The sequence below is a fragment of the Choloepus didactylus genome, chromosome 27, assembly GCF_015220235.1.
Source record: "Choloepus didactylus isolate mChoDid1 chromosome 27, mChoDid1.pri, whole genome shotgun sequence".
Taxonomy (NCBI): Eukaryota; Metazoa; Chordata; class Mammalia; order Pilosa; family Megalonychidae; genus Choloepus; species Choloepus didactylus.
The window spans coordinates 5,433,438-5,505,526 of record NC_051333.1 but is presented as its reverse complement, the minus strand read 5'-3'; the positions used below and the strand labels follow the sequence as shown (position 1 = coordinate 5,505,526).

The window sequence follows — 72,089 nt, the reverse complement described above, 5'->3', positions numbered from 1 at the left end:
TGGGTTACTCCTTTGACATTGCTTGCCTGTGTATTTGCTCTTTCTTTCAGTCTTGTGAAATGGCCCTGGGTTTTATGACTCCTGGAGATTCCGTGGTTTCACGTTCTCCTTCTGCTTCCTATTTGAACCAACGGGCTTGCGGGTGAGGGCCTGAACCCAGTTTTTCATGGCGTTCCTCCTGCTTCTTGCCATGTGCCCAAATGCCATTCTCGAACTTCACAAGTCGGTAGGCGAGGATGGCAGTCAGTGAGTCAGCAGACATCCAAGGCAGCTTGCAAACGTCAATATAAGGACAGGATTTGGTAGTTAAATATTGGTTTGGGGGAGGAGACCTAAACAGCTGACCCATCTGACTGAATGGGTATAAGAAATTTCAACATTGTAGGTCCTTCATACAACCAATGTTAGAGAGGAATACGGGAGGAACTATTCAAGGCTGAAAAGGTGCTGACAACAAGCCAGATTTCAAAAAGTGAACAAACACCAGTCTAGAAATGGCTTGACGCTGGGAATGAGATGACTCTTCAGTGACTTTGAAATGTGTGAAATAGCCAAGTAAGGAGATCACAATCTAGCCCAACCTTGACTACGAACAACTGAGATATAGGTGCAGAAGTTTCCATGGTCAAATCCATTCCCTGCAGTCCCTGCAGCACCCTTCTGCTGGTCCCAGTTCAGTATCATCCTGGTTAGGGTTAGGATTAGGGTGAAGCTTCAACTTACCCTGGGATCTTGGTAGGCTAAATGATAATAATATACCATGTTATTTTATTTTACACATCTACACAGCATTTACAACAATCTGATAGTTACTCTGTTTATTTTTTTATTTTTAAAATTAATTTATTTAGTATTACTGGTTAGCAATTAGAAGGGGAAGAATGTTAAAAGTTAATAGTGAGAGTTTGCATTGCTCACCATACACACAGCTGCGAGTTCTTCATTCTGACTTTCCAAATGAGTTCCTCTATTCATCTAATTTTCCAAAAAAGATACTAATATACCATGAGAATCAGTAACTTATCAGAATTATCCAGCTACTACTAGCTAAAGCTGGGGTTCCAAGGCAGCCAACTGACTAAAGATTTCAAGTCTTAATCATTGTCCTGAAAGACAATAATAAAATCTAAAAGGCTTAGTGCCTACCATCTCCAGATTTGGTGCAGGGATCTTAAATATGTTCATTGCATCCTGGGATGACCCTAGGACAAGAGCACAGGTACTGACCCCACCCTGCTGACAAGATACTGGAGCAATGAAATGGTCAATAATAAGTATTTAAATGGAAGAGCTAAATTCAAACTCAGGAATCCTGAATATTTATCTGTACTATTAACCATCAAGCCATATTTTCTTAAACATAATGAGCATATCTCCCTTCCTCACCAATTTGTTCCAAGCATTTAAAACAGTATCAGATGCTCTAAGCAGTTAGTGAGTATCTGCTGAAAGAAAGCAAGCCATTGCTAATATTCTTTCTTGTATATTTCCTCAATCCTTATAAAATTCTCACCTTCTGCAAACAGGTGACTACCTACAGGACTTGGTTGAGATGACTGTGGCCAATGTCAATGATTATATCCCAGTGTTTGAAGCCAAAAGTCATAGCTAAGGCATCTATTAATGCAACTCTCAACCTACTCACAATCCTCTACTCTGTTTTGTTTAAGGAGTTTTCAGGGGTATTTCAGTTTGCTAAAGCTGCCAGAATGCAATATTCCAGAAATGGTTTGGCTTTTACAATGGGAATTTATTAAGTTACAAGTTACAATTCCAAGGTCATGAAAATGTAGAAATTAAGACATCAACAAGAAGATACCTTCTTTGAAGAAAGGCTGCTGGCATCCGGGATTCCTCTGTCAGATAACAAGGCACATGGCTGGTGTCTGCTGGTCCTTTCCTCCCAGGTTTCATCGCTTTCAGCTTCTGATTCCAGTGGTTTTCTCTGTGGGTTCTCTCTTAGCACCTCTGGAGTGTTTCTGTCTCTCCAAATGTCTCTGTCTTTTATCCTTTCACAAAGGATTCCAGTAAAAGATTAAGACCTACCTTGAAGGGGCTGGGACACATCTCAGTTGAAACCCAACCTAACCAAAAGGTCCCACCCACAGTAGGTCTGCACCCACAAGAATGGATTAAAAGAACATAGCCTTTTCTGGGATACCTAGCAGCTCCAAACTACCTCAGAGGGTATTTTATACAAGCAAGGATTTTGACTTCTATAATTTGACTCCCCCTTCATCCAATGGACTTTTTCTTCCATCCGTCTACAGTCTCTGTACTCCCCATTCCAATGGTGTCAGATCATTTCTTGGACCTCTCTGCCCCTGACCCTCAAACGCACCAGTCCCAGATGATCAGTCAGCTTCCCCATGACCCCCATGCATCACCCCAACCTATTATCCCTGCTGTTTTCTCCTGGGCCCTTTATCCAACTGACGCCCAGTTTCCTAACCATCTCCCTTCATCAACTTGCTCCCATTTTGCCTCCCAGGACTCAATACATTTCCCAATTTCATCTCCCCTTCCCACCCTCTATCTGTGTCTTGGGTTGCTAATAACCTCTAGGATCTGCCTACCCCACCCATTATCCCGTCTCCCCATCATTTTATTTAACTCTTCATAAACATTGTCTCTTATGCTTTTTACCCACTCCTGCTCTTTACCAACCTTCATCCATTATCTCAACATCTCCATTATCCTTTTTTTCCCATGACGTCCTGCACCCCTAATGTCTTCAGCTTCCAAAACCTCCAGTTCCCTTAAATTCCTTGGACGCTTTGCCCATATTACCCTTAAATATGACAGTGTACTTTAACCCACCATGGAATTTACCTGCTGACTTTTAACTCTCTGTATTTCTTTCATCAGCTTCACTCTACATCCTCCCACACTTTCAGGTTCTTGGCTTCTCCCTCTTCTCCCTACGCACCCTCCCTTCCCACAGCCTTCATTTTTACCCAAATTATCAAACACTCTTGCACTGTCATTCCTGCAACACCACAAGTTTTTATCTTAGCACTCAATGCCCATGGCACTTTTTACATATTGCAGTATCATCCCCGAGAGTTGTTGGATAGTTGGAAAGAGTATAAAGGGTGGATATATAAAAGAGGCCTGGAGATCCACTATTCTTCCACATACAAATAAGTTGTTAAGATATATATGCACATGCTGACAGTTTGAATGTGATTTGATGAATGTGAGTAGGACTGTATGAGTTTGTGGGAGTGTGCATTAGTGTGTATAAATGTGAGTGTGGCTTTATACGTGGTGAGTGTGTGGAGGACAGTGAGTTTGTGAGGAAATGTGCATATGAGATGTATGCGTGTAATTATGTGAATTATGTGACAGTGTACGTGTGGTGTGCATGAGTGTCTACACTTGTGTATAAGTGTGTAAATATGCATGGTAGGTGTTGTTCATTATTAGGGCTCTAATCCCTGACTTGAAAATTCAGAGACATTTGATAGTGGACAAGAGTAAAGTGTGGGTTTATTTGTAGGTAAATCCAAAGGATTAATTTAAACTCATATTAATTGATTACAAAAGCAAGAGTGCTTATTATTGAAAATTCAGCCAAAAATAAGGGTTGAAGACTTTGATGATTATCCAATGCTCACAAATTGATGAAGCAGCAACAACTTATCTGACAATTAAATGAATGACCTATTAAACTGTCTTATCCTGGAGCCTTGACTTCTGAAAGTCTTATAAACTTGACCCTTTCTATAGTTATTTTTCTATTTACACTTCCTATCACTACTGGGTAGTCAATATTGGTAAGTAGTATTTTCCTAAAAAATTTCCTTATCATCTACATTTCCAAATTAATTAACATTGATTACTTGGCATCATGTTCTTTCTTTGGATTGGATCTCAGGTAATCCTTCTCAGGTGTTTTGATTCCATTTCTCAGGTAATAACTTATATCAATGTGCAGCTCAGTGTCTAAAGATTTTGAAAGGACTCACTTTGGGGTCGAAGAACGTCTTAGGGTGGCAGAGCACCCAATGAGACACATGCACCTGGCTGCCAGTCCCTCACGTGTCACACCTCATCCTCCTCTGCCCCCTGCATGGAAGATCCTGCCTGCCCCTTGGAGCCCGGAAAAGGAGGAGTCTCCATCAAACATTCCAAGGGTCTCTTCGGTGGTGCTAACTAGAAACTTTTAATTGGATTTGGTAATTAGCAACTGAAAAAAATGTTTTTCAGAAACAGTCTCAACTCCCAAATCCTGCACTGTCAAGACCACACCAGGAGAAATGATAATTGCAGTTCTGCGGGGAAGTGAGGTCACAGAATCACAAACCCATAACCCAGGATCTGGCTGCCTCCCCCACACACACCGGCTGTTGTGACCATCGCGTGGAGCCCACGGTTCTGGAAGCTGGAAGCTGTCGGTGAGTATTTTCTATTTCAGTCTGAGAGTCAGAGACTGTAACAGAAGGAGGCATATCGGGAGTCTGGGGAAGTGACCATATCAGGAAAGGAATCCTTCGGAGTTTGAATTGGGTCGGGGGTAAAGCCAACCAGGAAGGACAAACAATTCCCGAGGCATGGCCTGGGCTCTTAGAGATGCAGGTCCCAGACCAGAGAACACTCCCTGATGGTTCCTAATGGGATTTAGTATAATCCTCACTGATAGAGATTGTGGGTGTTTAATCCAGGTGACTAGGAAACCTTTTTTTAAAAAAAAAAAGTGTTCAAGGTCTGTAGTTTGAAATGAGTTGCTATTTAGCCAGCCTTACAGAAGTCATGGAAACAACTTTCAGAATGACAAGAGGTGTGCCTCTAAGAACTCTAAACTTGTAATAATAATAGGATGAATCTACAGGAATCATCTTATCCTGTGCAGAATCAGTGTGTGTGAGATGCAACTGCTGGGATATAAATGTTTCTCTAACTCTGGGAATAGGGTGAGCTTAATGGAGACAGTAACTGTGTCCCTCCTGAAAACATTCAGGGTCTGTTGATTATGGTGAGTCTGTTTTCCCTCTTGAAGTCAGGGATGCAGAATTTAAGGAAAAGATAACATTTAAGTTGTGGTTTTTACCAGCAGCCGCCAGGCTCAAATATTTCTTAGAATCTATCTCTGGTTTAAAAATATTCTAATAGCAAACAATCCTAAACTCTACTCTTTTGAATTATAAAATGCACAAGACTTTACACTTTACAGATTCAATTTTGCATTTGTCTTAATTTAAAAATCTTTCAGAAATCTTACTTCATTACTCATAGTTTTAATTAAGTCAGGTAGTAATAGATACATAAGCCTAGAATGTTTTATCTCATATTAGTGTTTCATGGCCTCAGTATGGGAGCAGACAGGAGATTCCTTAATAAATCCTTTGATAAGTGACATTGTACTTTTGTTCCTGACATAAGTGCAAATAAGTCCTTCTCCTGCTATTCTAATATGGAGACATTCTTTCATCTATCAAGTCCTACCGGCTCATGGGTCAACCCCTGTACTACTATTCTACCTTCTACATTTTGTTAGGATCTACATTTTATTAAGATCTCTAAATCTTTAATCCTGGACATTATTGGCCTATAAACTACATTTTTACACATCAATGGAAAACTGCTACAACCAAAATTATAAAATACCATACCAACATGTTAAAATCCCATGACAAGGTACAAAAGCAAAACTAAATATGGATCTGGATTATTGGAAGAAAACACCTAACTAACTTTGTTTTTGTAGTATGGTGGATAAAAGCAATGTCTTTGCAACAAACCCAGCCAAGTTCTAGTCCCCACGTTACCTCTAAGCTGGATGTGAGTTTAGACAAACCGCTTCGCCTTTCTCTGTGTATGTTTTCCTCATCTTTCTAGTGAAAGTCCTAGTAATGCCCACCTTCACAAATAGCCTTCATAGCAGTGATTCCTACTTTTTAAGTGCTCTTTGAATGTCATAAAAGAACAAATTTAAAAATTGATAAGTGGGGAATATTGGATTTCAGTACAATTGATAATTGTAGCACCCACTTCCTATTTCCTTGTAGGCTCCTCTGATGCCGAAGTCAAATATTAGTCACTGGGAACTGGCAGAATGTCCTCCAGGAATTTGGTGATGGGATTGGTCTTCCTATCCCAGACTATAATTGGAATCCTTGGAAATTTCTCTCTTCTGTATCATTATCTCTTTCTCTATTTCTCTGGGTGCAGGCTAAGAAGGACCACGGATTTGATTCTCCAGCACCTGATTGTAGCCAATTCCTTAGTTTTATTCTCCAAAGGAGTCCCACAAACAGTGGCAGCTTTGGGGTGGAAACAATTCCCCAGTGATTATGGATGCAAAATTCTTTACTACATTTACAGAGTGGGCAGGGGTGTGTCCATTAGCAGCACCTGCCTCTTGAGTATCTTCCAGGCCATCATCATCAGTCCCAGGAACTCCAGGTGGGCAGACATTAAAATGAAAGCTCCCAGGTACATCAGCCTCTCCACGTCCCTGTGCTGGCTCCTCTACATGCTGGTAAATATCATTATTCCTATATATGTGACTGGCAATTGGAGAAATGACACCTTCAAGAAGAAAAAAGATTTGGGGTACTGTTCTTCTCAAGTTGGTGAAAAAAGCAAAGTGCCACTGTATGCTGCACTGTTTTCATTCTCTGATGCTCTATGTTTGGGGCTCATGCTCTGGGCCAGCGGCTCCATGGTTTCCATCCTGTACAGGCACAAGCAGAGGGTCCAACACATCCACAGGACCAACCTCTCCCCCAGGTCCTCCCCTGAGTCCAGAGCTACCCACACCATCCTTTTACTGGTGAGCACCTTTGTATCCTTTTACACTGTCTCCTGCATCTTTCAGATTTGTCTTGCTGTTTTTGATCATCCCAGTTGGCTGCTGGTGAACATGGCTGCACTATTCTCTGTGTGTTTCCCAACTGTCAGCCCCTTTGTTCTCATGGGCCGAGACTCCATTGTCTCCATACTCTGCTTTGCCTGGGTAAGGAAAACAAACTCCCCTAATCTTATTAGTAATACATAATGCATATGTTTTTCCTCAATGGTCATTTGTTTATTCAGTTCTCCCCACAGATTTGGAAGCACAATTATGAAATTATCACAGTACAAGAGAGTGGTGAGCAGGATACTGTGAGCTTGTACACGAAAAATATAACAATAAATAGAAATAATAAATGTAAATTAAATATTAAGTATTTATTATGGAATTGCTTACAGAATTGAAATTTTAGTATTACTTGCGGTGGTGTCATTCAGAGTCTATACAATAAAAAACAAGTAGGTTCTGAAACATTCTGGAGATTATGAGGAAAATCTTTGGGTGTCAAACTTTCAATATGATATTAAACTTCTGAAATTGACTAAGCCCAGAATTGTTGGCAAAGTTCCTAGAGAAAGGAACAGGTGAGAGAGTCATTCAGAAATCTGAAGAAAAACGTGTCCTCAGGTAATAATGAGGTAGCATGGGGCGAAACTGGACAACTTCAGATTCAGTACAAGCTATTGGCGACCAAGTTATGAAATCTATACTTTGAATCCTTACATAGTTAGCAGTTGTTTGAAATATAATTATATGAAGTGTTATTAGCATAATTAAAACATTCTCATGCAGAAATGGCCAGATTCAACTGCAGTGGTTTAAATGATAATGCAAAAGAATGACTGCACTGATTGAATAAAATCGGGTGTATACCTCTTAGGTTTTAATGTATTGGAATAGCTAGAAGTAAATACCTGAAACTACCAAACTCCAACCCAGCAGTCTGGACTCCTGAAGACAATTATATAATAATGTAGATTACAAGGGGTGACAGTGTGATTGTGAAGACCTTGTGGATCACACCCCCTTTATCTAGTGTATGGATGAGTAGAAAAATGGGGATAAAAGCTAAAGGACAAATGGGGTGGGATGGGGGGATGATTTGGGTGTTCTTTTTTCACTTTTATTTTTTATTCTTGTTCTGGTTCTTTCTGATGTAAGGAAAATGTTCAGATTATGGTGATGAACGCATAACTATGTTATCATACTGTGGACAGTGGATTGTATACCATGGATGATTGTATGGTGTGTGAATGTATTTCAATAAAACTGAGTTTAATAATAAAAAAAAATCAGGTGTATATTTACAGTTAAAAAACAAAATGATGTCTGGGATAAAACTGCATGGATTTGGGGGATCTGTGGAAGGCAGATATTTCTGTACAATGTGAAGATGACAACTGGACACATTAGAAAGAAAGACTTTTGTGGACACACTCTCACATCTCTAAGGTGAGGAATTAAGTGTAGGCTTTCATGAAACTGGAGCAGTGGATGAATAGCCAGTTGAAGGGGGGGATGTCATGAATCCCATTTATGTGTAGTTTGTGGTTTGTGGATTTCCAGATGAACAAAATAGATGTTTCTCAAGTGTAGGAAGGATTTTAATACAGCTATTCCTGTATTTACATTACAAAGACGATGCAAAGTATTAACAATTCAATATTTTTAAAAAGTTAGTTTGATCTAATGCATATATATTGAACTGTGGGGTACCAAAACAGAAACAGAGAAACATATTTTATTTCACGTGTCACATAGAAATATTTTCCACCTATTAGACCACACAGTAAGGCTCAAAATATATATACACACACACACACACACAAACACACTACCAGACACATATGTATACATACATATGTACATACATTTGTCAATGTATGTATGTGTGTATGTGGGTTTACATTGGTATGTGCACGCATATATTTATTGTATAGGTGTATATGTGTGTGCATAATCAGTGAGATAATGTTTGTTATCCATCAAGCAATTATATTGGAAATTTTACATTAAAAAGTGTAATGATACTAATCACAGCAAAGATAAGTTTCTTTAACTTTAAAGTCTATTTTATCTGATATTTAGATAGTTGTGAGAGTTGTTTAATTGGCTAATATGATGTATAATGAATCTTTCAGTATTGATCTTTAATCTTAAAATATTGCTATTTCTCTTAAAAAATATCCAATTAAATATGGTCAACCAATGATGTTACCCAAATAGGAGCAAATATTCTATATGTGTTTAATGTGGTGATTGATAGTTTGGAATCAGTTTTATCAGCTTATTGTATATTCTTCATTACACCTGATCTATTTTCTTATTCTATCTTAGCATCCTCAGTGCTTTTTCAATTTTTATAAAAGAATTCTACTTTTCACTCTTTGATTTTCAAAGTTTTGTATTCAGTGTCTCAATTTTTTAATCTAGAAATTACAGCATCATTTAAAAATACAGTTGGTTCTTATGGGTTCCTTATTAATCACAGAAACTGAAAGAATCAAGAATCAATTTTGAGTTTCCAAAAGGAATCTGAGTTTCATTATAGATCTGTGCATGTGAGTTCAAGAGGAAAGTGAAAATGTCTTGTTTCAAACCCTTCAGATATTTACATCTTTTAAATACTAGAAATAGCATTAAAAATTATTTACCAGTGCACCTAATATCAAATAACACCATATTTTGTAATTAGATTTTTTTAAAAAATTTAAGATTGGTTTTACAAAACTTTGAAATCATTCCTTAATGTTTCCAAGAACAGTAATAAAAGAATGGAAAATAGAAAGTAATAAAATATTTATACACCTTTCCTTATTTCACAGAATAAAGGAATTCAGCATCTTATTAAAATTGTCAATGTGGTACTAGATCAGATCAGAATTTTTGAGCAGACTATGCTGCAGAAATATGTCTCTGTTACTGCTTCAGGTATGGGGAGTAGAAATTCATATTTTCTAGGAACACTTCCTATGCCATTCTGAAGGTGTCATGGACCCAGAAGAGCCATGTTCTTTTAATCCAATCTTATGGGGTGGGATCTTTGATTGAATGTTTCCATGGATATATGACCCACCCAACTGTGCATGAGACCTTTGATTATGTTATTTCCATGGAGGTGTGAACCCACCCATTCCAGGTGGGTCTTGATTGGTTTACTGGAGTCCTTTAAGAGAGCTCTTGGAGAGAAGGAGCTCAGAGAAGCTGAGAGAGAGATTTTGGAGAAAAGCTAAAATACATAATCCAGAGTTTGCACCAGGGAGAAGGTAAGAGGCAACACAAACCCAGAAGCTTGGAGACATTGGAAGATGCAGACAGAAAGACAATTGAAGATGTTAAGCTAAGAAATGAAGCCCAGAGTTTGCCCCAGAGAAGCTAAGAGAGGACTCCCAGAGTCTTAGAGAGAAATGCTGCAGGATAACCAAGCAGAGAGCTGAGAGGAGCTAAGAGAGATGGAAGCCCAAAGACATTTGGAGAAAGCCATTTTGTAATGCAACCCAAGAGAAAAGGACTAGCAGATGCCAGCCACGTGCCTTCCCAGCTGACAGAGGCGTTCTGGATGCCATCAGCCATTCTACTGTGAAGGTATCCTCTTGTTGATGCCTTAATTTGGACACTTTTACGGCCTACAACTGTGAATTTGTAACCTAATAAATCCCCTTTATAAAAGCCATTCCATTCCTTGTATTTTGTATAACAGCAGCTTTAGCAAATGGAACACTTCCAGATTTTTTTTACAGATTTTTTTCTCTCTCTAGCTAAGCCAACTTAGCGGGTAAACTCACTGCCCTCCTCCCTATGTGGGGTCTGACTCCCAGGGGCTTAAATCTCCCTGGCAACATGGGTTATGACTTCCAGGGATGAATCTTGACTGGGCACCTTGGGATTGAGAACATCTTCTTGACCAAAAGGGGGAGGCAAAATGAAACAAAATGAAGTTTCAGTGGCTGAGAGATTCCAAATGGAGTCGAGAATTCACTCTGGTGGGCATTCTTATGCACTGCATAGATAACTATTTTTAGGTTTTAATGCATTGGAATAGCTAGAAATAAATACCTGAAACTATGAAACTACAACCCAGCAGCCTTGACTCTTGAAGACAAGGGGTGACAGTGTGATTGTGAAAGCCTTGTGGATCATAGTTCCTTTATCCAGTGTATAGATGGATGAGTAGAAAAATGGGGACAAAAAATTAAATGAAAATAGGGTGGGAGGGTTGATGTGGGTGTTCTTTTTTACTTTTATTTTTTATTCTTATTTTCACTTTTTCTGGTACAAGGAAAATGTTCAAAAAATAGATTGGGATGATGAATGCACAATTATATGATGGTACTATGAACAATTGATTGTACACTTTGTATGATTGACTAGTATGTGAATATATCTTTAAAAAATGAATAAAAAATTAATATGAATAAAAAAATAATGCATTCTCAAACCAAAATTAATTAATTAATTACAGTGTAATGTCAATTAATTCCTTTAACTTCCATTTTGACAACGGAAAGACATTTCAATTCTAACCTACTTATCTTCTCCCATCTTTCTAAAATTTGGAGAAAGGTACATAAAAACAATTTTCCAAGACATACGCACAGATTTTAAGTGCACAGCACAATGTAATTTACAAACTGAACACAACTATGGATATAGCTCCTAGTTCATAAAACAGATATTGTCAAACCCAAAGTCTCCTCCAGAGGCCCTCCTAGTCTTCCAAAGGGAAACCACTGTAAGGACATCTAATAGACCAGATCACTTTCACCCATTTTGTACTTTGTATAAATGAAATCATACAGAATGACCATTCTGCATTTGGCTCTTTTTTTCATTCCATATGTTGTTTGTGAATTTATCTTCAAGATTGCATGTTGTTGCAATGCATCTTAATGGTGATGAATGTACAACTATGTAATGGTACTGTGAACAATCGAATGTACGATTTGTTTTGTATGACTGCATGGTATGTGAATATATCTCAATGAAATGAAGATTAAAAAAAAAAGAGAGAGAAAAAGCAAAAAAAAAAAAAAAAAAAAAAAAAAAAAGACTAAATACAAGACTGTTTCCTGATGGGAACAAGGCAAGGACATCTGCTCACATTGCTTCTACACAATTCATTGCAGGTCCTAGCCAGTGCTGTAAGGAAAGAAAAATCAGTAAAAGGCTCTAAAGATCTAAAAGAAAGAAAGAAAACTATGTTTATTTGCTAATCGATAAGGTTCAAGAACCCTCAGACATCTAGAAAAAGAGCTGTTAGAACTAATAAGTGAATTTAGAAAGCCTGCAGAATATAAAGTCAATGTAAAAAAATCAGTTGTATCTATATACCAGCAATGATCCTTTAGAAAACAAAATTTTAAAAACAGTAGCATTTACAATAACATTAGAAAACTTGAAATACTTACAGATAAATTTAACATCATATGTTCAAGATCTGCACACTGAAAAGTACAAAATATGCTGAGAAAAAGTAAAGGAGACCTAAACAGATGGAGAGAAATACTGTGTTCCTGGGACAGAAGTCTCAATGTTGTTAATATCCGAAATCCCCTCAAATTGATCTACAGATTCAGTGAAATACAAATCAAAATCCTAGAAGGCTTTTTAAAAAAATTTTTTTTTTTAGTAATTAACAAGCTGATTGTAAAATCTGTATGGAAATGCAAATGTCCTAAAGACAAAAATGATTTTGAAAAAAAGAGAACAAAGTTGGAGGACTTGAATGATCTGATTTCAAGATATACTATAAAGCTATATTAATCAAGATTATGTTCTGTTGGCATAAAGGCAGACATACAGATCAATGGGACAGAATAGAGTGTCTAGAATAGACTAACGTATTTGGTCAAATGACTTTTCAACACAGGGGCCAAGGTAACTCAATGGAGAAAAGATAATTTTTTCAACAACTGATGCTGAAACAACTGGATAGATATCCAAATAGAAATGAAAATGAATCTTGACCCTTACCTCACATCTTACCCCAAAATAAACTCAAAAACGAATTATAGACCCAAACATAAAAGCTAAACTATAACACTTCTAGAAGAAAATATAAGAGAAACATTCTCATGACCTTGGGGAAGGCAAAGATTTCTCAGAGAGGACACAAAATCACTAGCTATAAAAGAAAAAAATTGGACTTTATCAAAATGAAAGGGCAAGCCAGAGCCTGGGAGAAAATATTTACAGTCTGACAAAAGACTTGTATACAGAATATATAAAGGACACCTACACTCAGTTTTAAAAATGGGCAAAGCAGCCATTGGTTTACCGTCATTAGTCATCAGGGAAATACAAATTAAAACCTCAAAGCAATACCACTACACACCTACTAAAATGGCTAAAATTAATATGAAGACCACAGAACCAAAAGTTGGTGAGGATGTGGAAAAACTGGAACTCTCATAATTTGCAGGTGGGAATGTAAAATGATACAACCACTTTGGAAACTAGTTTGTCTCTTATTAAGTTAAACATACACTTATGTTACAGTCCAGCAATATGATTCCTAGGTCTTTACTCAAAAGAAATGAAGACATACATACACACAAAAACCTTTACGTGTTTATAGTTGTTTTATCCATAATCATCAAAAACTGGAAACAACCCAACATCCATCAAGTGCTGGATGGATAAACAAAATGTGATTTATCTATATGCTGGAATACTACCCAGCAATAAAAAGAAAAGATCTATTGATACATGTGGCAACATGGTTGCATCTCAAAAACATTATTTTGAATTAAAGAAATATTATATGAAAATATGTACTGTGTAATTCCATTTATGTGTAATTCTGGAATAAACAAAACTGATCTATTGTGATAGAAAGCAGATAAGTGGTTTCTTGGGGTTGAGGGTAGAAGAGATTGACTGGAAATGGACAAGGATAGAAATGTTCTCTATCTTGGATTGGTTAGTGATCACATGGGTATATTTATTTGTCCAAACTCATTGAACTTAAAGTATTTATTGGATGTAGATTACAGCTTGATAAAGTTGATTTAAAAATTTTTTAAAATTATGGATTAAAAATTTTTATACATTCAAAAAAAAAAAAAAGATTGCATGTTGTTGCAATGATTCATTGGCATTCATGGGTAGGTTTCCATTGTATGGCTGTCTCACAATTTATCATTCCACCAGATACACATGTAAATAGATTACAGTTTGGAGCTATTAAGAATAGTGCTGGTATGTAAATTCTAGAACTTACACCAAACACAAGTACAAATGACATTTTCCTAGGATTTTTTGCTACTTTACAGGAACTGACAGTCTTAAGTTTCCTCAGTCCTCACTTCAGTCTTCCCAGTCTAATCTGTCCTGGCCGTACAACAAACATGTAGCAGTTAGCTCAATCATGTATCCCCAAAAGAATACCCTTTCACTTAAAGACCCACTGAGCTATGTGGCATTATAAAAGACATTATAAGTTTGAGTGTGAAGTTATTTATGTGTGTGAGAATGGCAGAGAGAGAGAGAAAGAGAGACAGAGACAGAGAGATAGAAATGCCCACTGCCTCTATAGCAGATGATGTAATAATCTCATAGTAATTGATTTGCTTCCAAGTTCCTTCTGAGATGCTCTGGTCATGAGGGTTCTTGGATCTTCTCCCTCCCCCCATTCTGTGCCCAGCTCAGTTTTTAAGAGTTAAGTTTTTAAGAGAATAGGTAATTTATATATGAAAATATAACAGATTACTATTTTGTTTCAAATTACACCTAAGGCTACCCCCAGGACTGTAAATAGTATTGAAATTAACACAATTTGCAAGCTGACAAGTTAACCTACAATAGCTTATGGATTCTGGCAGAAGACACAAGACTCCTGGGTCAGAGACAAAGGATTTTTTTAATCATGGCACAGCAGGCAGCCTGAGCTTGACATTTGCATCATTTCCCTTGCCCTTCAAGTCCCTCAGGAAAGATGCAGACAATCTCACGTGGATACAGCACCTGCATTGGGTTTAAGTATCTGTAGAGTAACTCTGAGCTTAGGAAACTGTAAGCACACCTCCCTCACCATTTGTCCAGACTGGAAACAGCATCTTTATTAATTGAAAGGTGAACAAGTCTGTGCTCTGTCCCAGAAGGAGCCAATATCTCTATCATCCAAATCTATTTTCTGTGTAAACATCCTTGAAAAGAGGTTTCAGAACAAAATATGTCAATGCCCCTACCCAGAAAAAATGTACACCTGAGAGGAACCAATGGACAATTGCTTCCCAGTGATATCCACCCCTCAGTTTTATACCATCTTACCTTCTGGACAATTTCCCCATGTGTGCATGATTGATTGAACTGACATAGGGAATAGGATAAATCTGTAATATTTACCTCACGCACCATTTGATGAAGACTATTAGCACCAGGGTTCCAAGCAACAGGATGAGGTCAAAAGGTAATGTAGACCTCAACATTGCCCCTTAAGTCCTGGACCCATCCTGATGAGCTAATCTCATCAACCTTCATGGTCTACCTTACAAAGTCAGGTGGTTTTCTCCTCAAATTTCTGTATTGAAATTTCTGCTGGACCAGAGACACTAAATCAGGTATAACAGGATGGATTAGTGATTGCACAGATTCCGCTCTGGCCTGCCAGGAGGAAGCTTAGGTCAACACTATCCATAACAACCCTGACCAGAGAGCTGATGCTGAAACGAAATTACATGGTTCCATTGATATAAAAAATCCACAATAGGAAAATCTATAAAGACTTAAAGTGGATTAGTTTTAGCCTACAGTTGAAATGGGAGGGAAGGAGTGGTGATTTTGTATCTTTTTGGAGCGACAAAATATTCTCAGATTATATCATGGTGCTGGTGTAACAATTGTGAATATACTAAAAATCTGAATTGTAAACTTTAAAGGTGAATTTTATGCTATGGAGTTATATCTCTGCAAATCTCTTAAGGCAATAAACAAACTTATGGCTCACTTCTTTTTTATTTTTATTATTTATTTATTTCTAATACACTTTTATTGTGAAATTTAGCACATATGCATAACAGTGATAACTTTCAAAGTACAACTTAAAAAGTAGTTAGAGAGCAAATTTCAAAGAATACTATGGGTTACAGTTCCACAGTTTCAGTTATTTCCTTATTGTGAAATATAAGATATATTCAGAAGGGTGATAACTTTCAAAGTAAATTTAACAAAAAGCTAGAGAATAAATTTCTAAGAATGTTATGGTTTACAGTTCCACCATTTCAGTAACTTCCTTCTAGGTATCCTAATACCCTAGCATCTAAAATAAAATATTTATATAAAGATTCAGTATTCATAATCTTTCGTTAAATCCTCTCTTATCTGTTGCTACCCCTTCCTCTCATTTAATCACTTTCTCGATCTTCAGGGGTGTCTAGGCAGTGACAACCCTAACTTGTTCATATGGAAAAGGGGTGCCAACATTTTGGGGAAGGGGGCTGCATCTGGTTGTTGTTCTCAAAGAGGCTGTTGCCTCTGAGTTTTTATGATTTTTCTGGCCTAGGAAAATTCTAGTGGATATAACTTTCTGAGAGACAAACTTAGTGACTGAAACTTTTACAGAATCTCAGATAGGGACCTAGGTATTTCAGTAGTACTGTTGGTTAGGGCTTGGCATACTGTGGCCATTTGGGATATCTAGCTGGAGCTTGTGTAAGAGTAACTTCCAGGATAGACTCTCAACTCTATTTGAAAGCTCTTAGCCACTGTAACTTTATATTGTTACCTTTCTTTTCCATCTTTGGGTCAAGAAAGCATTTTCAATCCCTTGATGCCAGGGTCAGGCTCATTTCTGGAGTCATGTCCCACATTGCTAGGGAGATTCACTCCTCTAGGAGTCATGTCCTGTGTAGGAGGGTGGTTAATGTATTCATTTGCTGAGTTGGGCTTAGAGAGAGAAAGGCCACATCTGAGCAACAAAAGAGGTTCTCTGGAGGTGCCTCTTAGGCATAATTATATGAAGGCTTAGCCTCCCATTTACAGCCCTAAGTTTCACAAGAACAAGATCAAGGACTTGACTTATTAAGTAGGGGGAGCCTAATTACACATAGCATATATTCTGTCAAAGATTTAAAAAAAATCAGTTTCTACATTATTTTCACTTAGTTGTACAATTATCATCACTCTCAATTTTAAACAATTATCATAACACAAGACATCACAGAGCTCTTATCAGCTGCTAATTATTCATCCCTAGTATTAGTGTAGTGCTAGTAAGGTATTCCTATTGAATATGGTCTATAATATGTAATGGGTAGTTTTGCCACATAGCACCCACTTTTTGTACCAGTGTCATACCTTAGAAGTATATAATGCAAACACTTATTTATATTTGTAGTGCTACTCTGTGTGTTACATGCCTTTAAACAACCACTTTTGATCATGTTTACCTTCAATGTGGCACTAACACTTATAATCCCATTAATGAACCATCATCACCCCTGTCCATTCCCATACTTTTAATTTCATCCTCATTATCATGTCTGTGCATATTAGGTTGTCATTCCCACTTCACTAGCTTCTGTCTATCTCTAGGTCCCCTATATTCTACATTATAAGACACTGATTTTACATTGTTCAGGGAGTTCATATTAGTGGTATCATACAACATCTCTCCTTTTGGGTCTGGCTTATTTCACTCAGCATTATGTCTTCAAGATTCGTCCATGTTGTCATATGTTTCAGGACCTCATTGCTTCTTACTGCTGCATAGTATTCCATCGTATGTATGTAACACATTTTGTTTATTTACTTGCCTGTTAAAGGACATCAGGATTGTTTCCATCTCTGGGCAATTGTGAACAATGCCACTATGAATATCAGTGTGCAAATGTCTGTTTGTGTCACAGTTTTCAGATCTGGGTATATACTGAGAAGTAAAATTGCTGTATCATAGGGCAAGTCAATATCTAGTTTTCTGAGGAACTGCCAAACTGTCTCCAACAGCAGCTGAATGATTAGACATTCTAACCAGCAGTGAATAAGAGTTCCAATTTCTCCACATCCTCTCTAGCATTTGTAGTTTCCTGTTTGTTTAATGGCAGTAATTCTTATTGGTGTGAGATGCTATATCATTGTGGTTTGGGTTTGCATTTTCCTAATAGCTAGTGAAGATGAACATTTTTCATGTGCTGTTTAGCCATTTGTATTTCCTCTTTGGAAAAGCATCTTTTCATCTGTTTGTACTATTGTTGTTGAGTTGTAGGATTTCTTTATATATGCAGGATATCACTCTTTTACCAAATATACAGTTTCCACATATTTTTCCCATTGTGTTGGCTGCCTCTTTACCTTTCTGACAAATTCCTTTCAGGTACAGAGGCTTTTGGATTTGAGGAGTACCCATTTATCTATTTTTTCTTTCATTGCTTGTGCTTTGGGTATAAGGTATAAGAAGTGACCTCCTAATACTAGGTCTTTAAGATGTCTCCCTACATTATCTTCTAGGAGTCTTATGGTACTGCATCTTATATTGAAGTATTTGATCCACTTACAGTTAATTTTTGTATAGGGTATGAGGTAGAGGTCCTCTTTCATTCTTTTGGATATGGATATCCAGTTCTCCCAGCCCCATTTGTTGAAGAGACTGTTCTGTACCAGCTCAGTGGATTTGGGGGCCTTATCAAAAATCAATTGATCAGTCTATTTCTGAACTCTTGATTCAATTCCATTGATCAATATGTCTAACTTTGTGCCAGTACTATGCAGTTTTGACCATTGTGGCTGTATAGTAGGCTTTAAGGTCAGGAGATGTAAGTCCTCCCACTTTGTTGTTCTTTTTCTAGAAAGCTTTTAGCAATTTGAGGCCCCTTTCCCTTCCAAATAAATTTGATAAATAGTTTTTCCAAGTCTGCAAAGTAGACTTTTGGAATTTTGATTGGAATTGCATTGAATCTGTAGACCAGCTTAGGTAGAATTGACATCTTAACGACGTTCAGCCTTTCTATGCATGAACATGGAATATCTTTCCACCTCTTTACATCCCCTTTGGTTTCTTTTAGTAAAGTTATGTAATTTTCTGTGTAGAGGTATTTTAAATCCTTGGTTAAGTTTATTCCTAGGTACTTGATTTTTTTAGTTGCTATTGTGAATGGAATTTTTTTCCTGAATGTCTCTTCAGTTAGGTCATTTCTACTGTATAGGAACATTCCTGACTTTTGCACATTAATCTTGTATCCTGTCAGTTTGCCAAATTCGTTTATTAGCTCAAGTAGCTGCGTCATCGATTTCTCAGGATTTTCCAAATATATAACCATATCATCTGCAAACAATGACATTTTCACTTCTTCCTTTCCTATGTGGATGCCTTTTATTTCTTTGTCTTGCCAGATTGCTCTGTCTAGCACTTCTAGCACAATGCTGAATCACAGTGGTGACAGCAGGCATCCTTGTCTCATTCCCAATCTTAGAGGGAAGGCTTTCAGTCTCTCACCATTGAGTACTAGGCTGGCTGTGGGTTTTTCATATATGCCCTTTATCATATTGAGGAAATTTCCTTCAATTCCTACCTTTTGAAGTGATTTTATCAAAAAAAAGATGCTGAATTTTGTTGAAAGCTTTTTCTGCATCTATTTGGTGATCATTTGATTTTTCCCTTCTGATTTGTTATGTTTGGTATTACACTGATTAATCTTACGTTGAACTGCTCTTGCAAGCCTGGAATGAAGCCCATGTGGTTTGTGGTGTATGATTCATTAAATACGTCTTTGGATTTGATTTGCAGGTATTTTGTTGAGAATTTTTGCATCTATATTCATTAGGGAGATTGGCCTGTAGTTTTCCTTTCTTAAAGCAACTCTATCTGGTTTTGGTATTAGAGTGATGTCAGCTTCATAAGATGAGTTAGGTAGTGTTCCATTTTCTTCAATTTTTTGAAAGACTTTGGGCAGGAATGGTGTCAGTTCTTTTTAGAAAGTTTGGTAGAACTCTCCTGTGAAGCCATCTAGCTCTGGGCTTTAATTTATAGGAAGCTTTTTGATGACTGATTGGTTGGATCTCTGCTTGTGATTGGTTTGCTGAGGCCTTCTATTCCTTCTCAGATCAGTCTAGTCTCCCTGTGTTTCCAGGAAATTATCCATTTCCTCTAAATTGTCTAATTTGTTGGTGTACAGTTTTTCATAGTATCCTCTTATGATTTTTTTAAGTTCTTCGGAATCCACAGTAATGCCCAACCCCCCTCCCCCCCAGTTTACAATTTTCTTAATTGGGTCTTCTCTCTTTTTTACTTTGTCAGGCTAGCTAAGGGTTTGTCAATCTTGTTTATCTTCTCAAAGAACCAACTTTTGGTTTTATTTATTCTCACTATTCTTTTTTGTTCTCCATATCATTTATTTCTGTTTCAATCCTTGTTATTTCCTTTTTTCTACTTGCTTTAGCAATAGTTTGCTGATCATTTTCTAGCTTCTTCAGTTGTTCATTAGTTCTTTGATTTTAGCTCTTTCTTCCTTTTTAATGTATGCATTTAGAGCTATAAATTTCCCCCTCAGCACTGCATCCCATAGGTTTTGACATGTTGTGTTCTCATTTTTCATTCATCTCCCAGATATTTAGCAATTTCTTCTTTGACCCACTGATTGTTTAGAAGTGTGTTGTTTAAACACCAGATATTCATGAATGTTCCAGTTCTTGGATGGTTATTGACTTCTAGTTGCATTCCATTGTAGGGCCCTATATTTCCCTCTTAGCACTGTCTTCACCACATCCCTAAAGTTTTTATATATTTTCTTCTCATTTTCATTTGTCTCCAGATATTTACTAATTTATCTTGCAATTTCTTCTTTTACCCACTGATTATTTAGGAATGTTTTCTTTAACCTCCATGTATTTGTGAATTTTCCTGGTCTCTGGCTGTTATTGATTTTGAGCTTCATTTCTTTATGAACAGAGAAAGTGCTTTGTATAACTTCAATGTTTTAAAATTTATTGAGACTTGTTTTGTGGCCCAACATGTGATCAGTCCTGGAGAATGATCCATGGGCAGTTGAGAATAATGTATATCCTGCTGTTTGGGGATGTAATATTCTCTAAATGTCTGTTAGGTCTAGTTCATTTATCATTTTATTCAAGTTCTCTGTTTCCTTATTGATCCTTCATCTATACATTCTATCTTTTGTTGAGAGTAGTGTATTGAAACCTCTAAGTATTATTGTAGAGAGACCTGTTTGTCACTTCAATTTTCCCAGTGGTTTCCTCGTGTATTTTGGGCATCCTGCTTAGGTGCATAAGTATTTATGGTTGTTATTTCTTCTTGATGGATTGCCCATTTATTGATACAGAATGTCCTCCCTTGTCTCTTATAACATTTGTGTATTTAAAGTCTATTTTGTCTGATAGTATAGCTACCTCAGCTCTTTCTTGATTACTGTTTGTCTGGAATATCTTTTTCCAGTCTTTCAGTTTCATCCTACTTGTATCCTTGGGTCTAAGATGAGTCCTTGTAGAAAGCATTTAGATTTATCATAATTTTTATCCATTAGCCAATATATGCTTTTGATTGGAGAGTATAACCCATTGACAGTCAGTGTGTGACTATAAAGGCAGTACTTACTTCAACAATTTAAACTTTGGCTTGTATATGTATATTTAAATGTGAATTTTTTGCTGTGAGTTAATCTCTGCAAATCTATTAAGGAAATAAACAAACTTATGGCTCACTTCTTAAACTCCAATTCCACCTTCTAATATTCACTATTAATTACTGACTTCAGTACTGACAAGTTTCACCTTGTGGAGGATCCACATGAAAAGGCTTTGATAACCAAGGTTCCTTATCAGAGATTGGGTTCCTGTTCTGCGCTATCAATGATGAAGGACTTTATCTGGATGCTGCATGAGGTCTATGTATACCCGGGTTAAGAAAACACAAATTCAAAGCAATGGTATTAATAGGCCATAATCACTCAGAAAGTTCTGAAAGAGAAGAGTGATTAGGAAAGATTTTCTCTGTCAGAATCCTGGAGCAAGTCTTACCTTTTAAAATAACACAATTAGAGACTACCAAACCTAGACATCTATGTGGCTTGTAATTGCCCTAAATTTTTCCCAAGAAAATCAGAATTAGTGCAATTTGGAGATACATCTTTCACTACCTTGTAATTTTTATATTAATATTAATGAAGTAGCTTTCTGGTTCCTTTGGAAATTAGTATTAGTAACATATTTTTCTGGAGAACAAGAAGTTCATCCTACATACAGAAATCTGTACAAATAAAGTTGATGATTATTTCCTTTTATGATCTAATATTCCTTCTAAATATTTATCAGGACTTCATACATTTCCAATGGAGTCTATTTCTCATAGTTCTTGATTTCACTGGCAAAGCCTGTTATATTTTATTGCTTCTTTGAAATAATATGTTTTCATTTCTCTTCTTATTGGCTATTTTGCTTTTAGCGTTTTCTCTCAACCCTTTTGTTTGCAATAATTTATAGTGCTATTTAAATACTGTTTATGCTGTCCTACCCTTAGTTTACATGTTGGATAATTTGTTCATTTGTCTTAATGCCCATTGGTTTCTAAAAAACATTTTTATAAGTGGCAATTTAGAAATGATTTTGGATTCACAGAAGAAAGTTGGAAATATTTTACAAAGAATTCCATGTACATTTCAGTCACTTTCTGCAAAGGTTCACCATTCTATTTCTTGCTCAGATTATATACCCATTTACATAATCCATAATAAATATCATATAGAATTCATATCTGTATTATATATAATAACTTTTAAGAGATGTTTTAAAATAATTTTCAGATATAATTAGCATTTTTCCTGAAATATAAATTCAGCATTAATTTCCTAAACACCACAATATGCCCATAAGTAATCACTGTAAAATTTAAAATATCTCATCATTAACAATAATATATTAGTACCATTGAAATTTTAGACCACTCTCAAGTTTTACTAGTTCACAAATTATATCTTTTATTCTAAAGGGATCCAGGTCAGGATCAATGGGAGCATTGAGTTGTCATTTCTACTCTAGCTCCTTCAATATAAACAATGCCTCTACCTTCCCTTGATTTTTGTTACCGTGACACTTTTGAAGATTACACACTATTTATGTACAATGGGCCTGAATTTATGTTCGCCTGATGTTTTCTCCTGATTAGATTCAGATTCAGACTGTTCTAGTTTGCTAATGCTGCTGGAATGCAAAACACCAGAGATGGATTGGCTTTTATAAAAGGGGGTTTATTTGGTTACACAGTTACAGTCTTAAGGCCATAAAGTGTCCAGGGTAACACATCAGCAACTGGGTACCTTCACTGGAGGATGGCCTATAGTGTCTGGAAAACCTCTGTTAGCTGGGAAGGCACATGGCTGGCGTCTGCTCCAAAGTTCTGGGTTCAAAATGGCTTTCTCCCAAGATGTTCCTCTCTAGGCTGCAGTTCCTCAAAAATGTCACTCTCAGTTGCTCTTGGGGCATTTGTCCTCTCTTAGCTTCTCTGGAGCAAAAGTCTGCTTTTAATGGCTGTCTTCGAACTGTCTCTCTTCTGGAGCTACTCTCAGCTTCCGTGCATTCTTGGCTGTAGCAAGCTCGCTCCTTCTGTCTGAGCCCACATAGTTGCTCCAGTAAAGCAATCAAGGCCCATGCTGAATGGGTGGAGCCATGCTTCCATGGAAGTTATCCAATCAGAGTTATCAACCCCAGTTGGGTGGGGCACATTTCCGTGAAACAACCTAATCCAAACTTTCCAACTTAATTCCCACTAATATGTCTGTACCCACAAAATTGAATCAAAGAACATGGCTTTTTCTGGGGGACATAATATGTACAAACCGGTACACAGACTCGCTGTGTTTTTGCCCACACTACCACAGAAGTGATGTGTCCTTCTGGGAACATCCTATCAGGAGGCACATGGTATCAATTTTTCTCATCAGGGATGTTATTCACTTTGCTCCATTTTAGTGCTCTCTGCCAGATTTCTCCACTATAAACTTAGTATATATCTCTTTGTGATTAAAAACTGTCTTGAGGGAATTTAGGAGTGATATGCATAAGCTGTCATGTTTAATATGGAAACTCCACTTTCTTCCTTAGATTCTCTTTGTTTGTAGTCTGCTTTGGAAAACAAAAATTTTCACCTTTTTTTCTACTAGAGATAGTGACTTTTTCAAGTGCAGGTTCTAAAACAGGCCTCTCTCTTGTTGGTTACCAGTTTAGTCCACACTCATGTCACAGACATATGCCTTTCTTTGTATTCCATTGGGTATTATAAGGAAAAGAAATTAATACTTGTTCAGTCTCAAAATCCTAACACAGAAATCAGCAAAAATGATAAATACAGCTCGGATACTACTTGGCCCACATCCATGCAGGAAACATGGTCTTAAAAAACAAAAAGTGCTATCCTTGCAACATATCTGCAGGAAAAACACATCTACCATCATGTCATAGAAGCAGAGATCTCATACCCAAAATAATGGCATTACATGTAGCAGTATGACAGAAGATTTTACTCACAGATCCAAAGTGACTCAACATTTTAACTCACATGAGAAAGAACCCTACTTCAGCTATCTGTGTGCAAAAATCTTCAGTGACCAGTCATCTTTCAATCATCAAAAGCATATTCACATGAGAAATAAATCATATCAATGTGATGTAATTGGTAAATCCTTTATTCATAGCTCCAGCCTTACACATTACAATGGAACCCACACTGGAGAGAAACCATATAACTGTCATCCACGTAGGAAAGCCTTCAAAAGAATTTATAACCTTTGTCTACACGTGACAATTCACAATGGAGAGAAACCCTATGAGTGTCATCTTTGTGGGAAAGACTTCACTCAATGTTCTGCCCTGAGACAACATGAGAGGACTCACGCTGCAGAGAAATGATGTGAATACCATCTATTTGGGAAAGCCTTCAATAGAATTTATAGCTTTAGTATACATGAGAGAATTCACAATAGAAAGAAACCCTATGAATGTCGTCTCTATGGGAAGGGCTTCACTCTTTGTTCTGGCATCTCTCACACTGGAGAGATACCCTAAGAATATCATCTTTTGGGGGAAACCTTAGTTTAATTTTATAAACTTAGACAAACATGCCAGAACTCAAACTGGACAGAAATCCTACAAATGCTATATACATCATCCTGACTAGTTCATCAATCTAAAGCAACTCATAGTTTACAGAATCAATATGAATGTCACTATATAGCAAAGCCTTCAGTAAGCATGTAAGATTGTTATGAAAAGTATATACGAGTATGTACATGTAAATATGTGAGTGTATGTGACTATGGCTGTGTGGGTGTGCATGCCCACATATCTTTGCATCTCTGTGTAAATGGGTAAGTGTGTGTGTGTGTGTTTGCATATGTAGTATGGCTTGTCCAACACTATGGCTATAATCCCTGACTAGGATATTGGGGTCATTAGTTGAAATTGTGGATTTTTTTTAAAAAAGTTTTTTGTAGGAAAAACCAAAAGAATAATTTGAACTCATATTTTAAGTTTCTTAATTCTTTATGGAAGAAACAAGTGTTTGTTACTGACAGTTAAGCAAGTGTGTGTGTGTGTGTGTGTGTGTGTGTGTGTGTGTGTGTGTGTGTGTGTAGAAGACAGTGGTAACCATTCAGTGCCCTTGAATTAAGTAGGAAGCATTGGCTTATCTGGTAGTTGAGAAATTGTAGAATCTACCTGTTAAACGAGCTGATCTTTGTGCTCTTATTTTTGAGGGATACATAAACTTCTGTATTTTATGGATATTGTTCTGTTTAGATTTCTCATGATTACTAGGGGAGCCAATGATGGGAATGGATATTTTCCAAAAACCTTGTTTAAGTGAATCAAAATTACTTCAGTTTGGGCTGTTCACATGAATTCCATGATTTCTAATGTAAATTACTGGCACCATATTATTTCTTTTACTTGTATCTCTTTACAAATCCTTCTCAGATCTTTTGCCTGATTCCATTTTCTGGTCATAACTTAAATGACGGTGGAGCTCAGCAGACTGAAGATTTGGAAAGAGCTCTACTTTGTGTGGAAGGACTTCTCAGGGAAGCAGAGCATCCAGTGAGATGCACCTACCTCACTGCCAGTCCCTCACATCCAGACCTCAGCATTACTTGCTCCCTCCACTGAGACCCTGTCTGCTGCCAGGGTTCGTAGAACAGAAAGAGCCTCTGCCAGAGCCTCCAAAGTTTCTTTGGAGATGCCAAGTAGGAGCTTGTAATTATTTTCTGGTAATTAGCAAGTGGGAAAAAGTTTTTTGAAAATATTCTCAGCTCCCCAAGCCTGCAGTCCCATTGCTGCTACAGGTGAAATGATAATTGCAGTTCTGTGGGGAGGTGAAGTCACAGAGTCACAAGGGGTCAGGCTGCTTCCTCTGACAGTTGCTGGCCCTGGTGACTGTCACACTGAGCCCACTGTCCTGGCAGTGGAGTGGAGTTATGAAGTGCTTTTTGAAGACAGTAATTGTGTCTCTACTAAAAACATAAGTGGTCTGTCAATTATGGTGAGACTGTTTTCCCTCTAGAATTAGGAAAGCAGCATTTAACTTTATAAAGGTAACTTTATAATTATGGGCCTCAGACAGCAGTTGTCATGCTCAAATGTATCTTGTAATAGTTTCTCTAATTTAAAAATATTCTAATATCAACCCAAAACTATACCATTTCAATTATCAAAATGAACAAGATTCCATGCCATGCATATTTCATTTTTCATGTGTCTTATAATTTTAATATTCTCATCTCATTGCCAGTAGTTTTACTTAACTCTTGTATTAATTAATTAATGAGTATATGAACTCCAAAGAGTAATGATTTGGTTTTTAGCTTACACTATTTATTTTTAACATATTAGTGTTTCAGGTCCTGTAGTTTAGGGTATGATATGAGATTGTTGAATAATTCCTGAGGTAGGTACTGTCATATCTTTGTTCCTAGCATAAAAGCAAATGAGTCTTTCTGTTGCCATCCTAATACTGAGCCACCAAAATGGTGAAGTATGATATCACCAGTGTAAAATAAAATTACAAGGGGTAAAAACAGAACTCAATCTATAAGTGGATTATTGCAAGAATACAGCTACCTAGTTTTGTTAGTACAGCATAGTAGTTAACTACCAAGCCAGGTTCACGTCTCCACTCTGCCCCTAAGCAGCACATGAATTTAGGCAAACCTCCCTGTGCCTCAGTTCTCCGTCTTTGTAATAAAAACAACAGTAGTGACCACTTCATAGATTTGTGAAGAACAAAGAAGTTACCACACGTAGTCTTCATAGCAGTGACTCTTTCATTTAAAGCACACTTTAAATGTTACACATTTAACTATTAGAAAACTTTCAGTGAAAGACAAACTGTACGTAAATATTTCTTAGTAGGCCCTACTAGTAAGTGGAGAATATTGGATTTCAGTTAACACCTAGCCCACATCTCCTATTCCTGTGCAGAATCGTCTGGCTCTGAAGACAAATATCAGAGCCTGGGAACAGGCAGAATGTCCTCCAGGGATTTGGCAACAGGCTTGGTCTCCCTATCCCAGACTGTAGTTGGAGTTTTGGTGAATTTCTGTCTTCTTTACCATTATCTCTTCCTTTACATCACTGGATGCAGGTTAAGGTCCACAGATTTGATTCTCATGCACCTGATTGTAGGCAACTCCTTGTTCATTCTCTCTAATGGGGTCCCCAGGACAATGGCAGCATTTGGGTTGAAAGATTCAATGATTTTGGATGCAAACTTCTTCTCTACTTTCGCAGTGTGGGCAGGGGTGTGTGCATTGGCAGCACCTGCCTCTTGAGTATCTTCCAGGTCATCACCATCAGCCCCAGGAACTCCAGGTGGGCAGAGATTAAAGTGAAAATTCCCAATTACATCGGCCTCTCCATATCCCTGTGCTGGCTCCTCTACATGCTGGTAAATATCATTTATCCTGTGTTTGTGACTGGTAATTGGAGAAATGATACCATCATAAAGAGAAAAGATTTCGGGTACTGTTCTGCTAAATATCACGACAGAAGTGCAGACTCACTCTATGCTGCATTGTTATCATTCCCTGATGCTCTGTGTTTGGGGCTCATGCTCTGGGCCAGCGGCTCCATGGTTTCCATCCTGTACAGGCACAAGCAGCGGGTCCAACACATCCACAGGACCAGCCTCTCCCCCAGGTCCTCCCCTGAGTCCAGAGCTACACAAACCATCCTTTTACTGGTGAGCACCTTTGTATCCTTTTACACCCTCTCCTGCTTCATTCAGGTTTGTATTGCCATTTTTAATAATCCCAGTTTGTGGCTGCTGAACATGGATACCCTATTTGCCATGTGTTTCCCAGCTGTCAGCCCCTTTCTTCTCCTGGGCCATGACTCCAGGTACATAGGCTCAGCTTTAACTGGAAAAGGAATAAAAATTCCCCTAATTCCATTATATATATGTAAATAGCATTTCCTTTCACAAATATTCAGTTGCTTGTTCCCTTGACCCTCAGAATTGTAAGCACAATTATGAAATTGTCACATATTACAAGAGTGGCAGTAAACATGCAATATGTATATATATTTCTATATGCATGAATATGGGAATGTGTGTGTATTTATGTGTCTGTGTGTATATGTACACCCATACAGTCTTACACGATTGTGCTTTTTTCTATCAAGCAAATAATATTTGAAAATTGGATATTAAGAAATGTAAAAATAATACTAATTACAATGACAGTATGCATTAATCATATACTCTATTTTATCTGATTTATATCTAGGTATCTGTTTATATTGTATATTATCTATTTATATCATCATAATAGTCAATTAATTGGTTAAAATTACATGAAAAATATTTTTTCATTTTTCTCCTTTAATCTATGTTTCTGCCATCTCTCTTGAAAAAATATTCAATTGAATACAGTCAAACAATAATTTACTGTAACAGGCAAAACTAGTCTGTTAGTTAATAATGGATATATTTGAAATTAAATGTCTTAACTGATTGTCTTCTCCTTTTAACATTTGTTGTATCTCTTATTTTGTCTACCTTAACTTCTTCTCCATTAGTTTTAAAATAATTCTACACTTCCCCCCTTTTCTTTGGAAGTTGAATACAGTATCTTCCAGCTTTTAACCTAGAAATTAAAACCTACAGCATAAAACTAGTCACAGTATCAAGTTATTTAATACCTTCAACTTCTACTTTGACAATATAAGGACAAAACATGACACTAATCACTTTACCTTCTATCAACTTAAAGGAAACTCTGATGTTTTGAAAATTTAAGGTACATGCCCAAGTCATAAGTGGACAGCTTAGTGAAATTTACAAAATTGAACACTTTCAGTACAAAGCTCCTAGATTAGATACCAGGATACTGCATGAAGCCCCAATGTAAAAATAATAATAATAATAAAACCAGAATATTTAGCCCTGAGATGAATCCTTGTGGCCCTTCCTTGTCAACAGTCTACAGAGTAACCACTGTTTTCACATCTCACAGCATAGATCACTTTTACCTCTTTTATTCTTTATATAAGTGGAATCACACTGCCTGGACTCTTTGGTATCGGACCTTTGAAATTCCCTATGTTGTCTTGAATTTATCTGTACTTTTGCATGTTCTTGTGTATCATTTTTTAGCATTGGTGATGAAATTCCTTGTGTGAATATCAAACACTTCGATCATTGTACTGTCGATGCACATGTGAATGTTTTTCAGTTTGGGGCTGTTAGGAATAGTGCCGGATATAAATTCTAGAAAATGTTTTGCTGACAATGTGTGAATTCCTGTTGGGTATGTACATGCTTTGGAAATTTTGGGTCATATGTTTACATCTCCTCAGCTTTAGGAGACACTGCCAAACAATTTTCCAAAACGTGTATACCAATTTTCATACCCACAAGCAGTGTGTGAGTTTACCACTGTATCCAATATCTTTGCCAACATTTGAAGTGTTCTGTCATTTTCGATTCCGGTAGCTGTGTGATGATATCAAGTAGTGGCTTTATTTGCAAATCCAAGTTTAGTAAATAAGTTGAGCACTTTTCACATGTTTATTAGCCATTGGGTAAAATCTTTTTTTGAGTGTCAGTTCATTTTGTCCATTTTTTTCATATTGGGTTGCCAGTGTTTTCCTTTTTGAGCTGTAAGACTTCTTTGTGTGTGCTGGAGAGGAATCCTTTCTTGGTCCCTTCTCCCTCTCCTCTCTCTCGAACTCTCATTCTCTCTCTCTTTCACTGTCTCCCTCTTTTGACGAGAAGTTCTCAATTTTAATGTAATCTAACTTGTGATTTTGTCCTTTATATTTTGTTTTATTTAAAAATCTTTTCCTATTTTAAGACCACGGGGTTGTTCTTTGTTTTCTTCTAAAAATACAATTTTTATCTTTAAAATTTAGATCACAAATTATCCATAATTGAGTCATTGTGTATGGGGAGGATTTAATTTTTCCAAACAAGGTAACAAATTTCAATTTATTCTGAAAACTGTTGTAATGTGCTTTTTATTTTTCTTTTGCTTTCATCGCCTCACACATTTTAACTTTACCTCACCCTTGGAGCTGACTTTTCTGTGACGTCTGCTGGGAATTCTTTCTGTCACTTTCTGCCTCTTTCAGTCCTTAGCAACACATAGCCCCACACAGCTAAACTTATTTTACAGGTCAAAAATTTTCTATAGGCCTTCTTGTTTGGAGGATTGATTATTCCCATTTTAAAGGTAAATTCACACCTTATTGGGAGAAAATTCACCATGGCTGTCTCAGGTTCTTTTTTTCTTTCCCATTTTTTTTTCTTATTTTGTATCAACTTCTGTTCCTGACCATGTTTCAAGAACTTTTATATAACAAACAGCCTTGGGGGGTGGCTATAGTGTCTCTAATCATAGGGCAAATTAATTACCTGACCAATATCCTTGAGGTCATGCCTCTCTCTCAGGAAATATTGGGCAGCTTTGCTTGTAACTCAATTTAAGGAATTGGGGTTTCTTAACATTGTGTTTCAACAGCTGTAAATCAATTCTACTGACTATGCAGCATTGTTGACATGTGAGTATGGGAAAGAGGGAACTGGTATATAACTGTGAAACTCTGGCTTTAAGAAAGATACAGAAATCGATCAACCTTGACTTCTCACGTGCTTCCTGGCCCCTCCTACGTGCTGCTCCGTCCCACCTGCCTCCTTCCTGGGACAGAGAGCTGGGGGCCTTGCAGGGGTCCCTTCCTGTGAGCTCACACCCCTCCCTTATTGTCACGACCCCTGGGGAAGAGGCAAGGAATGTCAGAGAACATCCTTGAGAAAGGAGTGAGTCTGCCCAGACAGAGAGCAAGGGAGTGTGTAGTTTTGAAATCGGGGCAGTTTGGGGACCATCTGCCAAACACTGTGGTTGGGAGACTGGACGATGGAAAGGGAGGAAATGCAGACACCAAGGGGCAGCCAGGGAGGTAGTGGCAAAAAGACCTCCACACCACCAAATTAGGCGAGTGGACTTGTATGCAGAAAGGCGCTCCATTGTCACCACCCAAAGTTAAAAAGGTGCAGCTTTGCTTTGGTCATGTTTGCTTATTAAAAGGTGTCTTTCTTACTTCAACCAAATTCAGAGGTAAAGGCTATATAGCAGCATTTTACTAGAAGCTTCTGCTGAGTCTCTGAGACCTGCACAAAATTTCTCAGGAAAGAGAAAAACTGACAACCTGACAACCAAGAATTCTATATCTGGCAAAACTGTCCTTCAAAAATGAGGGAGAGTTTAAAATATTTTCAGATAAACAGACACTGAGAGGGTTTGTGAACAGGAGACCGCCTCTACAAGAAACGCTGAAGTGATAGCATTTACAGACAGATAATAAAAGACAGGAGAGAGAGCGGTTTGGAGAAGAGTGTAGAAATGAAGATATCAGGAGATAGAAAGAGGGTAGAAATGGGGCATTTGATGCTGAAGGAGAATAGAATGTTCAGGAGGATTGATTGTATAGATCCAGAAATGGCTAGCACAATACTATGTGGTGGTGGGAGTACAATATTGTAAGTACACTGAACAAAGATGACTGTAGTAAGGTTGAAAGAGGAAGGTTAGGGATATGTATGACATCAGAAGGAAAGATAGAAGACTTGGACTGTAAAACCTAGAGTGGTCAATGATTGTGATTAAATGTACAAATACAAGAATGTTTTTACATGTGTGAGAACAAATGAATGTCAACTTTGCAAGGTATTGAAAATGGGATGGTATTGGTGAAAAAATATAATCAATGCAAACTAGAGTCTATAGTTAACAGTAACATCATAATATGCTTCCATTCATTGTAACAAAGGCAATATAACAAAGCTAAATGTCTATTAAAAAGGGGAATATAAGTGAGGGGTATGGGACTCATGGCATTGGTGGTTGTTGTCTGACCTTTTTATTACATGTTACTTTATTATTATTTTTTTTTGTCTCCTCTTCCTCTTTCTTTTTGGAATAAATGGAAATGTCCTCATATAGATTGTGGTGGTGAATGCATAACTATGTGATTATATTGGGACCCTTTGGCTACTTGGGAGGGAATGTATGGTGTGTGAATAAAACTGTTTAAAAATGAATAGAGGGATACAAGTGCTGGAGAAAATGTGGAGAGAGGGATGTTCCTAATCACTGTTGGTGGGGAATTAGAATGGTGCAGCCCATCTGAGGGCAGTGTGGAGGTTCCACAGGAAGCTAAGTATGGTGTTGCCATATGGTCCTGCTTGGAATATACTTGGAAGAACTGAGAACAGGGACACAAATGGACATTTGCACAGTGGGGTTTATGGTGGCAGTATTCAGGATTCATAATGGATGAAGGTGGTCTGAGGGTTCATTGACTGACAAACGGCATGGTGAACTGTGGTGTATACATACAATGGAATACTGAGCGACTCCAAGAAGGAATGAAGTTGAGGTATGCAACTAGGTGAATGGACCCTGATGACACTATGCTGCATGAAATAAATCAGAAATGAAAAGACAAATATAATAATAATGAGATAACAAAAATAAGGCCTTTGTTCTCTAGCTCCTGATTGCCCTCCTCAGAGGCAACCAGAATATTTAGTTTCTGTGTATCCTTCAGAATAGCCTATGCTGTAATAACCTTTTAGAAATATACAAATGGTAGCATACAGCTCTTTGTATTGTGCTGCTCTAACTGAAGTGAGGTAGATGATCCCTTTTGTCTTGAGATTAATCCTATCAAGCCACCTCAATCAGATTGAAAATGTTGATTGTAATTCAGCTCTCCTTATTTTATGTACAAAGAAGAGAGGTTTGGAGAGATGAAGCTATTCCTCCATGGCCACCCAGAAAGTACTGAGTTGTGGGACAGGGTTGCTTGGTCCAGATCCCATTTAAGGGTCAAGCAGAGGAGGGAAAAACAAAACAGGAAAATGAGCAGTGGTCGCCAGTGACGGAGGAGGAAACCAAGAGTGTGTCATTTCACAGACATGAAAATAACCAAAAAAGTGTGTAGAAAGAGGGCTTGGTCAACAGTGCTAAAGCTGCTGAGGGTGTCGAGAGCTGACAGCGAGAAAGTGGTCATCCAATGTGGGGATACGATATCAGTGTTGCTCCTGACTAGCCTACATTCCTTGGAACAGCAGCATAAAAGCCTGACCTGAGTGAAGTGGGATTACATTGTGAGGTGAGACCACAGGTAGTAAATAATCAACTCCTTTGATAATCAGGGTTGAAAGGTGAGCAGACATTTGGGTCATTAGACTGAAGATAACATGAGACTAAGAGAGTTGAACCAGTTGATTGTTGTGTGGAGGCTGAAAAATTGAGATGTAAATGATGCCCTGAACTAGGGTTAAAACAAGTTCAGTATTTACCAGGAGTATTAACTGGGAGAACACTAATGAAAAAATGAGCAGATGTTGAGTAAGTGGAGTGATTCAAATTTATAGTTTATGGGGTAGAACAGTTCAACACTTTAATTATACTTCAACTTAAATTTTACTCTTCATTTCTGTTCTTTGCAGAACTTCTCAGGTGCTCTCCATCAGGTGAGTATTTAAAAGTTACCTTCTCAGTGAGCTCTTCCCAGGACCATCTGTCTAAAATTGCAGTCCTGACCCACATCCCCAAGTCCCTTCCCATTTTCACCTCCTTTATTTCCTTTGTAAGTGCAAACTAAAATGGTACCCTGCTGTGTCTTCCCATTAAGACATCTGCCTGCAGGCTAGTTCTCCCTAATAATAGCACTGAGACTTTGAACAAAATACTTAAATTCTCTAGGATGTGTTTCCTCATTTAAATGTGTTTCCTCATTTAAAATTGATGCAGGTGTAAGGAGAGCAGAGTATGATTTCACATACATGAAATAATTAGAATATGCAAACTCAAAGTCAGAAATTAGAATACAGTTACCAGGGGCAGGAGGAGAGGTGAGGAATGGGGGATGTTCTGGTTTGCTAAAGCTGCCATCACACAAAATACTAGAAATGGATTGGCTTTTATAAAGGGGGTTTATTTGGTTACAAATTACAAATAGGCCATAGAAGTGTCCAAACTAAGGAATCAACAAGAAGATACCTTCACTAAAGAATGGCTGATGACATCCAGAACACCTGGGAAGGCACATGGCTGGCATCTGCTGGTCCCAGGTTGCATTTCAAAATAGCATTCTCCAAAATGTCTCTGGGCTTGTCTCTCTTAGCCTCTTCAGCTCCTGTTCATCTAACCATCTGGGAGTCCTCTCCTAATTTCTCCAGAACAAACTTTGGCTAGCATCTCCTAGTTCACCATCTCCAAACATCCTACTGTCCGCAACTCCAAGCATCAGCTTTCAATGGCCTTCTCCAAAATGTCTCTGTTATAGGACCCCTGTGATTTAATCAAGACCCACCCTGAATGGGCAGGGTCTATATCTCCATGGAGATAATTTAATCAAAGGTCTAGCCCACAGTTAATTGAGTCACATCTCCACAGAAACAATCAAAAGATTAATGTCTGCGCTCATAAGAATGTATTAAATAATGTGGCTTTTGCGGGGACATAATATATCCAAACCAGCACAGGGAGTTAATGTTTAACTGATACAGAGTTTCTGTTTGGGATGATGGAAAAGTTTTGGTAATGGATGGTGGAGATGGTAGCACAAAATTGTGGGTGTAATTAAAACCACTAAATTTTATACCTTTCTGAAAATGGTTAAAATGGGAAATTTTAAGTTGTACATGTGTTACAAGAATAAAAATTTTTAAAAAACCACATAGAACAACACAAAGAGTGAACCTCAATGTAAACTATGGACTATTGTTAATTATGTAATTATAATATTGTTTCATAAGTTGAAAGCAAGCTACCACAGTAACGCAAAATATTAATAACGGAAAACTATGTGTATGGCATTGGGATTCAGGAATTCTGTATCTGCACAACCTACAAGCGCTCTAAAAACAGTAACTTAAAAAAAACTACGAACATGAGAAGTCTTTCAAAAGAAATTTAATAAAACTCAAAAATAGCACCATATATGTAGGAAATAACTGTATGAAATACTTTTGAAATTTGGACTAAGCTGTTCGTCACACCTAGTTGAACTGTAGAGATTCCAAACTGAAGATGCATTTTATAAACACAATCAAGTTAAGAAATATCAAAATGGTTTCCCAGTTCCACAACTTGTTAGAATCCCACAAAAATCAATATTGGCAACAAAGATAGGAAAGCTTTGATCCTTCTTTGATTAAAAAAAAAGTCACAGAACATGTATTAGAGAAAACTTTTAATATATAAGGAATTTGGGGAAATCTTTAGACAGGGTGACTCCTCACTAATCTTTAGAAATTCATACCAGGAGAGATCTTAAAATTATAAAGAATGGGGCCATATATTTAACTATCAGATAAACTTTTTTAAACATCAGAAAATAAATATCTGAGAGAAACTTTAAAAATATAATGTGCATAGCAAGGTTCTCATCCCAAATTAAATCCTTGGGGACCATCAGAATACCAATTTTGGAATGAAATCTTACAAATTTTCCTAATGAGACAAGTCTTTTAATGATGTTCAAGTTTTAAAATACAGGTATTTCAAATATAATGAACATCATAACGGCTATAACCAATGCCTAAAAGTTATAAAACATCACAAAATGTATACTGCAGTGAAACCTAATAAATTTAATATATGTATGAAGTCTTTTTATCCAAGGAATTCTTGGTGGAGAGAAATCTTTCACGTGAAGGGATGTGAGAGAAATATATTTTCCAGTAAATTCTAACTCACAACATAATGCCTTAAAGATTACTGAGAGTAGAAATGAGGCTAATAGAAATTTGATCATCTAATTTTACTTTCTTCCGCATTATAGAAGAGAATAGACACCCCTATCAAATGCCCCTAAAAATATTGCAAAACTAATGTTGGGAGAATATTCAGAAATAGAAATCAACACAAAGGCTAAAATATAAAACTTTTAAGTAAAAAAATACTCTTTCTCGTTACTTTCAGAATGAAAAGCTTATTTGAAATTACATGACCTTTAAAAATTCGTGACTTAAGCAAATTAGGGTGGCACCAAAGTTCATCTCAAGATATTTGAGTTTACCGCCCATCTCAAGCGTGGACTAGACTAACAAGTATAAAGAAGAACAACACAATTTACAGCTATTTTTAAGGTTATTGTTTCTTTTGTTTGCTTTTTTAGGCACAGGTGGGCGACCTAAATCATCACAGGCCTCCACCTCCCACACCCCAGCGGGGAAACTTCCCGCGTCCCGGGAGACCGGGAATAGAAACGGGAATGACGGCGGTCGGTACGAACGTGCATATTTTGGACAAGCAGAACTCTGCATTTCACATTCTAGTTTCCAGCCCTACGCCACGCAGATGACTCCAACACTTGCTTACTAAAGCGAACTAAGTTAAATTTTACTTCCAGGAGACGGTCCGGGGTCCAATCACCGTCCCGGGGGAGCCTCCCACCGGGGACCCCTCGCCGGCACCTCCGAGGCGCGGCCGCCTCTCCCGCAGGGCCCTTCCGCAAAAAAGAGCTTTTGACCTAAGTCGTCTTCAACTTGTTACGAGGAAAACTTCTGAGCTTCCAAATTAAGTGGCCCGCCCGACTCTAATCTTGTACCTGAAACTGTTTGAAACGTTAAGTTAGGCAGGAAATAGACCCGCACCGGAGGACCGGAAAGAAACGCCCACGTTTCAACCCCGGACTATGGCAGCACAAGCCCCGCCCCTCGCCGCTCGCGAGGCCCCGCCCACCGCCAGGCCCCGCCCACCGCCCCTCGCGGGGCCCCGCCCCGCCCCCACGCCGCACCGCTTCTTTAAACTGCGCGCGCGCGGGAAGCTTCCTTCAAAACCGGAAGCGGGTCACACTGAGCTTCGGTCTCTGGTTGGTCGGTGAGTTTCCAACTCTCCGGTTTAAATTTGCGGTTCGCAGTCCCGCGTCCTGCACCTCCGCAGTCCGTGAGTCACTTCGGTCTCCCGCGTTGATCCCCGGAGTGCCGGAGACACGCTCTGAGGCCTGGGCGCTCCGCGACCGTTTCCGGTTAGCACTGCTCGGAGGTCGCCCTGCCTCCAGTTTTTCCGCTTTCGGGCTGCGTGGACAACGGCATCCCGGTCACTGTCGCGTGTAAAAGCGCTCCGTGACCTCCCCGCCCGCCCGGCGCGGTGTAAGTGTGGAACGGGGTCCACGTGCCTGCGCCCCCCTCTCTCGCCTTCCCTCGCGGTGCAGCCCCGGGACCCCGCGTCCTCTCCCCGGGCGCAGTTACCTCTCTGCCGAGAGCCCCAGGCCTCGGGTCCTCTTCGCGCTGAGTCGTGCCGCTCTCTTGGCCCCCTTTTCTCAGCCACCGTTTCCTCCAGGTCTCTTACCCCCGGGGCGGGGGAGGGACTCGCTCCTGCCTGGGATACTCCATGTTTTTCCGTCCCTAATCCCACCTCACTTCAGTGTGTGCTCTTCCGGAGCAGCGGGCGTCTAATTCCATCCCTGAGACTAGGAAAAGGGGACGAGGGGGTCAGGAGAAAGAGCCTGAGGAGAAATAAGGAAAACAGAGAGACAAAAGAATGAGGGAGAACCGTAGAGAGACAGCAGAATAGAGAGCTGGGAACGCACTTGCAAAGAAAGGAAGAATAAGGCGACAAAGTAGCAAAGGGAGAAAACAGAAATCTCGAGAAAAGGGAGCGGGGGGGCTTCTCCAGAGATATGAAAGAGGGCAAGATAGAGGGGCACTTGGTTAGCAGGTGTGGGACAGTAAAACGGGAAATTCTTCAGTTTGGGAGGAGGAATAAAAGAATTGGAGCCAAGGTAAAACAGCTAACTGGTGCTGGGACAGATAGGAGGGCCGGGGGTAACAGCAGGGAGGAAACTTAGTGACCTGGGGCTGCCGGAGACTGGGGGTGAAAGGAGTGTTAGCACGGGAAGAGGGAGAACAGAGATGGAGGGGAAAGGCCGAAATAAATGGAGATGGGCAATCAGAAAAATTGGAAAGACCAATAGGAGGTGAAATGAATTACAAGAGTGGAGGAGGACATGTGGAAGAGAAGAAATAGAGAAACAGGAGAAGGGCAGTTGACAAAATGAGAAGCACAAACTGAGAGGGGCAAAAGAAACAAAAAAAAAAAAATTGAGGGAGAAAGACATAGATTGAGACAGGGAAGAATGTAGTAATGAAATCAGAAACCCAGATGAGTGGCGAGTTGATTGGATGTAGTGATTACTGTGGTATATTGGTTTGGCTTTATGATTTAATTAATTTGAAATCTGGTTTTTTAACTTATACAGATAAGGAGAATTGCAAAACTCCTATCTTATAGATTTGTGCGTTTTCTAATGATATACATCAGACGATAATTTCATTTGCAATCCCCTGTTCAGCCAGAGGGCAGAGACTTGTTTAAGTCAGTTCTGAGTCACCCTCTTCCCTTTTTCTGGGACAAAATGGGGCAAGAAATTACTGACTGTCATTACATGCTGCCTGTAAAGGAACATAAAAGGTGTTTGTTTGTTTGTTTGTTTTTTAATGGATTTACTCGTTTTAATCCCATATTCTTTGGCAAGCTTATGGTGATAAATCTTAGTTTATCAAATTTCTGCCTTTATGTAAATTATTGTTAACTTCAAAAGTAAGCTTTAGTGACATCTATAATCAGCTTATGTCACTCTTTTCTAAATATGATACATTATCAATTTTTTAAAAGTTTTGGCCCCAGAATTCATTTCATTTTTTTTTTTTTTAATTTCTAAATTGCTTTAGTTTATTGTGTCTAGTTTAGGTTATAAGGCCTGCAGGCTTTCTACTCATCATATGTTGGAAACACTCTTTGGTACCTAGTAAATAATTTTAGATTATTTCACTGTACAACTGGTAAGAATGTCCTTGATCTATTATTATCTTTAACAGTCAAAGCCTAACTTAAGTTAGTCTAATATTCAATAGCTCCTTCTCTTCCCTTATATGTTTCCTAAGTTAGTGAGCTGTGAACTGTACATGCTTTCAACAAGCCCATTCTCTGCAAATGTTTAAGGATGATCTGACTGGCTTGTAACTGTGTTCCACGAGAGCCCATTTGTTTTTTTGTGTTTTTAATTTTATTGAATGTCCTTTAATTTATAGAAGACAATATAATACATATTGCATAAGGAGCATGACTTCTGTGCTACAGTTTCAAAATGTATACAAATTGGAATACAGAAGTTAAATACTGGTGTTGAACTTTAAACTGAAAACAAAACTCACAATTCAAATATTAGCCAATCTGAAAATTTTGTTTCCCATAGTATTAAAATGGTACTTTGAGATGCAAAATATTTTTTTTTTACTGAGCTATATAAACATTTGAAACAATATTAAATTTTCAACATCAGAATTTATAAAGATTATCTGTAAAGGTACCATTCACTACATTACAAAATAGTCTCTGACATAAAATTGCCCTAATAACTATACTATTTTAGAATTTGATAAACCCTACATTAAATTTAATGTAAAATCCTCTTGGAAAAACTTTGGTAAGCATCTGCAGAGGGTTTTTAGAAACCCTCTAATCATTTTAAGTTCCTGTAAACATTCCATTCTACTGAAGCAAAACAGAGTAATGTGCATTGAACTGCTTATAGAACATATGATCAAAACATAATTTATTATATATTTGTAGAAAATCACCATTCCCAGAGTAACCAAAAACAAATGATTTAAAAGTGTCAAACTTTTAAGTTTTTCTTATTCCTTTACTTTTTGTTTGAACTGTTGATGTGTTTTCTTATTGTTTGTTGGCTGTAATTTTTTTTCGATAACCAAAGTTAACAAATTAAAAAAAGAATAAAACCCCATTAAAAGACATGTCAATAGAACAAATATATATAATCAGGATATATAACATATATTTAGTTATGTATTAGTTTTTCTTTTACATTTGTAATTTAGGATCTATTGGCAGAAATAAGAATACATACATGCATACACACATAATTGAAAAAGATAAATTTCAGGAAATAGTAAGGTATGCAAACATAGGGTAAATTAATATATTTAAAAATTCATTTTTCCAAATTTTCATTTTATTTCCCATTTTTGAATTATTGACAACTGTTATTTAGAAAATTCAAACCATTGAAAGTTCACTTCCTATTTCTCAATATGTTTACTTTTAAAACTTCCAGTTGTGCCACATCCTTCCTTGAGGTCATTTCCTACTTTATCTTCTGTCACCAGAGCTCTTGCATGAGATTATTTGTTTGAGTTGCAAAAGCCTAAGTAAAAAGCTTCATTTTTACCTTTTAATTTATAAAACTCCGTTAAAAAGAAAAGAAATCCGTCTACCTTTTAGACAAGTCCACAAAAATATTTCTTCCCTAAGAATCAAACGAAGTATTTCCCACTTCATGGGAATAAAGAACCTTCAAAATCTTAAACTCTTCTATTAAAGTTTTATTTTGATTTTCCAGGACTGCAAATCAATTTTTCAGACATTTCACATACTCTTCTTTCTGTGACATTCTCAAGCAGCCTCTCTGTTTTTCATTGACCTTATTTCTCTTTTCCATTGGGGATCATCGGTTTTAGTTGTCTGAGACGTAAGACTCACAGGCAATATCATTACCACAGTTTGTGGCAGTGAAGTAGCAGTGGGTGTGATACGGATCTGAAATGTCTGTGTATCTCCTGAATGCAACCTGTACAACCACCTGGTTGCTGAGCACAAGTATTTGCTGTCCATCAACAGTCTGTGAATACTAGAGAATTGTTGTACCTTGCTGAGTACTGCCTGAATTTGTCATGGCTAATGTCTAAAGTCCCTGCCCTCCATCTATGCCTGGACTAGCCAGCTGTAAGGGGCAATGGCAATGGACTGGCCAGTGCTAGTCTGATAGAAGGGATTTGAAACAGACATAGAAGTGACGATAGAGACTCCAGGGTTTTCTCTGTCTTCTTTTCTGCCCTGTATATCTTCAGAAGATAGGTCTTTCAAAATTTTTCTGTAAAATGGGCACCTTGCCAGAATCCCGTAGGTTTTCTGTGAGGAGCCTATGCTGTCAGATGAACCCTAAGACGCTTTGCTTTCTGGTAAGGATGATGCCATTTGCACGCGTGGTGGTGAATTAAAGAAGACTGAGCTGTCTGGATGACCCCCTGAACCTGTACTTGCTCTCCAGGAAGAGGTACAGTTGTCACTGACACAGATCCTCTTAGTGACATCTGTTGAGCAATATGAGGGATATGAGCTCCCTGAACTGTTGAACTTGGTTGAGGTGCCGTCTCTGAAGAGTTACTCTTGTGAGAAGCTTCGATAATCAACTGTGGCTGCCACCTCCCCGCTGTCTGGGGCAGGAACTTCCATCTCCCCCCGCCCCAGGGTGGATCTGAGTTTACGGTCCCATCCCCAACCCTTCACTCTGTGGGGGCTTGTCTCTTTCTCAGGAGTCAGATGGATAGTGGAGAACCAGTGTCATTTAACGGCCGACTGTCCTAGGCTACCATTTCCTCCTCAGTAAGGGCCGCCACTGGTGGCATGATCTACTCCAAGATAGGGGTGGGGGAGGGAAGGGGAGAGCTCCCAATTGTTTTTTTTTAATACAAGATCAATAAAAAAATAAAAATTTATTTGAAAAACAAGTTTAAGCTGCTGCATAATTGGCAAAGCAGACTTGAACACAGATCATGAAAAGCGTGCGCCAAAGAAAGCATTGGCATGAAGGCAAAATAATGCTGAGAATTTGACTAAATAGCTGCTGATTTCAAGAAAACAAAAGGCCTGAAATCACTATACAAAATGTAAAATGTACTAAACACTACCATCCACAGACTCTATATTATTGATTTTATTTAAAAATTATCTGCATAGTTAATTGTAATTGTAAATGTGTATTATACATGAGCCCCCTTTCGGAAGGGCAATTCTTTGTTGCACTATAGAAATCTAATTACATTACAAAAAGTATCCTTTTTTGCTATCAGTAAGGAAAAGTTACTGCAAATACCAGGAAGACTACAAAAACAAAGAAACAATTTCATTTTTGTCTTTGAAGTGCTTTCCATGCAGAGTGAAGCACTTGCCCCACGTAACTGACAGCTCTAGTGGGTTGTGTCTTGGGTCGGAGAAGCTTCTAAATGGTTAGGACTAGACAGACTGATGGCTCGCGGCCATCGTGCAGCTCTGCTTCTACCAGGATGCCACTATGTCACTGAGCGGTTTTGTCTTTCCAGGACACTGTTCAAGACAGCGAAAAACAGATCAGACTTGTAATGATAAATAGACATAAAATGAAAAGACACTGACTGCAGTTGACATTACTCTCGGTAATGACTGTGCTGTATGAAAGCACCTTTGAAAGAGCCTATCAGCAAGAATTAAGTGTCTATAAAGATTCAGAATAATCAACAGTATTGGATAGCAGTATAATTCTCAACTCAGAAGCTGCCTCAGGATTAGGTGCATCTTCAGTTAACGTAACAGGAAAAGAAGGCAATGGGCTCTACTTTTTTAATTGTATCCACTCAAATTGACCTAAAGTCACCAGATGTGTAGACAGTGAGATAGTTGTGGTTTACAGTCTTTAACTGAAGTAATGGTAAAGGAATAGATCTATGTAAAAACAAAACCAGAGAGCTAATGTGGCCTGGATTAGGAGGTGTTGCCAGGAGTGGGATTCACATTCTGAATAGCCACCTGCGAGGCCACTTTGATGATCCAGGGCTTGTCTTAACAATTCTGGCTGTGCAGTTGCCCTCTTCCACAATCCCAACAATCCATGCTTGGTGGCCTTCCCCATACTTGGGGGACTTGCTCTCAGCACAGAACTGCACAGCCTGCTTGTACTGGAAGCAGATCAGAAGTCTCTGAGCAGGTTCTGTGCATGAGGCTGAGATGTGCCCACAGGCCTTACTCACGGCCACCATCTTGGCCAGGACACGGAGGTTGTAGATGGTGAATGATACCTCGTTCCTCTGCTGCTTGGCCACGTTCTTTTGTTCCCCAGCATTCCAAAGCCTGTGATGTCGGTGGCCGCGTAGGCACCGAATGTATACATGAGCCCTGCAGCTCTTCTATTGAGCCTTGCCATATTTATCATTGCTCCTTGGTATGCCAACTCTATATCTTCCTGGGTGACTGCCAGTTTAATTTTATTCCATTTTTCAGGGATGTCCAGCCACTGGTGCACAGCCACAGCCACCTGCATGCCCAGGAATTTGGTCAGAACAAGCACATCTCCGGGCACCTCATTATCTGGCATGATGAACTCATCGGGCTGGCAGACAGTCATAGTGACTCCGCCTAAAACAATCCAGGGGTTTAATACTGTTTGACCACCTGTTACTGACTTCCCTGCTTTCTCTGCTGCATCTTTAAAACCCTGTGTAATTAGAGGCATCACTTTATCCCTTTCCCTGTTAGTCAGCTTATTGCTGATCCCAAAGAGCGTGAGCATGTTGTTGTATTCTGTGACCTCCATTGCACAGAGTTTGCTGAGGACATTGGTGCAGGCTGTCCAGCCCATCCTCTAAGGGTCGTCTGCTATACGGTAAATGTAGTCTGTGGTCTACACCAGGGAGAGGCCACGGTGCCTCAGCGGGATGACGCACGTGTCCATCCCAGTGCCAAGCCTCGGCATAACTGCTCCCAGGAACTGCTCGTCCTCTTGAAATTGGTTCTCTTGCAAGGATTCCAGCAATTTCTGTAAGATATCTTGGGGCACTTTGCAGCCTGTGCCCTTCAGCTCGGTGAGCCTGGTCAGCCGTAAGTTCTTGTCCAATTCATGACTTTCTGAGTTGAAAGATTCCTGAACGGACGTGGTTCTTGGGTGCACGCACTGCATGGTTAATGGCTTCCCCTCCCTCTCCTGGTCTGCTGGTTTCTTTACAGATCCACCAGCTGGCCTTCCTCTTCCCCCTCTTCCTCCTCCTCTCCTCCAAAAATGTCACCTCCCTCAATGTACCGGGCGGCAAGCAGGGGTGGGGTGGGTGGGAGGGCAGGACCCGGACCTGGGGATCCCTGGCCTGGGCCTGGCTGCCCTCGGCGCCCTGCAGGTCTGGGCCGTGTGCTCGGCTTGCTGGTGCACCTCCCATTTGTTCTTGGTGGAGAAATTTGTGCGGAGCCTATTTCAATAGCTGATCTTTCAAAGTTTCTCAGCATCAAAAACTATGTGGTCACCATTTTGTATTTTTTATAAAAATACTTTGCAGTGATTTTCTGGAAAATTAAGTGCTTGGGATCAGGGGGATTAAAACCATGAAAAAGAAGTTTCTCTTGCCCAGAGATATAAAAGATGGTCCTGGAATTTTTAAGGGGGAGGGGTGATGAGAACAAATCCTGCTTGCTGCCCCATGCAGGCCACCATTTCAAAATTCAGGTACCCCCAGTTCTGCTAACTTAACTCAGATGTTCTAAGGGTAACTTGGTGAGATGGCTCCCCACTGGACCCGAGTCTGCCTGCCTGTCACGTAGAGTTGGTGGACTAGACCAGGAATTCCGAAGCTGAGCAGCGGTGATCCCTGAAATGATTGACAACTTGAGTGTGTGTCAGTGTGTAGCAATTTTCTGGGAGGGGATGCCCAGATGTAGTTTGAATCTTAAATGATTCATAGCCCTCCACAGAGATGAGGGAAGAGACAGGGACATAGGTTCAGAGACAGTCTCTCAGGGGTCTCCCTGCATCGGGGGGGAGTCTGAAGTCAGATCAACCTTCCACCAGCTTCTTACCACTCTCGGGACAAAATCCAGACTCTTCACCAAGGCTACACAGCTCTTTATAATTGGGACCCCTGCCAGTGTCTCCAGCCTCATCCCAAGAGCCTGCCTTCTTCCTGGCTCATTCTGCCTCGGTCGCATTTGCCATTTTACGTTCTCAAACTCCAAAACCTTTTCTGTCTCAATTCTCTGTTACTAAGTCATCATGCCTCTGGCCCTTTATCCTCCTTCAGCTCTAGGCTCAAACATGACCCACACCCCCATCTAAAATCCCCTCCACCAGTCAGTCTCTGCAAGTACCCAGATTTTATCACCTCCACATTAATAGCCCATATCAGAAATGATTTTCTCCATTGACTATTTTGAGTCTTGTTTCCCTTCATTGGAAAAGGCAGTCTTGTCTTGTTTGCAGGATGACTGTGGCACCCACTTCTCAGTTTCCTCCACTATTTCTCCTGAACTCACTGGTCTCTGAATGTGGGAGCGCCCCAGGGCTTAGTGCCTGGATCCTTTCCTCTCTGCTACACCCAGTGCCTCTCCGAGTCATTTCATGGCTTTAAACACGTTGGATCTCCCACTTTCACCTCTCTAGCCCAGACCTCTCCCCTGAATTTCAGACTCATGTCCACCTGGCTCCTCAGCATCTCAGTTGGGCATCTCACAGGACCTCCACCTTAAAATGTCCAAAAATAACCTCCTGACCTCAAATTGTGTTCCCCCTGCTGTCCTCTAGATTCTCTGTTAAGGGTGAGCCCAAACTTCCTGGTGCTCAGGTGAACTCTCAACATGTTTTTATAAAATGTACAAGATTTTACATTATTTGTAAGTGTTTTAACTTATGATAAAGTAGAAAAAAGCATCAGATGTTTACTTAAGTGGATGAGGGAATGCATGGTGTGGGAGAAAAGTGTTTGAAGACCAAGGCTCTTTCTGATCTGCTTCCCCTGTACCTCTCTTGACCTCGTTTCTTGCTTGTCTCTTCCCTCACTTTGCTCCAGCTGCACAGACCTCTTTGTTTTTCCTGGAATCAGGGTCCCTCTGCCTAGAGCTCTGGCCCCTCAGATACCACCTGGCAGACATGTTTCTCTCTGCTCCTTCTGGTTCAACCGGATACAGGTGACGAGGCCCCAGGGGAGAGCAGAGCCACAAGGTGGGAGGTGTGCTGGGCTGGTCTGCTGAGGGATTCTTAACTATGGCTTCACTTTGGATTGCTGAGGCATTTTGCAAATTATTCCCTTGTTCTGTACCCCTAGAGAATCCTATTCAAATAGTAGGGGTAGGACCTAGTCTCATAGTATTTAAAGTGCCCCAAGAGAATCTAATGAGTATCCAGCTCTGGGTCATCCATTTCTGGGGGTAGAGTCCAGCCCTGATGGTGGAGTGGGTGAGCTCTCCTCTGCCTGGTATTTGGTCTCGGGACCTGATTTGTGGGTCAGTGCAGCCCAGACACCCACTGCTGCAGCAGAATGTGTGAGGTTCACCAGGAAGGGGGGGAGGGGTCCTGAAGAAAGGGTGCAGTCCCATTGTTGGTCCCTGTAGGAGTTTATTGTCTCTGAATCCCTGCCTTGCAGTAAGCAGCAGAGAGGCATCTCCCCCCCCCCCCATTGAGATTCTCTATGTGGTTGTGACACAGGAAGGGAGATAGGCTGATGCTATGCATTAAACAACGTATTTTCAACACTCAGGATTGATTTCTCAAAACTGATCTTGCCTGAGAAAGAAGACTGGCAGAAGAGGAAAAAAAGGAAAGACAGAAATGGCTCTTTCTCAGGTAAAAGTTGTGTTCTCCTTTGATTGTTCCTCTCCTTCCTGAAATGCCTTTTTTTTTTCTCCCTAACTTTCAACAGGGCAAATTTATTTTGAATGAATGCATCTGATTTACAAACAAAGCAGCTAGTGACATTGCTCTGAGATATGTACTGACAATATAAGTCCTGAAGGAATTTCATCTTAGTTTAAAAAAAAAAATTTTTTTTTTATTGTGAAACATGCAGAAAAGCGATAACTTCCAAAGTATGGTTTAACAAGTGGTTATAGAGCAAATTTCAAAGTATAGTGTGGGTTACAGTTCCACAGTGAAATGCCATTTTTAGGACTTGCTAATCTCCTCTGACTCTGAAATATCCTGCCTAAAGGTTTGTGCTCACTCACCAAGGGGCTTTCCCTCAGTCCCCCTCCTCTCCACTCAGATTCCATCTCACCATGACCCTGTGACATGTGGAGAGACTGCATTCAGAGATCATCCAGGGAAGGACTTCCCACCCAGGCATGGACTGGAGAGGCCGGAGTGGGCCCCATGGTGCCAGTGAGCGTCGGCAGCAGGGATGGTTGATTGGCTGCATTCGTAAGCACTGGCGGCTCTCTGTAGAGCAGGAATGGAGAAAGTACACGCTGATGTGCTGTTTTAGTGTGAGGAACACTGGAAAATTCAAGAATGGGAGTCTAATAAGAGAAAGCCTGCTTTGTCTGGTTGTATAATGTATTGTTTTCTGGCTCCAAAATGTTAATGGTTTGGAATAAAATGGAAAGTTCAGATACTGGCATCAGGGATAGAGGGTGTTTTGTTCCACGGTGTTTTAAAATATGGAATCAATCTAGGTGTCTTTCAGGAGGAGGTTCTTTAAATCATTCTCATCACAGCCATTTAAAGGAAGACCATTATGTTCCTGCAGGGACTCTAACAAGCAGTGTTTTAGGTAAAGAAAACAAAAACAAAACAAAAAAACAGTTATAATTCAGTGAAGATGTTGGAGCAGAGAATTTGAACGTTGTCATCAGAAACCCTAGGACCAAATTCTCATTCCACCATTGTTATTAAATATATTATTTCTTTTTATTAAAAAAATTATGTGATGTATATTTTTTAATGGCAAGCTCCAATTAATGATGCAGCTTAGAGACTAAGAAGTATAACATCTCCTTCCCTCTGGTACCCTCCATCATCACTCACTGTCTCCATCAGGAACCACTGTTGTCACTTCGGTGGCAAGAATTGTTGCACATCTCGTAAAAATGCATCTGCACATCATTATGTGACTTTTAGAAAATTCTTCAGTGAATGTGGTGTTGTGATATTTTATTCTGCAAATTAAAAACATTCACAAACCATCTGTCCGAGAGTTGTTTTCATGTTAGTAAACAGAGATTGCTTGTTTTCTTTAGATCTACATTCTCTTAATGAAAACACAGAGGTCCTTTATAATTTTTCACTGTTAACGAAGAATGCACCATTAACTGCCTCTGAGCATGCTAACATCTCTGTAGATGTCAGGGCTTCTTTGAGTTGGACGGCTGAGAATGTGATTTCCACATCAAAGGATGGTGCATTTCATAGTTCGATAAATTCTGGCGAGGTACCGATCTCCACAAAAATTGAAAGATCTTTTGTAGTTTTAATTCTGTATTTTGGTTTGTAATTTTTTTGTGTGGTGAAACTGCAGTCATGCCTGCCACTTTTTTAGCTTGCTTTGGAAGTCCTCCCCTATTGTGTGATTATAAAATATATAATAATATTTTGGTATGTAGTTTGCCAAGTCCCTCCATTTTGTTTTCTTTTCAAAATTATGTTGGCTCTCCTTTAACCCAGTGGAAACTTATTTGAAATACCACTTTTCTTTTGTGTTTCAATTATTTGAATTTCTGTAGTCAATGAAGTTTTTATGTTATATCTTCCAAATAAAAATTGGACTTGTTACTCTTTTATTGTATCTCTGTGTGTCCTTCATTAAAGTTTTATGATTTCTTCACATAGGTCTGGAAAATGTCTTGGATATAGGTATCACAGTGTATTTGCTAATGGAAATGCCAAGTATTTCTTGCTTTGTTTGTGGTGTTTTTCCATTACTGCTACTACAGAAGATTGTTTTCAGCATATTGTTACTAGTTTTTGGAGTTAAAATGCATCCTCCTGCTTTTCTAGGTCGCAGTCATGCATTTGTGAATAACAGTTCTAGCTCTTTGAAGACTGTTTTTTTTTTTTTTGTTTCTTCCTTTTCCCTGTGCTGGTCCTGGCTCAGGCACCCTGTGAACGGTAGTGGCCCTTCTTTGCTGGTTTGGATATATTATGTCCCCCAAAAAGCCATATTCTTTAATGCAGTCTTGTGAGGGCAGACTTCTTAATCTTTTTGATTAGGGTGTGACCTCTTGAGTGAATGTTTCCATGGAGATTTGACCTCACCCATTTAAGGTGGGTCTTAATTAGTTCACTGGAGTATTTAAAAGAGAAGCTAAGAGCCAACACAGACCCAGAGTTTGTTCCACAGAAGCTAAGAGAGGACAAAAAGCTCCAAGAGCAGCTGGAGAGATGCTTGGGAGCTGACAGGGATGCTCAGAGATGCTTGGAGTTGCGGACAGAAGGACATTTGGAGATGCTAAGCTAAAGATGCACAGGAGCTAAGAGAGCAGCTGAAACAACCGGGACCAACAGATGCCAGCCACGTGCCTTCCCAGCTGACAGAGGTGTTCTGGATGCCAATGGCCGTTCTTCAGTGAAGATACCCTCTTGTTGATGTCTTAGTTTGGACACTTTTGTGGCCTCAGAACTGTAAATTTGTAACCAGATAACCCCCCTTTATAAAAGCCTATCCATTTCTGGTATTTTGCATAACAGCAGCATTAGCAAACCAGAACACCTTCCCAACCCTCTTATTGTAGCCTTGGATTTAGTGGAAATGCTTCTAGTGTTTACTGTAGATCATGATGTTTGTTAACTTTTCTTGCTTGATAACACTTTGAATTTTTTCTTCAGTGTGATTTTTAATGGTATAACAGTTTCTTAAGAATCTACTATTGTGATAAGTCTTTCTCTGTTTTAATCTGTTCATGTTTAATATTAATACCTTTCCTACTCCTGAATCATTGTTTCATTAGCAGTACAAACTCCACTTGGCTTATGTTAATGACTAAATTTAAATGGATGAAATTGTGTGTATATATATATATATATATATTTATGTGTATATATGTCTCTATTTCATAGAGATTGGTGTTAAACTTTAATATATATTTTTTCATTTCTGTACAGATTTTTTTACTATGTTAACTTAATTTAAATTGGTTTGTTCCACCAAAAATGCTGAAATGCACGAGTAACAGATACTAAGATTTGTTCCAAAAAAACATCTAATCATTTGTAGACAACTACTTTTATTTTAGTTAATTTCAGTGAGTTTGTGTGCATGATATGTAACAAAGATACCTTATTTCATGAATAAGTTTTATATTTATTTTAACTTTTGAAATTACGTCTTAAATGTTTTCCACATCCTTAAACTTTTTTAGCGCCATCATGTTAGTGAGTTAGTAGCAGTAAGAATAGTAATTCGTGGTGTATAAGCCTGTATGTGTGCATATTTACGATGCTCTTTATTCCCTTCCATGTTTTTAGCCTTTAACTTGTTCCAAGTTTTCTCTGTGAGGAATCTCTCTCATCAGTGTACTTTTAATACTATATCTGTGATTTAACAGTGCTCTAAAGCCTGAGCACAGGGTTCAGGTGCTGGCCCTGCCATTTATTAGCTGTTGGACCTGAGGCAAGTTCCTTACCTCTTCTGTGACACTGTTGTCTCCTTGCAAGGTGGAAACAGATCTTTTTCTAATGGGCCGTTAAGTCGTCTTGTGAGTTAATACATGTAAAGCATTTTGAGTAATGCTTAGCACAGGAGAAGTGGTCACAAACTTTTAGTTATTGTTATTATCGTTGTTCTGGTTTGCTAATGCTGCTTTTATGCAAAACATCAGAAATGGATTGGCTTTTATAAAGGAGGTTTATTTGGTTACAAAGTTAAAGTCTTGCAGCCATGCAAATGTCCAAGTAAAGGCTCAACAGTAGGGTGCCTTCACTGGAGAAAGGCCATTGGCATCCAGAGAAACTGTTAGCTGGGAAGGCACATGGCTGGCATCTTCTTGCTCCAAAGGTGCATTTCAAAATGGTGTTCTCCAAAATGTCAGTGTCAGATTTTAACAGTTGTCTTCAAAATGTCTCTCTATGCTGCAGCTCCAAGATCCCATCTGAGCATTTATAGGGCTCCAGTGATTTAATTTAAACCCATGCTGAATGGGTGGAACTACACTTCCATGGAAATAATCTAATCAAGGGTATTACCCACAGTTGGGTGGGTCACATCTCCATGGAAACAGCCTAATCCAAAGAGTCCAACATAATCAACACTAATACGTCTGTCCCCACAAGATTGCATCAAAGAACATGGTGTTTGGGGGAACATAATACATCCAAACCAGCACAATCGTGATCCTACTTTTTTAATTCTAACCTCTTTTTAAAGCCCCTTTTGGACTTTGGACTTTGTCGTCCCTGGGGATACCATACATGCTCCAGCTCTTTGAGAAATTGAGTATCACTTGGTGTGTAGAACATCATATCTAGCATATCTATATAGAGGACCCTGTGTTGAATTTTTTTCCCTTGTTCTTTTATTGTCTAAAAAAAATGTGACATCCACAGTGATTTAATGAAATTCGTATCTTCTGATGGTAAAGTGTAATAGAGTTAGGAATATATATAACTTGCTCAAAATTATCTTACTTAGATCTGTTAAAACACTCTCTTCAATCTAATCATTCCTTAGCACCTCTCTCCTACTTTGATTTTGTGGGAGGTAAGAACTCTTCCTGAGACCCCTTGTTGAAATGTTTTTCATTTTAGGGACCGTTGACATTCCAGGATGTGGCCATAGATTTCTCTCAGGAGGAGTGGGAATGCCTGGACCCCGAGCAGAGGGCTTTGTACAGGGACGTGACGTTGGAGAACTACAGGAACCTGGTCTCCCTGAGTGAGTTTCAGTTCCCTCCAGAAGTCGGTATCTGCCCTTGGGTGTCTTTTGCATCACCTTTTGGAGTCTCTTGTAACTACCTCTTCCCCTCCCCCTGCTTTGCTTTGCCACATTTGGGACTTTAACCTTTTCCTCTCTTCATATGCTCTATATGCTTCATGCTAGCCTTGCACTGTTTCCAGAACTTGAGAAAATACAAATACTTACAGCTAATTTTTATAATGTCTGGTTCCCTGGTTTTACATCTGTACTTTTGATTCAGTCAATCTTTGAAGAGACATAGATAATCTGCATATTTAAAATATTCCCTATGCATTCAGGAGGAAACAGTCAGTGAATGAACTTGTGAAGTATTTTTCTAGACCGTCAGTAATTTCTTCTCTCCTCAACTGACAAAGAACTGGGATTGTATTCTGAAAAAGCCATAGTATGTCATGTGTGTTTTTTCTTATATGCAGAAATCTCTTATTTTGAGCTGAATATCATCCCTGTTTTGGAGCAAGGGGAAAAGCCTTGGACTGTGAAGAGTGAGGTGAAAATAGCAACAAAACCAGGTGAGTGGGAATGTATCAAAGGTGTGAACAGGTAAGAGCTCACATGGGCCCAGGAGAAGTTGGGACATTAAATAGTGTTTGGGGAACTCTTCCCATATGAGAGAGGCCTGTGGGAAAACAAAGGTTTATTGTGAGCTCTCAAAGAAAATTCCCTCCTCCACCCACACCTATCATCCTCCCACCCTCCAGTAGCTCATGCAAAGACCAAGGCAAAGCCTTTATCATGCCCCACAACAGTCTACTATCTGCTCCCTATAACCTCTTGGATACCTTGACTTTGAGAGACACAGGAAAGGCTGTTTATAGGGTGGCCTCTTTTCTCCATGATCTCTCATTCAAAGCTCAGATCTCAGTTAACACAGATCAGAGTTGAAGCTTCCTTAGTTCTGGCTTCATGCCTTCTCCAGGTCCCATCCCCATTTTACATACTTGGAAATCTTCATATGGAATGGAAAAACATCAGCTCCTCTTCTGTTTCCTTTGAGATCCCAGAAAACTGCATGGACTGTCTTAAGCCCTCTCTGCTTGTTCAGACACCTCAACCATTTCTTTATTTCTGATTTTGCAATGTGACTAGAGTATGCGTAAAAGGGGAGTGGAGTGTGGGATGGATCTTTTGAGACTTACTCAGCTATATTGTAAAGACAGTGGAAAATGATATCCTTTATTTGCTCCCCAGTTCTACAGGGTACCATATGGCAGTCTCATCAGGTGCTCAGCCTGGGTTTTGTGAGCAAAACATACTGTCTCTTCTCAAAATCCCCACAAAATCTGATCCCCTTCCTTTACTCCCATATCTTGTATATTTCTCCCTCTCAGTGCTTTAACTAGTTAGTCACGGAATGAATATAGACAAACTTTGGCTCTTAACTGGTTCCATATTCTCCCAAGTTTGAATGATTTTTTGCCTCCAAAACGTACTTTGAAGTACACATTCTTAGGGTCTAAAATTGCATCTTCACAACAGAAATGTTGTGACAACCACCTTTTAGGTGATAGACAACTTCTGATGCACTCTCCTGTGGTTGGGATATACTGGGTAACAGAAAAATTTTTTAAGAACACTTTAACTTCGGTGTGTTATAATTTCACCCTGCTGCATACAGAAGTGCCCCCTCAAAGCCACTGAGTAAAGGAGTCAGCATGTCCCGGGATGCCGAGATGGAAAGTATCACAACAGCCTTACTGATACGTGGTTCCTCTTGTCTGTTACTTTTTTGGAATGTTACACAAGTGTCTCCCAGTGACAGTGTAGCAATATTGATCAGATATGCTAATGACCATCTCCTTTGAGCTGGCAATCACAGTATAGGAATTTATCCTAAGGAGAACCAAGTTTACAACCTCATATCTACAAGGTCATTGTCCAAAGTATTGCTCACGCCACATTGTTTATCCATGTATGTGCCATTGTTCATTCTTCAGCAAATACGTTTTTTCTCAGATAACGTTTTTTGCCAGAAGATACATTTAATAATTCTTTTTTTGGAACTATGTCATCCCTCCCATTCCCTCTTCTAGTTGGGTGTCTACTCCCATCATTACTCCTGTCATCAATGACCTCTGCCTCAGTAAATACATTTTTGATGCATCATATTGAGGAAATTTCTGAAGTTTGATAATGCCTATATTATTTAACTCTACCCTGATTTGTTTCTTTAAGTCAGTGTTGCTTTCATCTTACAAATTGCTATGTAGTATTAGTGAAGTTTTTAATTGATTTAATCAATTACATATCTGTGATGATATTCATAGTGTTCTTTGTTTTATAGCTATAATTTGGGGGTCCGTTTTATGGAACAATTAAGTATTGTTTTGTATATTATACAAGAGGATTTCCTCCTTGAGTGTTGTTAAGGGTTGTGACTAAGCAGCAGTTTCCTCAAAACCTATACAACCTTCAAAATGTTGTGAAAAGACAGTCTCAGTTATTTCTTTTACTTCTTTTTCACCTGATTTAGTACCTACTATTAAAGTATATTTTTCCATTGTTAACCTTATTAATCCAGTCATTTTACACTTCTCACAGCCTCTATTTTCCACTTGTGCAAAGCCTGTAATTCAACCAGAGGTGCGAGTTCAGGGGCTTCTCAGATCTTTTTTTCAGCTTGCACCCAGATGTAGACGTGTGTGTGGCCTTCTAGATTCCCAGGAATATATTAGAGCTTTTCAAAGACCTTATTCCCCAAAGTATCTTGCCAGGCTTTTCATGTAAGCCCTCATTTGCTACAACTGCTATGTCTTGGCCAAGACAGCAGTGACTAATACATTTGCCTTTAAATGTTTTCTAGAAACAACCCCTGGGTAGACGTTTACCCAGGGAGAGTTTTGAGTTGGGTGAAATAAAGCCTAGCCCTTCGAGCCAATTCTTCAGGGACCCACCAGGCAGATCAAACATATAACCAGTAATTGGAGGATGGTCCATCGTCCCCTCCCGTGTTAGGAACCTGCACTGGGATTGTGGGTTGTCATTTTCAAGACCCGCCACCAATCTGAGGAGCAGGGGATGTGACAGAGTATGGTTAAAATGTCCAAAAACTTTCCTTCTGAGATTCTAATGCCTTTTCTTGATTAAGCAGTCACCTGATCGCTGCGAACCTTTGAATTGTTCCCCGAGTTTCGGTAAAGTAGTCTCTGACAGTTTTTGCCATTTTATTTCTTGTTTTTATAGAGGGATGATCATTTGAGGGTTCCCTACTCTGCCATTTGTGCTTACATCACCCTTCCACAATTCTTAATCTTTATAACATTACATATTTGCTTGACCCTTATGTTTGAAAAGTCAGTGGTTCTAAGCATATTTTCCAATTTTCATATTATGTGCTCCTTTGGGAATATAATTATTTTATTCTTAATGGAGAATTAGAATTCCAAAGACTAATTTTCTATAATTGTAGTTACTTATTATTTACCTGCTGGATTGTCTCAGGTTACGGAAGTATTTGTTAATATTTTTATGCTTTACAGATAATGCATTTTCAGTATCACACGTAACAATTGTTAATGTTCCAAAATGCCCATTCTGCGTGGGTATAGAAAGTTTTGTCAAATATTCAGAAGAATACTTTATCATTCTTCCAATAGCATTTTATTAAATTCTTCCTTATTTTCCCAGGCCATTTTTATTTTGCAATTCTGAATTGCTGTTTGTTTATCTTACTTCATTAGATAAGATTGTTGTGGATTTTTTACTATTACATTTTATAGATCTATGCTATATCATTTATTAGTGTACAAAATTGGACCACAAATATGCATTAATATAATACCTATGTCTCTTCAAATAGGAGACATCCTTATATCTACCACAAATTGATGTGTTCTTTGGAGTGGCTGTGGAAAAATATCCCTTCTTTCAGGGCTAATGAACTACATGTTATGAATGAGTTGCTCAAAGGCTGTTTGGATCTAGACTTCTATGAAAATCATTTGGATCATGTGTCACCACCCTGTCTTTAGTGAGGAATCCTGTTCTCTGTGTTCTTACACATTTGAACACTGTGGTTGAGAACTTTCAAAACTCTGTTCATTCTGATTTTATTGTTTTTTTATGTAATATTTTTAATAGACTTTTTTAGAGCATTTTTAGATTTATAGAATAATTTTTCAGAAAGTTTCCATGTAGCTTCTCTCTACCCACCCCATGCACAGTTTCCCCTGTTATTAAAATTTTGCATTTGTGTGATACATGTATTACAATCGATGAACATTTATACATTATTAACTGAAGTCCATAGTTTGCCTCAGGGTTCACTGTATGTGTTGTATAGTTTTATTGGTTTTGACAAATGCATAAGGTCATGTACCCACCATTAAAGTATTCACTGCCCCTTAAAATTTCCCTCTGCTTCACCAGTTCAACTCTTTCCCCTGAACCTGTATCACCCACTGATCTTTTTACTGTTTATATTGTATAAATGGAATCATACAATATGTGGCCTTTGAGACTGGCTTCTTCCACTTAACAATATACATTTAAGGTTTCTGCCTGTCTTGCCATGGCTTGATAGCTCATTTCTTTTTATCACTGCATAATATTCCATTATGTGGATATACCAGCTTGTTTATCTTTTCATCTGTTGAAGGACATCTTGGTTGTTTCCAGTTTTTGGTAGTAATCAACACAGCTACTATAAAAGTTCATTTCCAAGTTTTTGTGTTCACTTCAGGTTTCAGTTCATTTGGGTGAATAATACATATGAGTACAATTGCTGTATCATATAGTAAACCTACCTATAACTTCTACCTATGTAGCTGAATTCCCAACAACAATGAATGAGAGTTCCTGTTGCTCCATATCCTTGCCAGCATTTGGTATTGTAGGGTTTTTACATTTTAGTCATTTTAATAGGTAAATAGTGGTGTATCATTATGGATTTAATTTGTAAATCCCAGATGACATATGCTGAGCATCTTTTCATGTGCTTATTTGCCATCTGCGTGTCTTCTTTGGGAGGTGCAGCTCTTCTGCTCATTTCTTAAATTGAGTTGTTTTCTTTCTGTTGATTTATGAGAGTTCTTTGTATATTTTGGATGCAGGTCTTTATCGAGACATGTTTTGTATATATTTTCTCCCAATCTGTGGCTTGTCTTTTCATTCTCTTAACAGTATCTTCCACAGAGCAAAACTTTTTAATTTTAATGAATTGTCAATTATTTCTTTTTGAGTGTGCTTTTGGTGTTATATCTAAAGGTCATTGCCAAACCCAAGGTCACCTAAAATTTCCCCTAGGTTATCTGCTAGAGTATTTATAGTTTTGTATTTTTTTTTCCCAGATACTAACTTCCAGTGGGGAATACAGGTGAATATGGCACAATTTATGTGTTTATGTGGCAGTATTTATAGTTTTACATTTAGGTTTATGATCCATTTGGAGTTCATTTTTGTGAATTGTGTAAGATCCGTGTCTAGATTCATTTTTAGTATGTGAGTGTCCATTCAAATACCATTATTAAAAAAAAAAACTTCTTTCTCCATTGAAATGCCTTTGCTCCCTTGTTAAAGGTCAGTTGACTATTTGTGTGGGTGTGTTTCTGGGTTCTCTTACTGTAGCCTTATTAATGAATCTTGAAGTCAGGTAGCATCAGTCTTCTGAATTGGTTCTTCTTCAGTATTGTGTTGCCAGTTCCGGTTCTTTTGCCTTTCCATCTAAACTTTCGAATCGGTTTATCAATATCCACAAAATAGCTTGCTTAATTTTGGTTGGAATCATGTTGAATCTATAGATCAGGTTTGGAGCAGTCCGTATCTTAATAATATTAAGTCTTCCTATACATAAGTGGAATATCTCTTCATTTATTTAGCTCGTTTGATTTCTTTCTTCAGATTTTTGTTGTTTTCTTTGTATAGATGTTGTACATACTTTTTTTTATTCATCACCACAGTCAATCTTAAAACATTTTACTCCAAAAAGAAAAACATGATACCTGTCATACTTCCTTATTAATTGATGAATATTAGATATTACTGTTAAATATGGTCCATAGTTTACATTAGTTGCATTTTCCCCCCATATACTACCCTGTTGTTAAAACCTTGAATAGTGGTGTACCTTTGTTTTAGTGCATGGAAGAACATTCTTGTATTTGTACTATTAACCCCAGCCATTGTCCATGACAAGTTTCGTTATGTTATACGGTCCCATGTTTTATCCTATATCTTTCCTTCTTACATACATGACCCGAAACTTACCCTGTTTCCACCATGTCACATACATAATTCATCGCTGTTAATTACACCCACAATAATATGCTACCATCACCTTTACCCAACTCCAAATAGTTACAATCAACCTAATTAAAAATTCAGCACAAACTAAGCATCAGCTCCCCATTCTCTACCCTCATTCTAATTCATGGTAACCTATATTGTAGATTTTAATTCTCTGAGTTTGATTATAATTAAATCATATTAGGGAGATCATACAGTATTTATCCTTTTATGTTGGGCTCGTTTCATGCAACATAATGTCCTCAAGGTTCATCCATGCTGTCGCATGCATCAGGACTTCATTCCTTCTTATAGCTGAGTAATATTCCATCATGTGTACATATCATACGTCGTTTATCCACTCATTGGTTGATGGACACTTGGATTGCTTCCATCTTTTGGCAATTGTGAATAATGCTACGAATATCGGTATGCAAATGTCTGTTCCCATCCTTGCTTACAGTTCTTTTGGGTATACACCTAGGAGTAGGATTGCCGGAGCATATGGCTGTTCTATACTTATCTTCTTGGGGACCGCCAGACTGTCCTGCACAGTAGCTGCACCATTTTACATTCCCACCAGCAGTGAATGACAATTCCTGTTTCTCCACATCCTCTCCAACACTTGTAGTTTGTATTTTCTTAGATTTATAGGTTAGTACTTTTTTTTAATGCTCATGGAAGTGATGTATTTTCAAATTCCTGTCGTTTATTTCTGGTATATGGGAAGGTAGTTGACTTTTGTATATTAACCTCGTATCTTGCCAATGTTGCTAATCACTTCTTAGTTCCAGTAGGGTTTTTGTTTTGTTTTGTTTTGTTTCTGTCAATCCATTAGGATTTTCTAAATAGACAATCATATCATCTGCAAACAAGGACAGTTTTATATCTTTCTTCCAGATCTGCATTCCCTTTATTTCCTTCCTTGTGCTGTTGCATTAGGTATGACTTCCAGTATGATGTTGAGTAGGAATGGTGAGAGGGGACATCCTTATTTTCTTCTCAGTTGTAGGGGGCAAACATCTAGTTTCTTACAGTTAAGTATGATGCTTACTAAGTTTTTTGCTTGTGTTCTTTATCAAATTGAGGAATTCCCTGTTTTCCTAGTTTGCCAGTAATTTTTATCAATGGGTGTTGGATATTATCGAATGCTTTTTCTGTGTCTGTTAATGTGATATGATTTTTCTTCTACAGCCAGGTGATGTGATGGATTGCATTAATTACTGTTTGAATGTTAAACCACTCTTGCATTTCTGGAATAAATCCCATTTGGTCATGGTGTATAATTCTTTTTATACGTTGTCAGATTCAGTTTTCTAATACTTTGTTAAGGGTTTTTGCATGTATGTTTTTGAGTGATTTTGATCCATAATTTTTCTTGAAACCTGTTTTTTTAAGTATAGTAATACTGCCTTCTCAAAATAAAGTTAGGAAAGGTGCCTTCTATGTCTATTTTTTGGAGAAATTAACAATCTGTATCAATTGTTTAAATATTTGGTAAAATTCACCAGTGAAACTTCCATCTGGGTCTATTGCTTTCTGTTTTAATTATTGATTAAATTTAATAGATGAAAGCCTTGTCACATTGCTTCTCCTTGTATGAGTTTTTGTAGATTGTATCTTCCAAGAAATTTGTCCATTTTTCTACATGTTATCAGATTTGTGGACATTTCATAATATTCTTTTAAATCTGTCTGATGTCCATGGGATTAGTAGTGATCACGTTTCTGCTTTCATTTCTGATTTTGGTAATTTGCGCCTTCTCTGTTTTTCTTGTTGAGCATGGGAAGAGGTTAGTCAATTTTAGTGATATTTTCAAAGAATCAGCTTTTTGGTTTTTATTTTTGTCTATTCTATGCCGGTTTTCAATTTCATTGATTGCTCCTCTAGTTTTTATTTATCACATGTTGTTTCTCAATATAAAATTACCTTCCAACTCTTGTTAATAGGAAGCTTATGGTTCTTTATATCTTTCAGATATCTCTCCTAGCTGTGCGATCAAGGAATTATCACTAAAAGAGGACAATAATAAGGGTGAATTATACCAGTTAATCATATTGGAAAGATATGAAAGCCATACCATCAAAGAGTTTAACTTTAGAGAAATCCAGGAAAACATGCAAGACTTTCAGAGTCAGTCAGAGTATGGTGAGAGAAATTGCAAAAGAGTACCTACAACTCATAACGAAAACCTCATTGTTAGAAAAGGTCAACAGTATGAAAAATCCTCCAGCAATTTCCCTCTGAAGCAGAGTATTTCCATAAGAAATAATGCCCATCAATATTTCAAGCATGGCAAAGCATGTATAAGGCATTTATTAAAACTAAAAAATCATACAGGCTATGCAGGAAACAAGTATATGAAATGTTTTGAAACTAGGCCTGGATTAAGTTTTCAGTCACAGCCAGCTAAACATCAGAGAACTCAAATGGAAGAGAAAATTCATGGACGTAGTCGTCAAGTTGAGAAGTCTATCAAAAATTCTTCCTCAGTTTCAACATTTCAACGAATCACTCCTAATGGCAAAACGAACATTTCCAGTATATTTGGGAAGGTTTTCATAAAACATCATTCATTGCTTACACAACAACAGAAAATAAACATTAGAGAAAACCTTTACAAATGTAATCAATGTGGGAAGACTTTTAGCCAGTGTTCAATGCTCACAACTCATCAGAGAATTCATTCTGAGCAGAGACCTTACAAATGTAATGAGTGTGGCAAAGCCTATAAACGCCTCTCAGATCTCAGGAGACATCAGAAAGCCCAAGCTAGAAAGAAGCAGTATAAGTGTAATGTATGTGGTAAGGATTTTCCTATACGTTCACGCCTTTGGAATCATGAGAGGATTCATACTATAGAGAAACCATACAAATGTATTGAATGTGGCAAGGCCTACAAGCACCACTCTGGCCTCAGGAGTCACCAAAAATTTCACACTGGAGAGAAACTGTACAGATGTAATGAATGTGCCAAGGATTTTACTGCACGTTCACACCTTCGGGTACATAAGAGAATTCATACTGGAGAGAGACCTTTTAAGTGTAATGAGTGTGGCAAAGCCTTTACTGTGAGTTCACAACTTACTCAGCATAATAGAATTCACACTGGAGAGAAACCACATAAATGTAATGTATGTGGCAAGGCCTTTAGGCAAGCTTCAACCTTTAAAGTCCATCAGAGAATTCATACAGAAGAGAAATCTTATGAATGTAATGATTGTGACAAAACCTTTAAACAGTCCTCAACCCTCACTAAACAGCACAGTATACATCCTGGAGAAAAACCACACCAATGTTGTATGTGTGGTAAGGCTTTTAGCAAACTTTCAGATCTTTTGTGTCATAAGAGAATCCATGCTGGTGAAAAAACATTCAAATGTATTCAATGTGGCAAGGCCTTTAGGCTATTGTATGACCTCAGGATTCATGAAAGAATTCATAGTGGAGAGAAACCTTATAAAAATAATGTGATTGACAAAGTTTTAAATGAGCATCCAAACCTTACTCAACCTAAGAGAGCCCATATTGCAGTGATATCACATAAATGTAATGAATGTGGCAAACTCTTTAGCATGAAATCAAACCTTACTCAGCATAAGAAAATCCATACAGGAGAGAAACCTTATAAATGTAATGTATGTGGCACGGCCTTTAGGAAAAAGTCAACTCTTAATGTTCATCAGAGAATTCATACTGGGGAGAAACCTTACACATGTAATGAATGTGGCAGAGCCTTTAAGCATTCCTCAAGCTTCACTAAACATCAGACTATACATAATAGAAAAAAACCTCAAAAAAGTAATGTGTGTGATAAAACTTTGACCACACATTCACATCTTTTGGGTCATGAGAATTCACACTGGGAAGAAACCTATGAAATGTAATGAGTGTGGCAAAGTCTTTACTGTAAGGTCACACCTTACTCAGCATAAGACAGTACATACTGGAGAGAAACCATATAAATGTGGTGTACATTTAAACCTTCTACATCACAGTTTTCCCCGTCATGGACTCAATATATTGCAGGTTGGCATAAGAAATTACAAAAAATAGAGGAAAGTGATGAACTTGAAGGAAAAAGTAGAATTGTTAATATGCTTTGTTAAGGCAAAATGGCTGCTGCAGTTGGCCATCATTATGGTGTTAGTGAGTTGACCATAAGGCATATCAAAAAAAAGAAGGAAATCTGCAAAGCCATTTCTGCATCTACACTAACAACTGCAAAGCATTTGCATAAGCCACGTGATCCACATCTTTCATGTGTAGAAAGTGCAGCATTCTTTTGGGTGCAGGATTGTTATCAAAGAGGCATTCTGGTAGACTGGCATCATACAAGAAAAATCTAAGTTCTTACATAATTCCCTAAAGGAAAATGAAGGTGAAGGGTCTAACCCTACATATTTTCAGACCAGCAAAGGCTGGTTTGAAAGCTTCAGAAAAAAAAAAAAAAAAAAAAAGGTTTAGCCTACACAATGTAGAAGTAATGGGTGAGGCAGCACCTCCCGTTTCTAGGCAGCCGGAGGGTTTCCTGAAACCCTGAAAAAAAATTTACATGGATTTTACAGATTTGGGGGGGGGGAGGCACCACGCCCCTAACCCCCACAGTGAGGAAGAGATATCTGTATGTTTCAAGTCCTTTACTCAAACTTCAAGTCTTAATATTCTTCAGAGGATTCATACTGGGGAGAGACCTTGCAAATCCTTGAACCAGTTTTCACAATGAACCATGCATTAGAGAGTTCATACTAGGGTGATGTAAGTCACTAAATCTTTCTCAAAGGTTAGTCAATCTCAGATGTTAAACTCTGCAGTGTTTAAAAGTCACAGCCATTAAGTCATGAAATGATGGTTGTCAAAGGAGTAATGACATTTTTGGAAAGGTCTAGTTATCTTCAGCTATACCTTTATTCTATAATTGAGGTTGATGAAAGGCTACATGAGTTTTGATGCCTTTCACCTGAAATTTTGAAATATGTTGACATTGTATCTTTGTCATAGACCTGTCATGTTTGTATTATACTCTCCAAGAAGATGGAAGTGCTTAGTTAATTAGGTGTGGTTCATTTATAGTGTTCCTCGGAAGAGCCAAGGACACTGAATTTTAAGGTGCAATATTGAGTTAATTAGAATGAGAGCATGGGGAGGAGCAAAAAGTAGATGTAAAGCAATGATCATAATTATCACAGTGTGTTCAGGGTACCCTCTTACAGTTTCATTATGTTCGGGTTCTCTGTGAATTATTGGAATACATTGTTCCACTGGCTGACTGAAACAGTGGGCCAGGTCATTGCAAGACAGATTTTCATGGGAGCAGACTGACAGGTTATTATCAACTGGTTATGTGGTAGAAATAATGGAGGGGAAATGATGGGTCCATTGCATATCAAAGATTTATGGGGAAAAAATCGTTTCTTGGAAATCGAAGAGACAAATCAGTAATTTAAAATAATAAAGTGTGGTTGTAAGGATTCACATTTTGTCTCTAATATGTATGCATTTTGGTAGTTTTATTTGTAATGCCTTCTAATATTTAGTTAATAAAATTTGTTTTTCCTAATTCTGACTCATTCCTTTTGTCAGTCCAAACCTATCTTAACTCATTGGGGCGTTTCCTAACAAATATGATATACCTTTAGGCTCTCAAGATTTAGTTGCATATTTAACAATTTATTTCCATTCATATCATTTTGGGAATATATACTTAAAATTAGCACTTGAGTTAACTCTCCTCACCCTTGTCCCTTGGGTATTTTTGTGTCTATAATGAAAATAACATGGCAGTGCAATTTTAGACTCTGCCTCCCTAACACTTGCATTATAGTTCATGAATATGAACCATATGAATATATTTCCACATGCCCTAATTGTTCCTAAATAAGACCATGCCTTGCTTTGGCCTTAATTTACATAAGGTGAAAAATGAACGTTGTGTGTCCCAAAAATGTTAAGTAAAAAAACGTTAGGGTTAAAGATTAAAAACATTTTTCCTATTGGAGCCTGTTTGCTAAAGCTTCCAGAATGAAAAATACCAGAAGTGGATTGGCTTTTATAAAGGGGAGTTATTAGGTTACAAATTTACAGTTCTAAGGCCATGAAAGTGTCCAACTAAGGCATCAACAAGAGGATACCTTAACTGAGGAAAGGCCAATGGTGTCTAGAACTGAAAATGGCAGAGTAGGAAACTCTTGGGCTCCATCCCTCCACAAAAGCAACAAATAAACTAGCAAAAACTCAGAACTTTAGGTACCTAGTCAAAAACAACAATCAGGGGAAGACTTGGTGAAGAAAGAAGACACAGCTTTGAGTAAAAGTATTGTGGTGTATTAAACTGCCTGCCTCCTATCCCCAATACCCCAGATCCAGGGCACCAGCCCACACTACTGATACGGGTTGCTAATGCCGGAGAGAGTGAGAGAGTCATGTGGACCTTACTCCAAAGAATTGTGTTTTGACTATCTGACAGCTACCTGAAAAGGCAGAAAAAGCTTGCCTTTGTTTGACCTGACTGTGAGCATTCCCAGAGCTGGGGTAGCTTCCTGGGAAGCATTTGCCAAAAGCATTTAAAGACACAAGTGTTGACTACAGCAGGCCAGAACAAGGATCGACAGCAGGTATAACCAATAAATAGACCAAAAAGCCTGGAAAGAAATCAGTTTAGAAGAATAAGGGCTTTTAAAAGATCCTGAATATACCAGGTGTTCTGGTTTGCTAATGCTGCCATTAAGCAAAATAAAAGAAATGGATTGGCTTTTATAAAGGGAGTTAATTTGGTTACAGTTACAGTCTTAAGGCCATAAAGTGTCCAAGGTAAGTCATCAACAATCGGGTACATTCACTGGAGGATGGCCAATGGTGTCCAGAAAACCTCTGTTAGCTCGGAAGGCATGTGGCTGGCATCTGCTCCAGAGTTCTGGTTTCAAAATGGCTATTTCTCCCAGGACATTCCTCTCTAAGCCACAGCTCCTCTTCAAAATGTCAATCTCAGTTGCTCTTGGGGTGTTTTTCCTCTCTTAGCTTCCCCACAGCAAAAGTCTGCTTTCAACGGCCATCTTCAAACTGTCTCTCATCTGCAGCTCCTCTCTCAGCTCCTGTGTGTTCTTCAAAGTGTCCCGCTTGGCTGTAGCAAGCTCGCTCCTTCTGTCTGAGCTTATATAGCACTCCAGTAAACTAATCAAGGCCTGTGCTGAATGGGCGGGGCCACACCTCCATGGAAATTATCCAGTGAAAGATCTCGCCCAACAGTTGAGTGATCACGTCTCCATGGAAACATCCAATCAGAAGTCTCCACCCCAATCAACACCAATACATTTCCTGCCCACACAAGACTGCATCAAATATAACGGTGTTGGGGGGGGGGGGGCGGACATAATACAGCACACCAGGTTAACAAAAGGCCAAATGCATGCCCAGGACTGGAAATAGGCTCAGAAAAGGTCTGAGAAGATAATACCCTTATTCTCAGATTAGCCTTCAGGATCCATGCAGGCAGGAACAACAGTTTGCTAAAGCAAAGTTGCTAATGGACTAACTAGGAGAAGAGTGCCCCAGCACTGAACCTATCTGCCGAGATTGGGGCATTATCATTTCTATTCTTATTTTATTTATTTCTTTCTTTTTCGTCTTCTTTTAAAAAATCTTTTTATTTTTTTTTTTCCTTTTTGGTTCCAGGCATTTAAGAAAACTCTGTCTAAACACTTGATGATCACGAAGCTAAGGGAACACAGAATTCAATGGTCCCCATAACAAAAAATACAGACTTTGCACAAATAGTTTAGAAAAATCACTAAATGAATAATAAATCACCAGAAATTATCCCTGTGTGAAGTGGGTCCCTTCCCCCTTGGCCTGTAACATTTGCAGAGTAAGAATGTTGTGTAAGTGGCATTAAGCCATGAGAAGAAGGAAGTGAAACTGCGGTTATACGCATCAGCCAAGCATAATCGTTATAACAATCAGCAATTACACTGTTTCCAAGTGAAACTTTTTGTAACCAAGTGAAACTTGTTGTAAGATTTCTAAATGCCAACCTTGGTAAATTGTCTTTTGCAACCAATAGCTAACTGCCAACTCTGCTTCTGTTAAGATAGCTTGCTTGCGTTTCCAGGATGTGGTTTCTGTCTGTATAAGGCACCAGCACACACAGGTCGGGGCCGCTCACTGATTTCCCTGTGTGGAGTGACTGTGAGCAGTCGCTGGCTGGCTAATAAACGCTCTTTAAATTCTGTTTGGCTGTCTCATACTTTAGCTCGCGGGCACCGTAACATTTGGAGGCCCCAGCGAGATATCCTCGGCGTTTGCTGCGGCTCATCAGTCGAGATAAGGTCTGACTACTGGCCCTCCCCCAGGGGGCGCGCGTGGAGAGACGTTCCTCAGCCCCGGCAGAGAACCAAGTGGTCAAGCCTCGAAATTCAAAAATCCACCTCTAGAGCCATCTGGATGTGGGCCCACAACGGTAAGAGATCTCTAATCTGGTCTGGTGGGGTACCCCTTTAGGGTCTTTAGGAGGGCTGGACGCAGCCACAACTCCGAGACCCGGCCTCGGACCACGACGGTGGCCGGTGGCCTCAGGTTCAGGTTCTGGTTCAGGTTCGGAATTGGTCTCTTAGCGCAGACCTAGTCTCTGTTTTGTGTTTTGTTGTTAGTGTCTTTGTTCTGTTCTGTTTCTGTTTTATCAACCGTCAGTCCCACAATGGGTCAGTCTCTGTCTTCCTCCGCTTGCTCTTCGTTGCAGTGTTTCTTAAAAAAATTTTTCGGGACTTCTGCCGACAAGCTGCAGGGTCGGGTGCCATGGTCAACCCAGGAATTCTTCGGACCCTTTGCGAGCTTGAATGGCTGACTTTTCCAGACTCTAGTTGGCCCCCCGAGGGCACCCTAAATTTGCCGATTGCTTTTCAGGTTCAAAGAGTTATTTATGGAAGACCAGGACATCCGGATCAGATTCCCTATATTGAAACCTGGATCGACGTCCCCACTGACCACCCCAAATGGCTTAAAAATTGCTCACCACCTAAACCATCTAAAGCGCGAAATGTGCTTGTTCTAAAGGGGCCACCCAAAAGGCCCCCGGTCCTCGACTCCCCACAGGATAGTCCCCCTTGTCACGGCCCCCACCTTATTCCGTAGGGCCCTTTGCCCCTAGCCCAGGGCCCTCTGCCTCCAGCCCAAGGCCCTCTCCTTCCAGTCTAGGACCCTCCATTCTTAGCCCGGGGCCTGCTGCTTCTAGTTCGAGGCCCCCTACCCTAAGTACAGAAGGACCCCTCATTCCCACTCTGGATTCTACCACGCCCCCGACAACTCTATCCAGCCCCCCCACACCCATTCCAGGAGTTCGTACTGACCGCATGGTCAGGTCCTTGTCCTCGCTCAATTACCCCTGAGACAAGTCATTCAAGGCCCACCTGAAAACCCAAAACCCTTTATGGTCTATGTTCCTTTTCCACCAGCGACCTGTGCAATTGGAAGAATCAAAACCCCTCTTTCTCACAAAACCCCCAAGAACTAATCTCTCTGTTAGAGTCCGTTTTCTTTACCCATCAGCCCACATGGGATGACTGTCAACAACTTCTGCAGACCCTTTTCACATCAGAGGAGAGAGAGAAAATCCGTGCCCAGGGATGGAAACTAGTCATGGGACCAGACGGTCTGCCAACCACAGAAGTAGACCATCTCGAGGCTGTTTTTCCTTTCACCCGACCCCAGTGGGACCCTAACACGGATCAAGGTAAGGAGGCTCTCGAACGGTACCGCCAGACTCTAATGGGGGCTCTCCGAACAGCAGCGCGGAGGCCTACAAATATGTCCAAAGTAACTGAGGTAACTCAGGGGGCCACTGAGTCCCCCGCTGCTTTTCTAGAGCGCCTCCAGGAGGCTTATCTGGAGGCGGCAAAAAAAAAAACAGGCGAGCAATTAATATTGCCTTCGTTGCCCAGTCAGCCCCAGATATAAGAAAAAAGTTACGAAAGTTAGAAGGCTTTAAGAAAAAAAGTACTGAGCGAGTTGGTAAAGGTTGCTCAACGAATCTTCAATAATAGGGAAAGTTCCAAAACTTAAATAAAAATTAGCGAAGGTCCTACTTGCCGTAAGTGAAGATCCTCGGGCAGTTAAGATACCAGGTATCAGCAAAAAAGGCACAGCTATGTGTTTCACAAGCCTCTTATCTTGAGTACAAAATAACCAAAGAAAAAAGGAATGTTGTCTGACAAACAGACACATTCAAGCCCTCCTCCAAATTCCAGCATCCCGGACAAAGCGGCAAGTCCGGGAGTGTTTAGGAGCGGTCGGGTATTGCTGGCTATAAATCCTTAAGCTTGCCGAAATAGCCTGCCCTCTTTTATGCCAGTACCGGGGGGAAGGTCGCAGAACTAACTTGAACTAATAAGGAGGAAGGAGCCTTCCAAACTCTAAAAAAGGCACTTACCCAAGCCCCAGCCTTAGCACTCCCAGATCTCAGAAAACCATTTCAGCTGCATGTAGCCGAGGCGCAAGGGACAGCAAAGGGTGTGCTGACACAGCGCTTAGGGCCATGGAAACGGGTCGTGGCTTGTCTTTCAAAGCGCCTCGATCCGGTTGCGGCAGGTTGGCTTAACTGTCCCCAAACCATTGCGGCTACTGCCTTGCTAGTTAAAGAAGCCTCTAAACTCACGTTTGGGCAAGAACTGCAAATCATCACCCCCCACGCGGTCAAAACCCTCCTCAAAAGCCCCCAGACAGGTGGCTCTCTAACGAAAAATTGCTCAGTACCAAGTCCTTCTCCTTAATCCAGCCAGAATAAGCTCTCCGATGGGCCAAGGAAAAGGCGGTGAACATCTACACGGACAGCCGATACGCGTTCACCACCGCACAGGTGCATGGGGCCATCTGTCAGGAACGCGGCCTCCTAACCAGCGGGGAAAAGGACATTCAAAATGCCTCAGAAATACTAGAACTTTTAACAGCCCTTTGGCTTCCCAGAGCAGTAGCCATAATCCACTGCAAAGAACATCAAACCTCAAATACGCCCGAAGCAAAGGGAAATGCTTTCGCCTACCAGACAGCCAAAGAAGCAGCCCTAAAACCAGTGGGGCCCCTTCAAGTCTTGCCCCTCCTATCACCTCGGGTACTAAAAGCTGCTCCAACTTACTAAAACTCTGATGTCCGTCTAAGTCAAGAACTCCAAGCTAGAAATGATCAAAAGGGGTGAAAAGTCCTCCCCAACTCTAGAATCCTCCTACCAGAGGCACTGGGAAGAAACTTAATTTTACAAACGCGTCAAAGTACACACCTGGGAGGGACAAAACTAGCTGAATTGCTAAAAACTGACTTTTACATACCTAAGCTTTTTCAGGTAGCAAAAGAGGTAAGCAGAAGATGTCACGTCTGTGCTCAAGTCAACCCAAGTCATGTAAGTACCCCTGCTACCCCTGGTCACTGCCTAAGAGGTCAGCTCCCAGGAGAACAATGGAAAATAGACTTTACAAAACTGTCTCCAGGACCAGGGGGATACAAGTACTTACTTGTGCTGGTGAACACCTTCTCAGGATGGGTTGAGGCCTACCCAACTCGGTCAGAGTCAGCCCAGGTAGTAGCTAAGAAATTATTGGCTAAAATTGTCCCTCTGTTTGGCCTACTGGTAGCAGTGGGGTCTGAGAATGGTCCGGCTTTTATAGCCCAAGTTACCCAAAACTTAGTAAAAGCGTTAAGAGTCAAATGGAAGCTACACTGCATCTACAGACCGCAAAGCTCAGGACAGGTAGAAAGAATGAATCGGACGCTTAAGGAAACCCTCACCAAACTTAAATTGGAGACTGGCGGAAACTGGGTGAGCCTCCTTCCGTTTGCCTTACTTAAAGCTAGGTGCACCCCTTATGTAAAAGGTATTACTCCATATGAAGCCATGTTCGGCAGGCCACCCCCGCTCCTCCCCAAGTTAGGGGAGGAGCAGCTCACCTCCCTGTCTAACTCTGAACTTCTCAAGTCCCTACAGGCCTTACACTACAGCTCCAAAAACATCCATCATGCCGTCCACGCCCACCGCCCGAAACCTGACACCGCAGAAGAAGAAACCCCTACTGCTGAACCTGGTGATTTAGTGTAAATCAGGAAAAGAAATCCCTCCTCCCTCGAGGCATGCTGGGCTGGGCCTTATCAGGTCAAACCTATGACCTAGGTGGGGGAATATCAGCAGTAAAAACTTAACGGCTGTGGTATGTTACCCCAAGAACAAGAGCTGTGGCATAGTCAACATTACATCTGTCCACAGGAAGGTGTCACAGGAAGAAATTGTGGGGGAGAAAATGAGTAGTTCTGTTACAGATGGGGTTGTGAAACCATAGCCCAATGGAAAAATGTAGACCCTCTATTAAGGGTCAAAAGGCCAGCAGCTCCTACGAAAAATTGTGCAATTGGGAGCTATCACCCTGTTACTTTTGAACCACAGCAGTATTGGAAAGATTCCCAGTGGTTGGGGGGAAAAATGTGGGGATTGCGCCTATATGTATCAGGATATGACCCTGGAGTGTTATTCACTATTCAGAAAAGGAAAATTCCTAAAACCTTAAATCCAATCGGCCTCCTGATCCCCATTAACATCAAAATACCTGTAGCAACTACTCCTTTCCCACTTACCTGTCCTTACTCCACCACAAAGAGCCGCCCCTTATCTCCAAAAGCAACTCCCCTTCCTCCACCTCCAAACTCCCGATGCTTCCAGTCCCCTCAGTTCCCTCTATCTACTTCTCCTTACGTTAATTTTTGCGCCTCTGTCCCTCTGTAACCATTTTCAGCAACAGCTCTGCGGGTCATACCGGACACTACTTAGTAGCGTCCAAAGGAACATGGTTTGCCTGTACAACGGGGTTAATGCTGTGTTTATACCCCCCCCACCCTCATGCAAACTAAGGCTCCAGGACTATGCATTCTCACCCATGTCCTTCCCCAAGTATATTACTATTCTGGTGAGGGAGGTAGGGAGCACCTCGGGCTAACTAACCTCAAACGAGTCAAGTGAGGAGGACCAGTATTAGTGCTAGTGCTCCTTGGGCTTGGGGTAGCCGGGGCAGCCGCGGTAGAAACCACAGCACTCGTCACAGGGAACCAAAACTTTAAAATCCTTAGTACCCAGATTGACCATATCTAAAAGCCTTAGAAGAAGGCAGTACTAAATTAGAGGAGTCCGTAAGCTCTTTAGCAGAAGTAGTGCTCCAAAATCGAAGGGGACTCGACCTTCTATTCTTAAAGCAAGGAGGGCTTTGTCTAGCCTTGGGGGAAGCATGCTGTTTTTATACTAACCACTCAGGTGTAATTAAAGAAAGTTTAAGCCAACTCCGAAAGAGACTACAGGATAGAGAAGAGCAAAGGAAAAAGGAGGCAAATTGGTTTGAAAGTATATTTTCTCAATCTCCATGGTTAACTACCTTAATATCAGCAATTGCCCGACCCCTGGCTCTTCTCATGTTAGCCTTAATCATAGGCCCCTGTGTTATAAACAGTTTAGTTAAATTTGTCCAACGGCGTATTCAAAGCATAAAACTCATGGTTTTTCAGTCTCAATATCAACACCTACCCTCAGAAGAAACAATGATTTGATTCTCCCTAAAAACCAGTGGGGAATGAAGTGGGTCCCTTCCCCCTTGGCCTGTAACATTTGCAGAGTAAGAATGTTGTGTAAGTGGCATTAAGCCATGAGAAGAAGGAAGTGAAACTGCGGTTATACGCATCAGCCAAGCATAACCGTTATAACAATCAACAATTGCACTGTTTCCAAGTGAAACTTTTTGTAACCAAGTGAAACTTTTTGTAAGATTTCTAAATGCCAACCTTGCTAAATTGTCTTTTGTAACCAATAGCTAACTGCCAACTCTGCTTCTGTTAAAATAGCTTGCTTGCGTTTCCAGGATGCGGTTTCTGTCTATATAAGGCACCTGCACACACAGGTCGGGGCTGCTCGCTGATTTCCCTGTGTGGAGTGACTGTGAGCAGTCGCCGGCCAGCTAATAAAGGCTCTTTAAATTCTGTTTGGCTGTCTCGTACTTTAACTTGTGGGCACCGTAACACTGTGGAAGCTCATATTTTAAATTACTATCTTAAATATACTCAAAGAGCTAAGGGAAACCATGATCATACAATTCACCATTTATCAAC

At 39.3% G+C, this 72,089-nt stretch overlaps 2 protein-coding genes and 3 pseudogenes across 5 annotated transcripts; 3 read left to right on the top strand and 2 right to left on the bottom strand.

The window, feature by feature from the left end:
• The first annotated feature begins 6,058 nt into the window (after positions 1-6,058).
• On the top strand, positions 6,059-7,003 carry LOC119521309 (vomeronasal type-1 receptor 4-like). Its single transcript, XM_037819432.1, has one exon. It carries the CDS (start codon positions 6,059-6,061, stop codon positions 7,001-7,003), a length of 945 nt encoding a protein of 314 aa, XP_037675360.1.
• Positions 7,004-27,261: 20,258 nt separating this feature from the next.
• Positions 27,262-36,782, top strand: LOC119521874 (annotated as a pseudogene).
• Positions 36,783-37,097: 315 nt separating this feature from the next.
• LOC119521297 (zinc finger protein 677-like) lies at positions 37,098-71,756 on the top strand. Of its 4 annotated transcripts, XM_037819413.1 has the most exons (6): positions 37,273-37,400; positions 46,599-46,684; positions 51,578-51,704; positions 52,163-52,258; positions 66,217-66,423; positions 66,867-71,756. In XM_037819413.1, the coding sequence occupies exons 2-6, from the start codon at positions 46,670-46,672 to the stop codon at positions 66,920-66,922; spliced, it is 501 nt and encodes a 166-aa protein (XP_037675341.1). In that variant the 5' UTR covers positions 37,273-37,400; positions 46,599-46,669; the 3' UTR covers positions 66,923-71,756. The 4 variants fall into 4 exon arrangements, with proteins under 4 accessions (XP_037675339.1, XP_037675341.1, XP_037675338.1 ...); XM_037819411.1 differs by lacking the exons at positions 37,273-37,400; positions 66,217-66,423; positions 66,867-71,756 and adding exons at positions 37,098-37,128; positions 59,946-62,428; XM_037819410.1 differs by lacking the exons at positions 66,217-66,423; positions 66,867-71,756 and adding an exon at positions 59,946-62,428.
• On the bottom strand, positions 40,580-41,118 carry LOC119521873 (annotated as a pseudogene).
• LOC119521312 lies at positions 42,850-44,002 on the bottom strand (annotated as a pseudogene).
• Positions 71,757-72,089: the final 333 nt, after the last annotated feature.

Excerpts from the sequence above, each read along its gene's own strand:
- LOC119521309 (XM_037819432.1), top strand. The coding sequence starts at position 6,059 with ATGTCCTCCAGGAATTTGGTGATGGGATTGGTCTTCCTATCCCAGACT.
- LOC119521297 (XM_037819411.1), top strand. Across the intron at positions 51,705-52,162 it reads CAGGAACCTGGTCTCCCTGA|AAATCTCTTATTTTGAGCTG; the intron begins GTGAGTTTCAGT and ends TCTTATATGCAG. Across the intron at positions 52,259-59,945 it reads GAAAATAGCAACAAAACCAG|ATATCTCTCCTAGCTGTGCG; the intron begins GTGAGTGGGAAT and ends TATATCTTTCAG.